The 72,089-nt window shown below is 36.3% G+C and overlaps 4 protein-coding genes across 7 annotated transcripts in view; 1 reads left to right on the top strand and 3 right to left on the bottom strand.

The window, feature by feature from the left end:
- The window catches only part of triob (trio Rho guanine nucleotide exchange factor b), a 115,897-nt gene extending 114,813 nt beyond the window's left edge, over positions 1–1,084 (top strand). For both annotated transcript variants that reach the window (XM_053493967.1, XM_053493968.1), the window contains one exon: positions 1–1,084. This exon is cut by the window's left edge and continues 1,904 nt beyond it. The gene's annotated coding sequence lies outside the window, so the exon portion shown is untranslated.
- Positions 1,085–23,188: 22,104 nt separating this feature from the next.
- Positions 23,189–44,229, bottom strand: LOC128520052 (C-C chemokine receptor type 5-like). Of its 3 annotated transcripts, XM_053494069.1 has the most exons (4): positions 42,751–44,229; positions 36,918–37,089; positions 36,523–36,601; positions 23,189–24,222 (listed from the first exon to the last, which is right to left on the bottom strand). In XM_053494069.1, the coding sequence occupies exons 3-4, from the start codon at positions 36,564–36,566 to the stop codon at positions 23,199–23,201; spliced, it is 1,068 nt and encodes a 355-aa protein (XP_053350044.1). In that variant the 5' UTR covers positions 36,567–36,601; positions 36,918–37,089; positions 42,751–44,229; the 3' UTR covers positions 23,189–23,198. The 3 variants fall into 3 exon arrangements, with proteins under 3 accessions (XP_053350044.1, XP_053350042.1, XP_053350041.1); XM_053494067.1 differs by lacking the exon at positions 36,918–37,089; XM_053494066.1 differs by lacking the exons at positions 36,523–36,601; positions 36,918–37,089; positions 42,751–44,229 and adding exons at positions 26,398–26,476; positions 26,856–27,184.
- On the bottom strand, positions 33,271–34,788 carry LOC128520053 (C-C chemokine receptor type 5-like). The gene has a single exon (XM_053494070.1). The coding sequence runs from the start codon at positions 34,686–34,688 to the stop codon at positions 33,786–33,788; it is 903 nt and encodes a 300-aa protein (XP_053350045.1). The 5' UTR covers positions 34,689–34,788; the 3' UTR covers positions 33,271–33,785.
- A 152-nt stretch (positions 44,230–44,381) lies between the features above and the next one.
- On the bottom strand, positions 44,382–48,549 carry LOC128520051 (C-C chemokine receptor type 5-like). Its single transcript, XM_053494065.1, has one exon. The coding sequence runs from the start codon at positions 46,778–46,780 to the stop codon at positions 45,674–45,676; it is 1,107 nt and encodes a 368-aa protein (XP_053350040.1). The 5' UTR covers positions 46,781–48,549; the 3' UTR covers positions 44,382–45,673.
- Positions 48,550–72,089: the final 23,540 nt, after the last annotated feature.

Below are 72,089 nucleotides of genomic sequence, written 5' to 3'. Positions count from 1 at the left end.
TTTCATTTTTGTCATTTACTTTGACTTTTTGGAGAGAATTTGAACTTGACAAGACAGTGTTTATTTGATTTTTTATTTTTATTTTTTAAAGAAAGGAAATGAAGCATTCGATTTGATTTCAGATGTTTTCGCATTGACTGAAGCACACCTTTGACTTCCAACGTACCCAGTGTTAATGTGCACTCGTATTTTGGTGGAACTGTCTATGTTGGGGATTTTTTTTTCCGCAGCTATTTACGATAATTGGTGTAAAACCTGCTGACTTTAATTATGTGTATAAGCCACTATAACTTAATTTCAGATGTGCTCGTGGCAGTTTCTTGCTAAGTTCCCTGTGTTCAGTATTATTTTGTGAAAGCTAAGCGGTTTTTAATGTGTCGCACTTGCTTTATGTTTGAATGTTACGAATTCTCATTGTTCTTATGCCAAAGTTAACCTTTTACACACCTACAGTACACATGGTTTCACCGTAATGATAAACTATAACGATGACGATGCAGGCATTTATGTAGATTAATCTTTATTTATTGTCTTGTTGTGTATTTTGTAAAGTGCTAAGATGATTAAAGTAGTGCTACATCTTACAATCATTTCAACTCATCCTCAGAAACATTTTAATAGTTGACCTTTGTATAAAACATTAAGATGTATATTTGCATGGATAAAGGACGTCCACCTTTCTACTTCAAGACTGTAAAACCCGTCAGGGCTGATCTGTAATTATGGTTGTTTTAGTGTTGTTCAGTTGCTGTTCTAAGTCGGGTTCGTCGTGAATTTTTAAGCTGTGCCAGTAAGCATGGGTCAACACAAGGTCTTTTTTTCTTTTTTTTTTCCTTTTTCTTTTTTGTTGTTGTTGTTGGTTGTGTTTTTTTCTAATTTATTTCATCATTGTGTATAGCTGTACAGTTTCGAACGACTGTAAAAGACCCACGTAGCTAAGTCATGTTTTATACATGCGGTTAATATTCCATTTCAGATGCTTTTGGCTCTTATGTTTGTGTGTAAATTTTTATGTACATAAACCATACCTTTGCACATTCTGTGCTTGTATATATTTTATTGAGAATAACAAGATAAAAAAAAATATTGGTAATTTTGGTCTCTTGTTTTCTTTTTATCTTGAAGTCCAGGTTTGAAGGATGTTTCCAACAATGAAAATGACTAATACGGCCTTCTTGCTATTGCTTTTGCTTTTTCAATGTACCAATTTTGAGTTTTCCAAAGTTTAGTTTCTTTTTTTTTTTTTTTACCTGGAATAGATGGATGGATGTTTGCATGATGGATAGATAGAGATTTATAAATGGAAAGAAACCCCACCTACCTTTTTATAACCTTAAAAACAACTTGTAGGGGGAAAAATATATTTACAGTGCTAAAAAAGTTCTGACCTTTATTATCAGTCACAGTCTTATCACCTGAGGGAAAAATAAAACTGATAACCATCCATGCTAACTTTGATGTAGTGAGACCTACAGTGCCTCGCAAAAGTATGCATAATAGTTTGGCACAACTGCAAACCTACCAAGACATGGTCGTCCACCTAAAAAAACTGACAGTTTGCAGGTTGAGACCATCCATGTGGCCTTCTTCTGGCTTCCATTAAACAATTAACTTTTCGCTTAATTTCTTCTCGCCACAAAGGCCTAATGTGTGGAGTGCACCGACAAATAGTTGTCCCTTGTGCTCCGAGCGTCCCACAAGAGGGTGCTGTTGCTCCAGTTTACCAAGCTACAAAAACAAAAGTAAGAAGAAAAAAAAAGAAGTACGAGTCCCTTAAAGTGTTTAGTCACAGTCTTACAAACATTACAGAATTACAGTCTTATAAATTCTGAAATGGTACATTTTATTATTTTAGTTAATTTGTATACGTAGTTAGGTGTGTTTTATTACTTTAACCAGTCAAATAAGGAAAAAGTAAATGTGTTCAACTGAATACCTCCTAATCGATAGTGTATGTATTGTTAAACTTTTTTCCCGTCAGATTATAAGGCGAGTAGCTACTCAAAGTTAATTAATTTTATTTCTAAATATGGATTTTAGTATATTACTATACTATAGTACTATAGATTAATATAGATATAGATTCATAGCTACAAAATTAAAAACTTAAATGAGCACATTGTTCAACACTTGGAGTTGATGTTTTGTATATTTCTCAGGCCTCCTTTCAAATCTGTGCTGAGGCACCTTCATGCAGTGAGCAACCTGCCCAGGATGAGTAACGAGGTGTAAAAGGTGTGAAAAATGCACGCTGTCGGTTCATCTGCAGATCTGGAGATAAGGCCTGAAAATAACAGATCTGATCTTATCTGCACCTTATAGGAAAGTGTGTGTATTACAAAAGGCGAACACTTGCAAAGCGCAGTTCATGTGCAGATAATGATGAATCTATAAATCTATGATGCAATAATGATTTGTTTAATGAGTTATTAGTGGAAATGTGTCATTTTAAATGCAAAATTTTTATTTTTATTTAATTATATTTTAGCATTTTATTATATTGTAAATACAAATACTTTAAGGTAATTTCTAGGACTTTATTTATTTAAAAAAAAAAACTCAATGAGAAAAAGAAAATCCTAGAATGTGTAACAAGAGTAACGTCTTTCTATGACAAAATGCTTTTATTCTAACACACACATCATTTCAATCCAAACATCCTATGCAAATGTAAAGTTTACCCGATGGCGGGTTTATACCTCGTTTAGAATCTCAGATGAGTCACTCTGTGAATCTACCGTTCATTTCTCAATGATTACATTCATAAATATCTAGGCCTATGTAAAGTCAAGGGAGGAAAAAGACAATAGAATGGCAATACAACTCTCTAAACGTTTATGATTACAGTGTGAAGTGAAGGATAGAGGTAGTTCTTGAAAATCATAGAAGAGAAAGTGTCTCATTGGGTTCTATTCATTTTCATTGATATTGACCAATGAGATTAGAGGTTAACAGCACATCAGCCAGGGGAAGCTCAGTGGTTAAGGACTGCGGTTCGGAAGATCCCAGGTCCCCCCCCCCAGGACCCCACAACCACCAAGTTGCCACTGTTAGGCCCTTGAGCAAGGCCCTTAACCCTCAACTGCTCAGATGTATAATGACATAAAAATGTAAGTCACTCTGGATAAGAGTGTCTGCCAAATGCCTAAATGTAAATGTAAATATAGTGTGGAGCAGTAGTGGCTCATGGGGCCAAAGGACTGAGTTACTGATTGGATGGGCGGCGTTTCAAGCCTCGGCTCCACCAGGATGCTGCTGTTGATCCCATTGGACCATCCTGTACCATAAATAGGTTAATTAGTGCAAATGCTAATAAGCACATTTGACAAAAAAAAAGATGCCTGTTGCTTTTGGTTCGAACCATTTACGAATCGAAAGCAGCTCAAGAAATTTTATGAGAACTATGATAAACATAGATAGACATGATAAACATCCAGATCAGCAACTCGCCAATGTTTAGTTTTTTTTTTTGTTGTTGTTGTTGTTTTGTGACACGCTTTATAGCACTCTGCCGCAAGTAACAACTTGGTTACGAGTTTTTAAAGTTCAGGGAAGTTGTTAAGCATGCTTGAAAGACATGCTACACGCACAAAATTAAAGAAATTGGTGATACTTTATCAGCAAGTTGTTGAGGAACGTCAAGTATGCTTCAAAGTTACAGGAGCGTTGTCTCACTAATGTAAACAAAATAATATTTAATGGTTTTTATCATCTAAAATGCCTGTCATTTAAAGTGCGATTTCAACTCTTTGTATTTTTTCCCTTCAGTCTATTTTATTTGTCTAAAAATAAATATTGCCTAATGTCTATTATTTGTTAGAAATTTTCTTCTTACATTTTTATTCCATTATTTGTACAGTATTTGCTACTATGATTCAATTTATAATTAATTTATAGCATTAAATTTAATGTATTGTTTCAATTATAATAATAAAAAAAAACACTAGAAATAATCTAAATTTTTGTTACAAGACTTTATACATTTTTTATAGACATTCACCCCTCATCCAAAAGAGAGCAAGGTTCTGTGTGAATTAAAAGACACACTGTTTGCGTGCAGCTAGGACTTGTTTGTCTGATAGTGTGAAATAAAAATATTCCACAACCTCTATCTTTGTTCAGGTGTGAAAAAATTAACATACCGCAAGTCTCTCTCTCTCTCTCTCTCTCTCTCTTGTGTGTGTGTGTGTGTGTGGTGTGTGTGCGCGCGCGCGCTGCTTTGCATGCACCCACAGTTATCTTTACTAATCTAAATTCTCAAGGGAGATTCTCAACCCTTTTCCACCATTCAATTCAAATCTACGTCTTTCTTTGAATACACAGGTGTGCAATACTCATTGCAAAACCGTATTGACCTCATGTGACTGTTTCTAAGAAGAAGAAGAAAAAAAAAAATCCAAGCATCGGGTTTGTACTGTACATGAGATGTCCTTGAAGAAATTGCACTGCATGTTTGTATGACTGACCATCATGTAGAATAAAACTGAGTTTTAATAGAACGTATTATAACTCTGGATTCCTCAGTGCACAGTTAGTGTAGCGTGGAGAAACTCTTTCATGATAAAGATGAGCCGCGAGCGTTCTTAAATAATCTTGAAATGAGTCAGCAGGGGGCGCTCGTCATCCTCCAGTGACTATGAAAAAGTACATTACATATTCAATGGAATCGAGAGTATAAGATTAGTTTCATTAGTAAATTTTTTTTTTTCTTTTAACGGTATAAGATTGAAGTTTAAAGTAAATTCAAAAACTCCACTCTTGATTACAGCTAAAATATAAGTATGTACTGAATATTCTAAATTGCTCATAAAATAAATCAGCAAAAAAAAAAAAAAAAAATTGTATAGCCTTACAAAAGTCCCTCGCTGCAAGATGTTTATCTTGTCTAGACTGACTGACGTAAATATATTTCTCATGATTATAGCGTCAGTGGACAGACACACATACTGTACTTCACCATGGGTTTTTGGTTCCTCTTATTCTTTCTTTCTTTCTTTCTTTCTTTCTTCTTACGCAGGTCCTTCTACAGTATTTTTTATTGCTTTTACTTTCCTTACTGAGGGGTAAAAAGCTCTAATCTTGTATCGTATTTAACAGCATCGATGTTGAGGTCAATTCATGTTCTGCAACAGCACCTCAGACTGTAGTTCAACTTATATGTTTATCATATTTTAAACAAAAATGTTTATTGTTTTTTTTTTTTGTTACATTTTCGAACAGGTTGAAAAGTCGGTTAATATGGTATCCAGGGTAATGCGCTTGGTCTAATATATAATTTCCCCCATAATAACAGTAACATACACAGGGTGTTGCTGTTACCATAGAAACAAGTTCACATGTTATAGCCATACACACCCATTTATTTTCTATGTTGCTTGGTTGCTTGGGGGGGCTTGAGCATATTCTAGGGAACTTTCGGCACAAGGTGAGATGACACTCTGGATGGCGTGCTAACTCATTGAAGTGCACAAGAACAAACTGTACACTTCAGGTAGCCTCGTTTAAAAACACCTACACTGCGTGTCTTTGGACCATGTGAGAAACCGCCAGGCATGTTGACAACAAACTCGTACACACAAAGACCAGAGGTGAGAGTCAACTCCTCAACCCCGGTGCTCAAGGCAAAAGTGTTAACCACCACGCCGACGTGTCACTATTAACAAGGAACTAAAATAGATGTTTAATTAAAAAAAAAAAATAAAAAAAAAAAAAATATATATATATATATATATATATAGATATATATTGATATATATATTGATATATATATTGATATATATTGATATTATATGGAGTAATATGTTTTTTTTTTCTCGCAGGACTCATTTGTTTAACATTTCTGATCTACTTTTTAGCACAGGAAAGTCTTTTGAGAGAGAGAGAGAGAGAGAGAGACAGAGAGATGTGAGGGCTGGTGAAAAAAATGACTCGATCTATAACAAGTGTACCAGGAACTAACTTGTGACGATCGACGTATAACCTTCTACCTACAGCTAACTATTAACTTAAATACATTTAATGTATACATGATGTGGTTAAGGCAGAATAACACACTTTATATAACATACTTTTTATACTGTAGCACCCTCTCCATTTACTATGGCATGGTTTCTATAATATAGAATTAGACTTTGGTTGTTTACTTGAGAAAAAAATGTAAAATGTATCTGGTAAAGGATCCTGTTTTCAGTTATATTTAAAAATCCGACTGGAACTACATTTGAGTTCGAAAGGGTTATCTCATTGTTAAATGTCATGTTCTGGTTTCACGTTGATTAGTTCCGAAAATATTTAACTTCCTGATTTATTTCAAGTTTAAAAATACACAATGTCAGACACCATATATTGTACTTTTAATCTGCTGAAGTTATTTAAGATTACTGTGTGTTAGAGGTTGCAGTTAAAAAGTATAAACAGTACAGTTTAAAATGTTTAAGTAGAAACTTAAAAATTGCCAGATTTGCAAAGCCTTTGTTTTTTTTTAAACAGACGTGTATGTTGACTAATTGTCTTCATGTGAGTTCATAGCATTTGCATTTAATATGCCGCATTAAAGCTCAATAAATGCAAAAATAATTAATAACATTGTTAAAGATAAAGCTTTTGTAGCTTTTTTCATTTAACTGTAAATGTTTATTAAATGATATGCTTCACTATGTACAGAATGTTATTATTTATATACTTTTTATATTATTTCCAAACTTTTTCTTGTCAGCCTGTACACTTTTGTACTTTTCTTGTCAGCACTGTACTTTTTTTTTAGCAGAAAGTTATAAAAATAATATTCTATATAAATATAATATATTACATATATTAATATATAACTTGTGGATCCTCCGGATAAATTTGCAGTGACAAAGTGTAAAATCAAATAAATAAATAAATAAATAAATAAATGTATTTATTTAGCAAATAATACATTTCCTGTTTAAATCACCCATTCTGAACAATTTACAGCAGTTCATGTCTAGCTTAATGAAGTCCGGTGTGATGTGTGCGGTTTGTTTTTGTTTTTATTCTCTCAATATTAAGCGTCATATTTCTGTTGCATGTTTATCTTACATGTAATCTATTACACAGAGATTTACCATACAGGCTTTCTGTGATTTCGTGAGGTTGAACGTATTGATCATATCAACTACTCTTTCCTTATCTTGTGAAGCTACAGTATATAAACGATGCGTGTAATAATACAATTTCGTCACGCCATTCCCCAGACAAGACGTCCCACTTCGTAGCGAGAAACTAACTTTCTAAGAATGAGATGCATAATGTTTGTGTGACTCATTTGTGCATTTAGCTAAAAGGTGCTTAGTTTGAAATGACTGGTCAAGTTTCCACATATGAGTGTTAAGGGGATTTTACGAGGAGACAAATGTCACTGTGTAATGTTTGCGTGTCTGTCGTACCTTTACATCCCACCAGGAGGCACACGAGGCTGCAAATCTAATGCTGTCTCGGAGACACTCTGGCCTATATCACTAAACACCCTTACGTACTGTAGGAGTTAGTGTAAAGGAAGGAAGGAAGTGGTGGGGTTTCTCCTTCACCAGCTATGGATGGAAACTACTGGAGTAATTTTACTTTATATATATATATATATATATATATATATATATATATATATATATATATTATAAGTCTGCAATCCTTTTTGGATTACAAGGGAAAACCTCATTCTTTCCATCACGTTTAAATTACTGACAGTTATAAATCATCCTGCCTGTAGAGTGCACAATATCAATCGAAGCGGATCGTTTTAACATTATTCAGTAATAAGTTATTTCAGTTCGGCATTCAATCAAGGTCATCTATGCAGAAAAATCTTTTACAAATATTTTTAATAAAATATTTCTATAATGCAGTATGTCTCTTTTGCATTTTTGAAAAAAAATAAATAAATAAAAAAATATATATATATATATATATATATATATATATATATATATATATATATATATATATATATATAAACGTCCCTTTTTCAGGACTGTGTATTTAAACAATAATGTTGTAAAAGGGTTTAAACAATGTTTTTCATGCATGTTCAATTAACCATAACCAATTAATTAACATGCACCTGTGGAATGGTCGTTAAGACCTTAACAGCTTACAGAAAGTAGGCATTTAAGGTCACAGTTCTAAAAACGCAGGACACTAAAGAGACTTGTCTACCGACTGTGAAAAACACCCAAAGAACGTGCATTAGGCATGCTGCAGGGAGGCATGAGGACTGCTGATGTGGCTAGGGTGATGAATCGCCATGTCCGCACTGTGAGACGCCTAAGACAGCGCTACAGGGAGACAGGAAGGACGGCTGATCATCCTCGCAGTGGAAGACCACGTGTAACAACACCTGCACAGGATGGGTACATCCGAATATCACACCTGCGTGACAGGTACAGGATGGCCACAACAACTGCCCGAGTCACACCAGGAACACACAATCCCTCCATCAGTGCTCAGACTGTCCGCAATAGGCAGTCCATGAGGAGGAGATGCACTGCAGTACTTCAAGCAGCTGGTGGCCACACCAGATACTGACTGGTACTTTTGATTTTGAGCCTCCTTTTATTCAGGGACACATTGTGAAACTTTTTTAGTTTATGTCTTATGGTGTTGACTCTTTTAGTGTTCATACAAATATTTACACATTAAGTTTACTGAAAGTAAAAACAGTTGAAAGTCAGAGGACGTTTCTTTTTTTGCTGAGTATATAATATATGTCCATATGTAACTAAGTTAGCATGCTAATAATGATTAGTCAGACTATCATTGATTCTAATCACTATAGCAAATGGTTAGGCTTTTTAGTTAAAGCAGTGAAAGTGAAAGTAAAATAAAGCTAAAAGGAAATATTATTAGGGGCATTCAAGTCAAACCAGGACTTGTGATGAAATTTCTAATGAATTAATTAATTCTTTAAAACAGGGAATCAACAAAACTGCATTTTAAAGAAACTTGTCTTGGTGTGCCACGTTTCCCATATATTGTAGTTCTGATCTCGCTCCAAATCATTAACTCATGTTTGGGTCATTAAAGGAGTTCCTGGGTGGCCCGTGTTTCAGTTGTAAAAATGGCAGGCTGTCCGCTATACTGAGAAAACTTTCTGCCTTGACGATATTCAAGCACTAATGAAATGGGAATTATGTAGCAAAATAAAGTTTTTTAATTTTTTATTTTATTATTCTCATAACTGTGTATTTGCACAATCAAAAGTGTTGGTTTGACTTGATCACTCCTGGTAGTTACACTTAACAATTACAATATAAATAATAATTTAACAATGTGAAACAGGTATCATGTGCTCAGTGAAGGTGCACTAGGATTTGAGCTGAAGAACACACCACTTTGAATTGAGAAGAGCAAAAAGCCCTTCTTACACATTCTTTCACAGGGAACTGGAATCTTTCGAAGATACCAAGCTCTTCTGCAAGTTTCCCTAATTGGACATTACAGGAAGACAATTCTTTGCTGTTCTTTTATCCAGAAAAAGCTTCACCAAATGAGTTATTGGCAGCTGATCATTTTGAAACTTAATTTGCATTTATTCTTTATTTAGCTCATTTGTTTGAATTCTGGACATGACTCAATGTTAAATTAAGTTTCCTGGAAAGGTGGCTTTTATCAGCTTTTCTTGTGCGTTGAAAGTTTATATTTTAATAGTGAAAATGTTAAAACCAGAAGCTGAACCGAACCTTATTGCATTTATATGTCATCATCATTTTGTACAGAAAGTGCTAAGTTTTGTGGTAACCCAGTTCTGTTCGTCACCCTTCACCCTCAATGCCGTGAATCCCCTAAAGTATTTTTAGTAGAACCAGCTGCCATTAAAGGTCACATTGCAGACTGGAGTCCCTCTGAAATGCAGATTTAGTGTTAAATACACTTATTTCTGAAAGGCACCATTTTGTTAGAGAACATTTTTAAACAAACAAGAGTCGACGAATATTCTGAAAAAAGTAAATATTTATGATGCTGAGTAAATCTGTTGTTTATAAATGGGAATATATCACAATCCAGGATGCCATTAAGGCAATCCTCTGGAATTAGGTAAAGAATGCATTAGCCAGACAAGCTTATTATAATGCTTTTATCATTATAATTCAACAGTAGACATTATGTTCATGGAGTAATATGGATTTCCTTCAAAAACTTTAGGGTGAAATGTTAAGATTTTTGTATCTCAGTGGGTTTGAGTTCTGGACTCTGATTTGGCCATTACAGCCCTTTAGTGTTGCATGGTTTGCTCGCATCCTTGGGACCATTGTCCTGCTGCATAAACCCTTTTCAGCCCAGCGTGTAGCATTTGCTTGAGGGTGCAACTGCGGGTAAAGTCACTTTAATAAACACTGCAGCGACAGTGAGTCCAAACATTGCTATCTTAGATTAAAAACAGTAAACAGACAAGGATCATGTGTTTCTACATTGTATAACAATGCTCAAGGCATCCAAACTATACAATAATCATTTAATATTATGCCTCATAATGGCGCTAATCTGAGGTGCTGTTAAATGATGAGTTCTGAGGCTGGTGAATCTAAATGAACTTCTTCTCTGCAGCAGAGGTAAGTTTTGGTCTTGTTTTCCCAGGATGGTCTTCATGAGAGGCAGTTTCATTCGGCAAACAGCTGATCCCAGCTTGGGTCTTAAAATAACAATTGACTGTTGTTATTGTTGTTATTGTTACTGTAAGATTTTTTAGCACAGGTGGCACCTCAGAAACATAGACAGAATACGAGGTCTTATGGAAATAGTGCAGGTAGTGCCCAGTTGGCATGCGGGCATGAGGCTGGTAAGCGATAGTCGAGTGGCAGAATAGGCCCATGTGGGCAGCAGGTCCTGCATACTCCCTAGAATTGCTTCTCTTGCTGGCTTGGCCAACCGGCCCCTCCCATCTGGTGTGGTTGCAGATGGGAGTCCAATGTGACGCCCGGTGGCTGGGCAGCTTTCCCAACTGAAAACGGGAGGCTTAACATGAAGAACAGCAACCTTTTCTTTCCTCTTCAGTGGCAGGATCATGAAGGCTGGCTCTACAGGAGGTGAAATTTCCGTGGCTCTTCTCCCTTTCTTGGCTAACTGGACCTTGTGCAGTCCTCTCATGGCTGTCCTAAAAGCAGAGATCAAACGGCTGCATTCAGTTCTTGCCATGGAAGTCCCTGGAGTGCATCATATTATCCTGCTTACAAGCCACTCTTCACATTTTAGCATCCCCCCGAACGACTCTGCCCGTCAGACCTTTTAGCGCGGGAAAAGCCCGAGATCCATTAACGATGATAATTCACCAGCTGTGCCCTTTTTAGTGGCCCTGCTCCTTTGCACATTTGCAGAACGAGAGGCTGTCCTACCTAGTGAGCCTACAAAGTGAGTGAGGAGCGCCAAAAGGTTTAGGCACACGCCCAACACAGACGCATGCTGTAACATTACTTAATTACCTAATTCCATATGTGTTATTTCATACTTATTTCATAAAGAAATCTTCAGTATTGTTCTAGAATGTATAAATTAATCACAAAACAAAAAACATTAAATTAGGAGGTGTGTTCATGATGGCCCTGTTTGTGGCCATGTTGCATCCCAGAAAGTCTCAGAAGCTTTGCATTTGTAAACAGTCCTTCACACTATTCTGCATTTTACATCATCTGGAAATGGTCTTATAACCCTTCCAGAATAGATACACAGCATTAGCTGCTTCTCAGTGGCCATGAATGATGTCCTTTCTTCTTTCATATACCTGACTGCATTGGACTGACAAATGTTTGCCTTTATAAGGGAAAAGTTTTTTAAGTTACAGTTTGTCCCAGTGATTGTGAAAGTGCGAAGGGTGTACTTATATGTGAGACCTGGTTTCAAAATGTTGGCTTATTTTTCGACACAGAGTACTTCACCCTCACGTTATCTCATACTGTAGATCCTAGGCAAGGTTTTATATATGTTTGTGTCTACACAGAAATAACATTTATGAAATGTATCAGTCCGAATTTGGGTCTCATCATAGCACAGAGACAGCACTGGTTAAAGTGGTAAATGACCACCTACTGGCCTCTGTTCAGCTTTGTGTCTCCTTGCTTGTGTTATTTGACTTTAGTGCAGCTTTTGACATTTTTTAAGGGTTTTAACCTTAAAAATATTGCCAAGAAAAAATAGTTCCTGCTTTTCTTCCCTCCAAGCTGGATTATAGTCATACTTCATATTAACTTAAACACCTCTCCAGTTATACTGAATTCCCAGCTGCCTAACACACAGTATGACTGCAGATCAGTTCCTGTTTTTCGTTATCACTCAAATGAGGATGGGTTCGCTGTTAAGTCTGGTCTTAAAAGTGTACTTATTTTTATTCATCACTGTATAATCCCAACTTCGAGGAACTGAAGGTTTGGTACTACAGAAATGGGTAAATGTAGCAGGGGTGTGAATACTCGTGCTCGTCAAAGTCGCCTCATACAGCTTCCGAAGCACTGTTATTGGCGGGTTGATGACTTTTGTCTCAAACATCCTGTGTTCTCTGATGTCTTTGTATAAGTCTTCTGTGGGTGTTGTTTAAAAGGACAAATTTTAGAATGTAAAAAAAGAGAAAAGATCCTATTGCTAGTTGCAAATTTTTCGAATGAAGCATGTGTTGGATGGCATTCCAGTGAATTTGATCAAAAATGGATCATTAATGTTTCGTTAGGATTATGTGTATGTATGTCGAGTGTACATTGTCATTCAAGTAAAAAGCTGATATACAAAAAAAAACTAATAAATGCTTCATGAATATAATCCTATTTTTCACTGAAGTTATCAATAATGATTTAAATAAAAATACATTAGGAAATGTGCTTGGAAATTTCACTAGGGCTCTTACATTTTTGGACAAAACTGTATGTATACGTCCACGTTTAGGTTGCACAAAGTTGGTAAAAAAAAAAAAAAAAAAAAGTTTCCACATTTTACCACTAGAGGGCAAATGAATCAAACATTCAAAGCTCAAATAGAAAAAAAAAAAAAAAAAACTGACTGCAATGATAAGACCATTTCTACTAGTCAATGGCATTTGTGTCCCCAAGGACTTAATGCAGGACTAAACACACACACACATGCAAAGGTTCGGGCACACTTTCCAATTCACAATTAGAACAACAATGCTGAACGCATCTAAAATATGCACTAATCTCTTTTTTTTATATTGAAGTGTGTCTGATACTTATACTCTGTAAAGCCTCCATAACGCCTCGTGGTGGATAAATATAATAAAATATTTTTTATATATTTATTACATACTTTTATAAGAATGCGTTTGCAGTGAACGGTGCCATTATAGAAAAACACCAGCACTTTGTGCTGGCATCCTGTCATGCAGACCATGAAAGCAGGCAGTGCTACTTCAGTAATCACAAAGGCCCAAGAGGAAGGAAGAAAAAAAAAATATCAGACCCCAGCCAGAAATAAAAGAGAGTGCAGAGAAAGGAAAGAGTGACAAAGAAGCAGATGAGGGTGCAGTAAAAAAACAAGCCATAAGCCAATTTCTCCTCAATCTACTAAAACTAAAAAAATTTTTAGAGGGTTAAAATTACACAGTTGAAGATTGAATCATAATAAAAATATTAATTAACATAGACGTTATCACCCTGCAACAATTCTTCAGATATTAATCATTTCTTTTTCAATATCATTTATTATGAATGATTACATAATCAAAGTGTTGCCCTTATAACACACAGAAGTGCATTTATGCAGATATCACCCAAATGACAAGGTCACCCTGTCGAGTCAGGTCCTCTCAACATTTCTTCCATTTTCTTGCCATCGGCCCCCTCGGATATAACAATAGAAATTTTTATCTTTATAAGTTTATATTTAATTTATACTTTGCCCCCTAATATTTAACCAATTTCAGCCATACTTTCTATTTCTGTAATTTAAGACAATCTCCCTTATTACAATTCAAATATACAAATAAAATATAAATGAAATTAATGAAATTAATCAAACTATTATAGGCTTTTAAAAATGTTTAAGAAAAACTGTAGTAACAACCCAGTGTTACAATGTGCTTAAAAATAAAACTTTGCACATAATGCTTGTTCATAATTAATTTATAAAATTTTTATGGGAAAATAGGAGACATTTTTTCTTTTAAAAAATGTAAAATTATATATTTTTGCATTAAGATGACATACCAGTGGTAGGTATTTCCCTAGTTTTATTGTCACCAATAAAAAATTGGCCAAAATAATATCTTATAACATCTTAAACTAGCCCTAAGCCATAGACTAATATATTTTTCTCTTATTCCCAGGCGCACCTCAAATAAAATGATAAAATTACAAAAAATATATTTAAAAAAATATATAGGAAACTTGCTTGGATGAAATGATGTTGAATAACAGAAATTACTTAACTAGTGTTTAATTCATGCAGTTCGACGTTTCAGCAACATTGCCAGTCAGACTTTATCTCACACTACACATTGCTGAGAAGTTGACTCATGCTTTCATTTTCTCTCATCTGGATTGTTTGCAATGCATTGTTCACACTCACGCACGTAAATAGCTTAAACTGTAGATGGATTACGGTGTGGAAAGACTCTGGCGTCAGCAAGAGTGAGAGTTTTTCCAGTTATTTCCTGTTCCAAGATCAAAACACAAAATTATGGGTGAGTCTCTCTTCCTGCACGTGTGTACATTTATACTGTAGCACTTCCTCCCAGGAGGCCTACAGGAAGCAATGGCACGTCGCAGCTTCAGCTTTTCTTAAGTTTTATATTTGTTCTATCATACGACCGTTTACTCATTTACATATTCAGTACATGTAGGTTTTTTATAAATAGTTTTTTAAATAAATAAAAATATTAATTTTACCTAACAAAGAAATCAGATATATAATTTATATATATAAAATTCTTTTTAAATATATATTATACATATAGATGAAATATACTATATATGACTGCTTTATAATTATTTTTTTTATAAATAGTTGTAGTTAGTATTTATTTATTTTCTATTACACTTTTTTGTGGCATGGTGGTGCAAAGGGTGGTGTTTCTTTCTTGCAGCTTTCCATGTTTTTCTTTCTTTTTTTTATCTCAATCACAAGCCTTCCAAACTTCCCAAATACTCTATGATTGACCCTAACTTACAGTAAGCTAACTGATCCTGATATTTCTTGACTTTTATCTTTGTGGTCATCTGAAGAAGGACGTCATCTCTGCATGTAACAACATCAGTTTTGACACATCAAACAAAAAAAAAAACCTTTCAGTGTTCTTGCTTTAAGCACATACTGTACTGTACATATGTGCTGTGCAGTCAGGATCCCTTGATTTGAGAACTGGATGTATTTTATACTTTTAGAAACATTTTCCATACATTTCCAACCTGAATTTTAAATAAACACGAGGGTTTTTGTGTTTACTTGGCACTAAAGTTTAACCTCTTATTACCCCTGGAAATTACTCATCCCCTTTTTTCTTCGAGGAATTGAATTTCCTGCACCTCCTCTAGCACAAAGTGAACTAAAGTGATGGTAATGGTATCTAGTGCTTAATGCATGTAGTGTTAATATACATTTTAAACATTACCTTTATTTTTATGTTTTGATTATTTCTAATGCACTAAAAAGTCTACAGATTGATTACAGTTATTCATCAGCATGCATCACAATGTATGTATTTTATTAAAAAAGTTTTTTTTAGAGTAGCCACATGGATATTTAAGACTAAATTTAAACCCTTCTTTAACCCAACAGAGAACTATTTCTTCCTCTTTTTTAAGGAAGGGCACTTCCTCTGTGGGTTTCTTGCCCTTTTCTACAAATGATTTTATAGATAGCTTTTTAAATGTATTTCATTATGTACAGACTTAAGCTTTTTCATTGATTGGGTAACATAAACAACTTTCACATTTTATGATCAATCTTAGCCATGTAACATCACGTATGGTTAGCAGTAAGGGTATATTGTAAAAGATATACAGTACATGACCCAGCATGACCTCATGATAGTATCCTCAATGGTAGATTAATGTAAGATTTCATACCTAAACCACAGAATGTTCCATTTACTGAGGTGGTTGTTCTGGATTTACATGTTTGACTGAGAATTTTTGCTGATGTTGTTCTTTTCTTTTTTTTATTAATGTTTTTTTTCTAAGAGTGGACACTCTCATTAAACCCTGAACATTAGCTATTACTAGAAAAAATGCAAATAATTAATAAAAAAGAAGTCACCGCCTTTACGTCCGTATTGCAACATAAGTACTGGGCAAAGGCCTCAGTTTTATGAATATGAAATGTCACAAGTTTATGTGCTGCACAAACCTGCAAAATCATCACAATGAACTTCACATTTCCCCCGATTACTTTGCTCAGTATTGCAGGGTTTTTAGGAAAGCATAATAGTTGTGACATTTATGTACAAACGTTAGTCTACGCAACATAGAGATTCACCCTGGACACGTTTCTTAGCATAGTCATATACTTAAAAGAGCAACACATGGGACCAGCAGATTAGCCCAATGACTAATACGTTTTACCTTTTAATTAATTCATTTATATAGAAGCAAATTAAAGTCAATAGGGTAAGTTGAAGGTCTGGAAAACCTGAAAAAAAAACAAACAATAAGAAAAAATCAAATAAAGATGCTAAGGTAAGAAAGGCTGTAAAACTTACCGTACACTGATGAAAAAAAAAAATAACTATATTACCTAATACACATAATAATGAAGCATAACTAGTTGCTAAATGCAACAACAGAAGAGGACAATTGAATTCTACAATTGAAAAAGCAAATCAGAAACAGGTGATTAGAATGTACCCTCCTCCAGGCTCCAGGCTGGTGTTGTTCCTCCCGCAGGATTATAATGGTGCCACAACTTGTGTGAGCGCAGCTTTGTGATATTGGGCGCCTGCAAGAGAGAATTTGAGTGATGGAAACGAGAATGAGTTTGAGTCTGCGTGAGAGAGTGTGTGAGACAGTTTTTTTTTTACTTAAGATTGTGGCAGAAATATAACGCTACATTTACACAAGTTTGTAGCACTAAAGGAGTTCCTGGGAGGTCAGTGTTTCAGGCCGTCTTCAACGTACTGTAGAGAGAAAACTTTCACCTTGATTGTATCCAGGTGCTAATGAAATGCTGGGATACATGCATTATTGTAGCAGGGAGACATAAAGGAAGTTTTAAGAGGAAGGAGTCATGGTGTCTCAGTCTATTGCTCGCATAAACACAATCTGCACAAAAGAGTCAACAAAAGAAACCCTATATGCCTTATATGACCACAAGAACAGTGCAAATGGCAGACTACAGGCACATAGTAGGGTTGTGTTCAACACTTTACTTACACGTTGTATTATTATTATTATTTTTTTTTTCACTTACAGTGACCAGACTGCTAAAAACAATGTAGCACCTTCATAAAACTGTCATCATGTAGTCGACCTCTGTACACATAAAATGTAAATAAAGACAAAATTATCACCTGATATGGAATTGTTTTGAACTGGTGTGTGAAACTGGTCTAACTTGTGCATGGTTTCCCGAGGTCTATATTTTATACAAATTTATACAATTTGTTCAGGCCAAAAATGGAACTTCCCTTGCTTCCTCTCATTGTTTCTTAAGCAGCTTGTGCTTGCACACTACAGTAGGTTAGAAGTGTATCCTTTCTGACTAGACTTTTGGGAAAAACATTTTATATATCAGTAAAAAAAAAAAAAAAAAAAAAAAAAACCTTAAACCTTATTGGTGTTGTAAAATGTGCAAGTGCTTTGAAGCACAAGAAGTACCAGTTAAAGAAATGAAACTTCGCACTGAATATGCATTTCTGTTTCTCACTTAGTAAAACTGCCGAGGAAAGTAATATGCTCTCCTTGGGCGTGTTCTCACTTCAATTCACCCCTAAACCCACATTTGCAAGAATCAAGAACTATTTTTAAAACTTGGCAAATAACCGCTGTGAAATTAGCATAATGTTAATCGGCAGCATTAAAGATCAACAGATTATTTTCTTATAACAAGACCACATTGGGGGTTCGTTATTTTACAGTCGAGATGCGTGATGTTGGGTAGTAATGTCCAAAATTAGTCATTGATAATTGCTTAAGAGGTAAAAGGTTGTCTCGTACAGTGGGTCTTCTTGGTTGTTTTCATGGCAACACACAGGATGCAAACTTTTTTTATTTATATCAGCTGACTCCTCATCAAGGCAAGTGGTTTCCTCCTTCCCTCGCCCTCTGTCACTCTTTTTCTCACCCACTATGGTGGCGTTTGCTGTATAGTGTAAAGTGTACAGTAATTACTGTTTATATGCTGAAAATTCAACTTGCACATGCAGGTGCTTTGGTGTCAGACAAGTATTCTACATGCTCGAAGGCATAGAGGTGATACCAGCGTTCTCAGGTTCAGGGGTTTTAGTATGGTACTAATAACAAAAAAAAAAAAAACATTAACATAAACTTACTCAGCACTCATCTAATGGGCTCTCTATCTAAGAAATACCCATGAACACACTGTCGTAACCACTGTACTATATGTGCATAGGCTATTCGGTATATTACTGTATATGTGGTAAACAAACTATTATTGCAGCTCCCCTTTTTTCACTTTTTAAAATAGTGTAACAACAACGTATGAATTTTATATTATACTTCAAACGAATACAGTTATTTCACAAAATTTTCCTAATACAAACAACTTTCAATGTGACTTGTGTACATAAATATACAGAAGACTTTCTAGGGATTCCGGGTAGATTAGCGGTCACCCACATAGATGCTGAGGATTATTCTGCCTCATTAACTATAAAGTCTTTCAAGTATGCAGGCTTTCCAACAACTCTTCCTCTGTATGTAATAACATTTTCCTGTTGCTCAGGAACATGCTGCTCTGTGCTCTAAAATTGGACATTCTATGGATGTTCCGTTTTGCTTTAGTTTACTTTCACTTAACTGTTGTTGATGTGAAGCTGTGTTGGAGAACCGTAGATCTTTTCTTATCCTTCTTACATCTCTACTTTCGGTGGTAATTATGTAAGATCTCGGAGTAGTGTGTTTACAAACAACTGTGGCAGTCTTGGTCCAGCCTTTCTCATTGTCTTTCTTGACTACAACAGAATCTCCAGGTTTAAGTTCAGGCAAGGAACGGCAACCATGACGGCTGTCCTGGTAATTGCTTTACTGTCTGCCGCTCTCACTTTTAAGAAATCAGGCCATTCAGGCAGCAGGTTCTTTTTCAGGACTGGAACTGGTGTTCTCATCTGGCGTACAGATATTCTGTCGCTTGGATAGGCGTAACTCTGTATGCGAGTACTGTAGAAATAAGAATGGATGAACAAGGATTTCCTTGTCTGAGAACATGTTTTGCTGCTCTTTCAGCCTCTCCATTTGACTGAGGGAAATACGAGCTTGTGGTGACGTGATTAAACCCGTGAGATAACGCAAAATCCTAAAATTGTTGACTAATGAATTGGGGACCGTTGACAGTAACCAGTATATCAGGTCAACCACATCTGGCAAAAATATTGCTTAACCTTAACGTCACTGAGTTTCCTGACATGTCTGGAAGATACGCAATATCAATGAATCTGAAGAAATAGTCGACAACTACAAGGTAGTTTCTTTTGTCAATCTTACAAATATCAGCAAGGTCCATCTGGTAAAAGGGTGGTAATGTTTCGAAAACGAAAAAAATGGGCCATTTCTTGTGCATGACTCCAAGTCCAGGCTAGCTTTAAGGAGATCGTTGAGCAACCTAGATAGTGAACCATCCACAAGATCCTCTTCACTTCAGTCATGTTCTGTGGAGGTTGAATATTCATTATAGTATCCACTTTTTATTTATTAGACCTGTCTCCCTAAGAATCAATGACATGACCCAGAAATTGTATCCGTGTTTGTCTCAACAGGCATTTGTCCTCATAGTCCAGCATCAGAAATCGTTTCCAAGACTCTCTTTAGTCAACGACATGTATCTCTTGTGTCTCTCCATAGACCATAGAAAAGAAAAGAATGAATGTGGTGAGTTTAGCACTCTCTCTTTCCTGTGGAATTTGCCAAAACTCTTTGGATCCAACCGCGAGAACATTGTTGCACTAGACATATGGGATAGTAGAATGTATTGTTCACATTTAACTGCTTGATTTAGGCGGTTTAAGCCAGCACATATCCTCACTTGCCCATTTATTCGGGGCATTGGCACCATAGGAGCACAGCATTCAGTGATTCTTTTCCTCAACATTCTCTCTAATTCGACCTTTTCTTTAGAAAGTAAAGGCACTGACACCCTTCTAGCTGCTAAGATCACATATGGGATAGCATCTGCTTTCAGCTTAATTTTCACAGGAGTGGTTTTAAGCAGTCCAACTGACGCACTTGGTGCATGTGCGATATTGTAAATTCGCTGAACAAGCCCAAGAGCTGCTGAAACATCTCTGCTGAGCAGGTTATTGTGTTGCAGTCCAGTCATGACGTACAGTACACTGTGAAGCAGTACTAAGTAGTGAGTGCTCGTTTTGAACTTTCCAATACTTTTCACTTTTCTCTCCTGGACAATCTAACACCGTGTTGACTAAGTTCAAATCAGGCGTTGTCCTAAGGGGGCGTCATACGTTTGCTCTGAAATGACACTAATGTCTGCTCCAGTGTCAATTTTAAACTCACCTCAGTGTCTTAAATCATCAAAATTACATGCCATGGGTCATTTGAGTCTTTTGCTGTTATCGCACCAAGGTAAAATGAATCTTTGTGTTCTTTGCGCACTACATTTACATCCCAGACTTGAATAGTTCGACACACAACAGCATAATGGCCTCTCTTACCACACTTTCAACACTCTGCTCGTCTTGCTGGGCAGTTCACAGTCTTTGGGTGGTGTTTGTCACACATAAACACTCATAACAAAACAAAGATTAACACAAAAACTCACTCAGCGCTAGTCCAATGGGCTCTCTATCCAACACATACCCATGAACACTCTGTTGTAACCACTGTACTATATGTGCATAAAGTACCATATGTTACCGTATATATGCTAAACTCTAAAGTGTCAACTGCTAAAATGTCACAAGAAGTTAATGTGATGCACAAACCTGCAAAACCATTGTAATGCACTTCACATTTCTCCTGATTTCATTCTTCATGTTAGACCATCGCTTAATGTGAGGTAAGACACTGATGTTGGACGAAAAGGCCTGGCTTGCAGTTTCCGCTCTAAGTCATCCCACAGAAGTTCTATCTGGTTGAGTTCTGGTTGAGTGCAGGCCAGTCAAGTTCTTCCACAACAAACTTGCTCATCCTTGCTTTGTGTGATGGTGTGCAGTCATGTTGGAACAACTAAGGGGCCAAACCGTCCCCACAAAGTCGGGAGCATGAAACTGTCCAAAATGTCTTGGTACAGTATGCTGACGCATTAAGAGCTCCTTTCACTAGAAGTAAGAAGCCGAGCCCAACTTCTGAAAAAATGACCCCACACCAGCTCCAACATGACTACGCACCAGGTCCATAAAAACATGGATAAGCCAGTTTGGTGTGGAAGAACTTAACTGGGACTGCACAGTCCTGACCTCAACCCAGGTTTTTCCAGGCTTCATTTCTTGAAAATGGAAAATCTACTCAAAATCTCTAAATATTAGAATATTAAATTTCAAGTGTGAGTAAATTACTACAAATTGATTAAATTTACATGCAGTATAAATACCATGTATTTCTCGGTCTAGGTCAGTACACTCATGAGGAAGACTATTAGTTGGCCAGAAGATGTTCATCGATGACAATGTCCTCCACAAAGAGCGTAAGCCACAGTGTGCTGTACTGAAGCATATTCATGGGAAGTTGGCTGGAAGGAAACGTGCAAGCAAAGCTGATTCAAGGTTTTGGGAGAGTTTCACAAATTGAAGGTTGGAGTCAATCAAGAGACATGATGCACAGAAAAAGAGAAAAGGGCTACAAGTGTTGCATTCCTAGTATCAACCTATTCCTGAACCAGTGATAATATCAGCGGCTAAGGAGAAAAACACCGTGTCTGTCTCTCAGTGGTTCAAAATCATGTTTTCAGATAAATTTTGCATTTTAAGAATCCAAGTTGCTTAAAGGGCAGTGTGCAGTTTTTACAGTATTTTATGGTATAGAATCCTCAATCAATACTGAATGCATAAATTAACATAGTTTTTCTACATTTTTTGCATTGTGGTTCCTTGTTTGATCGATCTTAGCAAATATTAAAACATTTTAAAATACAGGGTTTTTTATATCAATGAGCTGTAAGCCATAATCATCAAAATTAAAACAACCAAACAAATTTTAAAAAAGACTTTAAATATTTCACCTTAAGCTGTAATGAATCTATGTGCACTATATGGCCAAAGTATTTGGAGCCTTAGCCAAACTGTTGCAATCGCTGAGAATGCTTTTTTTTTATTGTGAATTTTCCTTCACTTGACGCAATGTCTCTGTGCACAAAGAAAGGTTTATACTGTAAAGCCATGGTGTGCACAGAAAGGTTTGGAAGAACTCTGGTGGTGGCCTGCACAAAGTCATGCACACAGTATGTTTAGGTAACATTCAGGAGAATCTGCATGATGTTTTTGTATGCAAAGGTACAAATGATTGGTTTACCCATCTAGCGTAAATCTTAGATTAAATCAACATGAGACCCAATAACCACGCAACTGCCATTGCTTAAAGATTGCATGTACATCTAGGGAATTCAAGGGACATCCACTAGGTGGCATATAAGAGCCAAAACACGCCTGTCAATCAGATTTCCACGTCATAATTAAATATGGAATTTCATGCATAAAAATAATACATTTCTTCAGCATTGTCGTTAGTGTTGACATATGTCTCCAATAATTAGCTATAATATATATTTAAAACTTTTGAAAAACAGTTTAGACTGGAACATAAGACTTTTTGTTAGGTTTGAATGCGAAATATTTTTTTTTTTTAAATTTCTTTTATTTATGTTTTTTTCAAAATTTATACAATAGCTATACAATACAATAGGGAAACCAGTACTGAATAATTGTCGCAAATATCAGTTAAAAGTGCAAGGTACTAAAAATATCACCCAGTAAAAGGAAACATACATTTAAGCACAGTTATCTGATAATGTGCAAAAAAAAAAAAAAAAAAAAAAACTATTAGGTGCAAAAGTAAATAAAACACATGTAAATTAAATTTTTTTAAAAAGTTGCAGGAGTTTTAAAATTTAATGTTTATTCACAAATGAGTGGAGCGGTCGTCCACACTTGTGGTTTGTGAGTAAACTGAACCTGTGGCCTGTGTCATGTAGCGCTTTAAACACTGTACTTGGAAGCATGAGGTCTGGCGCAAAAGCCTAGTTAGATGCTTTGCAAATTTTTGACCCACAAACACATACAGGAACGGATTGAGGCAGCTGTGCGAGTACGCAACGGCTTCAGTGGCTTGCAGCATCAGCTGGATCATTTTGCTCATCTCACACTCTGGAGTCAGGATGTGCTTCAGTTCCAGTGCTTTGAGGAGTGCTGCAATGTTGTACGGTATCCAACAGCAGAAAAACACCACCATGACCACAACAACAAGACGAATGGCCAGTTTCTTGGAATTACGCAGCATTTGAAGCCTACGTAGGACCATTGAATAGCAAAATCCCACAATACTCAGTGGGATCAGCATGCCCAAAATATTCATTTTAATGAACGCTGCACTTCTTACCTCATTGTGACTTTCTTTAGTTTTTGGATAAGCGCTGCAAACTATTTCTTTTCCAAATGGTTCAACTCCAAGATACAGTAGCTCAGGAAATGATGCTGCAACAGCTAGCATCCAGACAACCATGCTTGCTAAAATCCCAAAAGCCTTTGTTCGGATTCTCAAGGCAAACACAGAATGAACGATAGCCAAGTATCTGTCGATGCTCATCAGCACAATGAAAAAAATACCAGCATAAAATCCAATGTAGTACACACTGAGGACCAGAGTGCACATGACGTTCCCGAATACCCAGGTATCTCTGGCATAGTGAGCCAGGAACGGGAGAGTGAAGATTAGTAGAAGGTCAGCGATGGCCAGGTTCAGGAGAGACACATCAGTCATGCTTTTTATCTGAGCACCTCTCAGAATTACCCACAGCACCAGCATGTTGCCCAGGAAGCCCACCACGAAGAACAGAGAGTAGAGCACTGGGAGGAACCGGCTTGCATGGGGTCCGTATTCACATGGTGCAATAAATTTAAATTCAGAATAATCATATTCAGGTGTGCTGAAAACAGTAAAGAGAAAGTTACTACATGATAATTATGGACGAATGTGCACATTAGGATTCAGATGTTAGACACAAGTACAGACTTATGCACTAAAAAGATAAACAAGAATTATGTATGCAGCCTGGGGTTTGAGCAATCATTGTTTATGTGCACCATGCTGAAATTTATGTTTTGGGTTGTAAATACACTTAAAAACAATAGAATGCCATTTAATCGCATTATTATACAGTTCTGTGCAAAATTCCTGAGCCGGCCATCATTTCTTTATAGTTTGCTACCAAAGCACGGTACTTTCTTGATTTTTTATTAAGTCTTGAGGAGTAGTTCCCCATTGCTTCCTGAATGAAGAACTTTGTTTTCTATCTTCATGGCAAGTTTTCAGTCCAGTCCGTGTACCTGAGCAGTTTCAGGTGAATGTTTTTGTTTATTAAGCCACAATGAATAATTAAAGCATAAAAAAGATCTAACTGAAGACATTAATCAGTGGGGAAACAAGTGCAGCTGATGACAAATGATCAGGCTGGTGATTAGTATACTGGTGATGCTCAATGCTGAGTGGTTTTAAACAGACCAGAGGGGGAATGGAGTTGCTGCTGAAGTTTTAAATAAACGAGCAGTTTGTGAATTGTATATTTAGGCACTTTGCAGTTTAACATGTTTTCCCATTTCTTTAATCTAATGTTTGTCTTTTAATTTTATTTAATATGAAGAAATAACAAGTGGATCAAGACTTTTGCACTGCACTGTATGTAATATTTTTTATATTAATATAAAATATGGCACTATAAATTAATTGGAAGTATAATTCATTTAAAATCCTGATACATACAGCAGACAGGAGGTGACAGCATCTTAACAAAAGACACTGCTTATGTTATATAGTTTATACTGTATTTATTAAAATAATGTCATTAAAATGAGCCATGAACATAACAAATCAGTATTAGTTCAGTTTATTCCCTTGTTCATCCAATGCACATCAAACTAAGCTAATCAGTACTATGTGCTGGATCAAGTGCTATTTTAGAAGCCGCTTAACAATAAGTGTGAAAGCCAGATTGTTAAACCAGATTTGCCATTTTTAATGTGCTAATTACTGTACAACTCGAGGTATTCCTGCAGCAGTTATTGGCTATGTGCCTGATTTTTTATGTTCTCACGCATGTCATCCTATTTCTTATTTTTTTTAAACACTTCCTCTATTTTTTATTTCACATGTAAAATGTTACAGTGGTTCAGAAATAAAAAAGTAAAAAGGCTCTTAAAGTAAAAAAAAAAGAAAGAAAAAAAGCCAACCTCAGAGGTGTGGGATAGGTGTGAAGTGGAGGTAGAGTATGTTTTTTAAATAGACTCTAAACCAACATCTTTCAAAGAAAAAGCAGTCATCTTTAAGAAAGGAAAAAAAATTATATTTTTTATGCAAAATCTAAATAAAGAATTTAGGAAACCAACTTAAATCCTTCTTTATTAAATTATTGCCTCTTTGGACTGGGTTTTATATTTGCTCTTTAACGTTTTAAAATACCAACTTCATATACATATTTTTAAATGCTTAAAAAACTAAACTAGTTTTAGAACAGTTTTAGTGTATTGATTGCTATGAATGTTTATTCATTTTACCCCATGTCTTTAATTTTTGTATATGCCAATTTACTTCAGGAAGTAAGTAGAGAGTGTACACTTTTAGATAAAAATATAAAGTCATATACAAAATAAATAAATACATTAAAATTTGCCACACTTGTGTCATTAAATAAATACTGTAAGGATTTATTAATATTCATAGCTGTATTATTACATATATATATATATATATATATATATATATATATATATATATATATATAGTCCTAATTTATTTATTTATTTATTTATTTATTATTATTTTTTTATTGATGCTAATGGGTCAGGCTTGTGTTGAGGTTTGTGTTGCAAAATATTGAAGAAAATAAATGTTTTTGTTTATATGCAGAGGGTTGTAGATCTCATATTAGCTGATAACTAACACAAATGGATCAGGGTCATTTACTCTTAACAAAACATGCCAGGATTTAAAAAATGCGATAAAATTACAATTGACATACATAAATATGCACAATTTACACATAAGCTAAGTTTCTTTCAAAGTGCTTACAGCTGCCTTTGATTTCTAAGATGAAATACATCCTCACCTGAGTGATGGGACCGCAGAAAGATGACTGGTGGTATTTGACATCATTGCCCTTCAGCATATAACACTAAACAGTCATGCTAGTATAAAAAAAGAGGGAAAAACTTAGAAAACCAATATGTAAGGCTGGTTAAACTATGAGTGTTGTCGAGTATGCCTAAATGTCTCTGATCAACAGATTTCCGTAGCAATATGAAAGTATCGCCCCCCCCAAAAAAATGAGTCAGTAAACTGCAGCAGTGCAAAGTCTAAAAAGAAGCGTGAAAGTCTGAGATGTGAAGACAAACCAGAGAGAACACAGAGACCAAGTAAAATGCATACAGCAGTCAAAAATAAATAAATGAATAGATAAATAGATAAATAAATAACACAGAACATTTAACATTTACAGCAACAGATAACACACGATTCAAATTAAATGTAAAAGTGATTGCGACATTACCGCCACAACATACTTACAAAATTTGGGGCTTATAGTCCTTTGGGGCTTAAAGTCAAAACTGAAACAAGATGTTGGTGTTAGAGGTCTTTGTTTTTCACACTTCTGTTTTTTTTTTTTATGAATATAGGGCTCTATGGAGACATGCGTACTGTTTAACACTTGATTAGTTTACCCAGCCGGTAACTACTGTTGTTGTGTGCTGTAGTGATGATCTTGTCTTTACTTTTCCATGTACTAAGCTTTCCTGAGTGTTAGGGAAAACTTGTGATAATATGTGATAATATCTTTCCTAGAGGGTGGCAAGCTGAGTTTCCCCAACAACTAAATATTGAATGAAAACAGTGTGACATAGTATAACCAAGACAACCGGTCCACCGGTTACTGTTCTACTCCACTACTACTGTTCTGACTCCAAGGGTTATATTAATGTTCTCATCTTAAAATGACTAATATGCTGAAGTAATTAATAAAAATTTAATTTATTAAAAATGTTAATGGGTAACATTGTGATATTTTCTGTGTGGAGACTGAAAACATTTGTTTTGAATATTAACCAGTGGCAGCCGGTCAATAAGGGGCGCAGGGGCGCAGGGGCGCTGCCCCCCTAAAGTTAGGCAGAGAAGAATGCTACCTTAATTATTTAACATAATAATTATTTATTTTAATTATGAAATAAAGTCATTTATTTACAATAAAAAAAAAAATCAAAACTGTATTACGTTCATTTGTGCTGGTGTACGCAGGGCACCGGACAAACGAGTGTCTATATAGGCACGTACAGTTTTAAAAAGCATGTGATTTAAGGCTGAGCTCTAATTGGATTTTTTCAAACCATCCTTTGGGCGCAGCACTGTGCGCCCTGAACCCTCTTTCTTTTGTTCTTAGCGAATCAATATTGTTTTTAAATATTTGGGCTCATGTGATTCTCAACAAGTCTTATTAACATTCAGCAGATTGTTAGTTAATGTATTGAATATTGATTGACATGGAAGCCAGATAAGTATGATAAAAATTCTGTCATTTCTTTGCTAAAATACCCCTTCGCAAGACGATTGAACGAAGAAAGAAAAAAAGGTAAAGAGCTTGGACCAGATCGATCTGATCTTCTAATTAAGCAGCTATCAAGTGATCGCGCCCAAGCTTACACTCTGTACTTTTTCAGCACTTCTTATGGCTATTTACAGGCAATTGTTAAAAGTTTAATTTCGTCACTGATATTAACGTATTATTATTTTTTTAAATTCTCTTGGTCTTGGAGAAGTCACCTCCATGCTATACGAGGGCATCCTCTATTGATTTCTAGATCCGTTTCTTTTGTTGTCCTGCTTTCACATGGTCACTGGTGTTTATTGCAAAGACTTGCCAGATAAGCCATAACTGATTAACTGACCTGTAATGGGTCGATGTTGAGCTATAGACATTGGGGGAATAGGAGAGATGTCAGATGCCCACCTATTTAATGACAGTGAACTGAAGGAGTGCATACAGGTTGGTACCATCAGTGTTCCTCCGCCAAAACCCATGACCAACGATGACAAGCTCATGCTTTATTTTATCCCACACTTTTGCCTTGAGAACTTATTTTATGGAAGGCCTTTGGTAGACGTGGACTTATTGTACGGATGAAAAGCTTGTGATCAAATACAGGTTAACTAGAGGGAGATATGATGTGGAGAATGCATTTGGAATCCTTGCTGGTGACGGTAAGTTTGTGACTTTTGGTGTAACCTGTACATAGTGCTTTTATTGTAAATAGAACTTGATGAAACTTGACTTATAAATATTATAATGAAATGAACATTTTAGAAAGAAAAACTTACTCATGTTTTCGAAGTTCTGAATGAAATGAAATGACCAAAACTGCATATATTTTAGAATTAAAAGATTATATGGTTATTTTTTTTATTAGTCTTGATTTTGAAAATAATAGGAATAATCAAAATTTAAATACTTTGACATGTGATATATCTTTCAACCATGTTTAATTTTCACCATTTTCCTTTAGTAATTTTGTAATTACATCCATTTACATTTAATACAGGGATCTTTGGCTTTAATAACTGATGTTTTGCTGTAGAACAGGAAAGGAAGCGATACCAATGCGTAATAATTAAAATCAACTTGATAATGGCACTTAAGAGTTGATACTGAGGCCTTACTGTGGTGTTAATGAAAATTTTTGAACATGCATCAATTTTCCTCCTGATACTAATGAATATGACTGAATTCACACTGAGCCCAAAAGAGGCTCCATTACCGACCTCTACTGAGCTCCTCCGAGGTCATAAAAAATTTGCATCTGTGTGGATTTGATCGCAAATTTGGATGAGTGCAATGGGGATATAAGGTTCAGCCATGTGTTCTTGTTCTTTGTGCATTACATTTCTTTTTTTCTGTTTATTCATTGGAATTAATATTTAAATAATGAAAATACTGATAATTGTCATGTTTGAATGTTCCCTTGCCCTTTAACTTTTTGTTTCATTAAATTTTCTATTGGGATTTTGTAATATTGTGATCTCCATTTTCGATGCTCCTAAATAAATATCCAGGCCAGAACTTAACAAATTTCCAAAATTATATCTGCTATAAAAGCCTTTTCCTGGTAACATGAATCTATCAAAGGTAGGCAATCTTAGCATTCTCACCTAATATTGATAGTTAAGCGACCACTTTTAGACACTTGAGTAAGGCTCTTAATCCTCTCTACTCCAGGGACTTTGTATAATGACAGACCTTCCACTCTGAAAACTTTTTTTTTTATCGAACTCTGGTATGATTTTTTTTTTTTTTTTGCAATAATCTATTTACAACAAACAATGTCAGTCTTCACTCAACCTGACATTTATCACTGTACACTAGTGATGTTGTGGAAATGAGTTTTGTGCTCTGGAGAAACCTTAAGAAAGAATTCCACGAGCTTCATCCGATCTCCAGAAAACTCACAATTCAGATGCAGTTGTGGAGATAAACTGTGATACCTACCGGGAACAGGTGGTGCTTTATAAGCTGGTGATACTTTATAAAAAAATAGTTTGCATTCTGAAATGACTCATTTTCTCTCAATCAGTTCATCTAACTAGTCATTTACACAGATCATCCTTGATAAGAGTATGAAAATCATAGACATTACCGAGAACACAACCAAGTATGACAGAAACGTCAACTGAAGACAGTGTTAAGAAAAGGAAATTAAAATGCAAGAGGTGTTATATTTGTATTACTGGGATAAAAGTCAGTTTCGAGCTAAGTACATGGCCTTGGACACGTAATGTGACTAAGTGTGCAAAACAATAATTACATTTAAGTACTATGAAGGTGTCACTCTTGTGGAAAGAGAAAATCTTTAAGACAATTATGTTTTACCAGATGTTCCTCTCTTCCTAGTCAAACTACAGAGAAAAAATTGCTTAAAGTTTTGCATTTATATTCCTACATTAGTCTCTTCATGACCCTTAAACTTTATAAATAAAAAATAAATAAATAAATAAATAAATAAATAAATATGCTTTATTTAGGCAGTGCATAAAAAGCCATTTGAACTTAAAAAGTGAATAAGTAGATTATGTTCATAACAACCTTTAGACACAGCAAGTATTTAGTTATGTTTTTAGTTTTGCAAGAGCTGCAACCCATGCTGCTACCTGTTTGACATTTGAAAAATTTTGTAACAAAAAGCCGTAAGCTCTGAAATAAACCACATTTTAAGGAAGTACATCAGTTCTGGAAACTAGGAGGCTTACAGCATAGACAGGGCCAATCAGAGAAGATAAATCTAAAAAGCCAAAAATGAACAACAACAGGAAATTGAAGAGCGAATCAACTCGACAGACCATTGACATGTGGCAAAGCATTTAGGCTATTACTGACTTGTGCCACCCAGCACAACAGCTGCAATCAGAAAGATCAACAACTTCTTTGCTTATATTGAAAGGGGGACAAGGATCCCATGGTTAAGGCAGAGTCTGCCAAGCATCTTTGGGGACAGGGGTAGCTCAGTGGTTAAGGCATTGGACTACGGTTCGGAAGATCCCAGGTTTAAACCCCACAACCACCAAGTTGCCACTGGTGGGCCCTTGAGCAAGGCCCTTAACCCTCATCTGCTCAGATGTGTAATGAGATAAAATGTAAGTCGCTCTGGATAAGAGCGTCTGCTAAATGCCTAAATGTAAATGTAAATCTTTAACCTATCCTTGACTCAGGCAGCTGTCGACACCTACTTTGGGCCTGCTTCCTTTGGGCCAGCACCAAAGCATTTTACCAAAATGGCATTAAGCAATTCTTCTCCCATTGCACTCACCCAGTCATCGCAAAGTGCTTCAAAATGCTGTTCTTCATGGACCTTAAAGCCTTTGGATACCGGAACCTGACTAGTTCGCTTGTTGTCATTAGGTCAACAGTAGTGGTCCATTCTACTCGCGCTTCCCAGGAAAATCTCAACACATATCCTAGGATGCAGTTCCTCGAGTTACAAGAAAATATTATAGCTCAAACAGCTTTGAATAATTACAATCTTTGGTAGCCACACCCTGATGTCTAAGAAACAGACCAATGTCTTTTACCTCTAATCAAGGCAGTCGAGGGTGAGACTGAAGGAGGTGAGGTTGTCAAATCTGACCTGATTGGTCTGTTTCTTAGACATCCCATACTATATATTTAAATGATATATTTTCTGTATATACACACATTTTTTTCATGTGATCAGTTTAGTGGAACTACAGGTTACAAAGATTATGATTGTGTCATGTTGCACATGCTCTTTATGTTGTCTTTTAGTATACTGTAGTACTTAGATAGTTGTGTTTTTTATTTAAAGTATTAATTAGTTTTTTCTCAGATAATAAGCTAATTAGATGACTTAGCTAGTTTTTTTATGGTATCAATTTATGTTTTATGTACTGTATGTATTACTGTGGTCCAGGAGGAATGTTGTTTCTTTTGAATGACTTGCCTTGATTAGCAGCTACTGTGAATGAATTAAAAGCAGTTAGCTTAATGTTTGTGAAACGTTCTGTCAAATAGGACATCAGGTAATTTAAATGTTATTCGAATGCCATTTGATACACTTAACAAAGCTATGTGGTATACTTTAGTATAAGCTAGTTTGTAGTGCAACCTTCTGTTTCACTTCTCATTCAGTATGTCTCTTTCCCCTTCCCTTGCTACTGTTACCACTAGCACTCTTTTTACTGCATTTTGGGGTCATGGTGCACTTTCGGTAATGTTTTTGAAACAAATATAAACAGAGAGATACATTTACAACACTTGAAAGGCACCCAAGCAATTTTTGTAGAACAGATATGAGATGCACATGCTGTGTGTGGGAAGCTGTTGCAGTCGCTTTTTCTGCGTCTGTCCCCTTCTTTCCAACCTCTTTCAACGTCTGTTCTATAGCATCAACTGACTGTCCTGACCAACGCTTTACAGTACCTTGATCTAATTTGCTGTCACTACTTTCTGTTTAACTTTCTACAAAATCACAACCAAAGCATAAAGATGTTTTTTTTATGTTTATTTTTTTTATGAAACCTATACATACAGTATAAAAACCAACATATCATTAATACTAAATTATATACATAACCACAAACACTCCTGCAGTCTGGTTTATCAATTGGCACAGAATTGTGTGAGATTGAGTTATAGCTTTTTGCAAAAACATACAAAATACTTATACAGTATAACCAAAACAATTTTGACAAAATATTTCGGCATTTATGCTTTTTAAATAACTGCGCAAAATATTTTCTATCAGGTTGCAATAATTCTTGCTGCATTGGACAAAAAAAAAAAAAATCATAAATAGAGTCATATTTTGCTACTAAAATGCTGTTAATTTGTACAAATGTATACTTATGTTCAACATGATTTGCTTCTTAAAATTTGAATCAATTTTTTACCACTGAACAACCACGGTTTGGATATTTATTTACTACAAATATTCTACTTATGATATCAGCAGGACGTCATTCATTCATTCATTCATTTATTCAAATATAAGGAAATTATTATTAACATAAGAAAGTGCTTGGGAAAAGGAATTTGCTAGTAGTTTTCAACAACTTCAATGTCTTTTGTTCAGTATGATTTTCTGACTTGAAAAAGATCAATAACCAAACATACTTTCAGAAAAAAAGGCACTGAACTCTTCCATTCCTTGTCTCATGTACCTTTTACTTAGAAAGGTGCATATAGTTGCCCTTAAAGCATATCTCATGTATTCTTATATGCAAGCTTTGGGCAAAATACAGTAGATGGCACATTTTTGAATTTAAAAATAATGTTATACAATATTCCACTTTTACTGTTGTGAATTTTGCCATGAGATGTTTTTTTTTCCCAATTGAAAACTATGGCCTTTATTATTATTTAATTTTTTTTATATTCTACTACTAATTAGAAGAACACTATCAATAATATTATTATTATTAATAATAATAATAATAATAATAATAATAATAATAATATAGAGGAACTGGTATAAAAGACACATTACTTTTGCCTAAATCAGAAGTTTGTAGGCCAATAAAAGCATGCAATCTGAGACCCAGTTAAAGTTTGTACAGTCAGTTATGCGGTCTTTTACTACTCCAAATACAAAGGAAATATGAAGGGGATGCACCAAATAAACATGTGGCAGCTATAAGTGTGCATCGTTAAAAGCAATAATGCAGTTTCAATCATAATACGCTTATGTACTATGAATGTTTTTTTAAAGGTACAATGTGTCTGCATTTTTCAGTGAAAGACATATTAAAGATCCAAAATGTAAAGCTACAAAGATACATCTATGAGTAAACAAAAGCTAAAATAAATGTAAAATGGAAATTTATAACTAGATAGAGATATTTAATTTTCATTTGTACATGCAGTAATAAAATGAAAATAATCAATACATGCACTGCATTGCAAAACAAACAAACAAAACAGATTTCTTGTTCCTCCATTCAGACACCAGCTGAACGTTCATCCATGCTTGTGGTTCGTGAATACACAGAGCCTGAGACCTGGGTCATGTAGTGGCTCATACACTCCACTTTGACCATTGGGGTCTGGAGGAGGAGCCTGGCGAGGTGCCGTCTGAACTTTTCTCCCACAAACACATAGAGGAACGGATTGAGGCAGCTGTGTGAATATGCAACGGCTTCAGTGACTTGCAGCATCAATTGGATATTTTTGCTAAGCTCACACTTTGGAGACAGGATGTGCTTCAGTTCCAGTGCTTTGAGGAGCGCTGCAATGTTGTACGGTATCCAACAGCAAAAGAAGACCACCATGACCACAACAACAAGACGAATGGCCAATTTCTTGGAGGATTGAAGGGTCTGAAGCTTCCGGAGCACCATCGAGTAACAAAATCCTACAATACTCAGTGGGATCAGCATGCCTAAAACATTCATTTTAATGAAAGCTGCACTTCTCACATTATTGTGACTTTCTTTATTTTTTGGATAAGCGCTGCAAACTAATTCTTTTCCAAATGGTTCAACTCCAAGATACAGTAGCTCAGGAAATGATGCTGCAACAGCTAGCATCCAGACTACCATGCTTGCTAAAATCCCATAAGCCTTTGTTCGGATTCTCAAGGCAAACACAGCATGGACGATAGCCAAGTATCTGTCGATGCTCATTAACACAATAAAGAAAATACCAGCATAAAATCCAACGTAGTACACACTGAGGACCAGAGTGCACATGACGTTACCGAATATCCAGGTATCTCTGGCATAGTGAGCCAGGAACGGGAGAGTGAAGATTAGTAGAAGATCAGCGATGGCCAGGTTCATTAGAGACACATCAGTCATGCTTTTTATCTGAGCACCTCTCAGGATGACCCACAGCACCAGCATGTTGCCCAGGAAGCCCGCCACGAAGAACAGGGAGTAGACCACTGGAAGAAACTGGCTTGCATGGGGTCCGTATTCACATGGTTCACTAAGTCCAAAATCAGTATAATCTATTTCTGTTGTGCTGAAAACAGTAAGGAGAAAGTTATTTTTAGAGATTTGCAGCACATGAGAAGCTGAGATAGTGTACAGTCACGATTTAATACCAGAAGCATGCTCACTGATATTGAAACTTTAGATGAAACTACAGAGTTAAGCACTACTCAAATGAACATTTAAGAACATTAACATATTCATGTAAAAGATTTATATATGTCTCTATTAATACATGATCCCCGTCATCCCTTTAAAGCCCTTTTCATGCAGAGGACTTGGTACAGACAGCCTTTTTGTAACTTGTAGCAGATAAATTGTTGTTCTCCAAACCAGAGCTTTTTAACTATAAGTAATTTTTAAAGTTTTTTTTTCAACTGCTACCCATTAAAGGTCACTCCAACAGACTATTCAGTCAGCACATTTTCCTGCAGATCCCCTTTCTTTTTTTTTTTTTTAAATGGGGCTGATGGTGACCTGTAATTCTTGTGGCTGGGTGGTGATGGATATCTACCAATAAGCCCTCATTGCCTTTTATGTGTTTATATGTCTATGTTTGTTTCCCTCCTCTACAAAACAAGAAAAAAAATCTGGCAACCTCAAAATGTGAACCACAGTGAAGCAATTTCCATAATCATAACTAAGAGCCCAAGAGACTAAAGCAGCTGTGCAACCTGGCCCTGTAAACTGTCATGAGCAAATTTTAATACACCTTTTAGATTTAAGTCACTAGTTTTTAATATGACTCAGGAAGCTTGCATAACAAATTTTCACTTTAGCTGACAGGATTTTAGATTCAGATTTAGTTGTAATTCATTTAGTTTATCATTTGGGGGAAAATGGCAAACATCTAGCTATGCCAAAACCAACTTTTTTGTTTTTTGTTTACTCTTTCGTTTTTTGATATAAAATAAGATTTAAAGCTATATTATCCTATTATATTAGATTTAAAGAATATATTATCCTGGAGGAATAATAGAGGTAAGAGATATCTCAGCATCACATACAATCTTTTATCACATTACTGTCAGTAAATTTCATCATCTTTGTTTGTAGCAAACAAATTCATACAGCAGATAAAGACAGGAAGCATGTACAGTTATTTTTGGCCAACACTTTATTTTAATGGGGAACTACATAACAAATAGGATTTTTTTTTTTCATTAACAGTGCTAGAGAATTTACAAACGTATTAAATTAAAACTTTACAGACATTTTGAAAAGCTTGTCATAAAAACAAGAGAACATTTTTTTTTTTTTTAATTATCATTACTTTCCAATGTACTGCAATGTTTTACTCGTATCTTCTAGGTTATTAAATCAAAAAGCTTAAGAAGTTATATACTCACATTCTTCACAAAAGTGTTATAAATGCAAATGTTATTGCCATTTAAAGACTACTAGATTTATGCATCGCTTTTACTGGAAGTGTTCTGTTGAAGTAATAATGTGCTAGCCTTTTTGTAAATATCTACATAATTAAAGCTAGGTTCATTTTTATAAATATACAACTGTAGGTAGAAGTCAAAATAAGTTTGTTTATTTTTTAAATGCCTGGTGGTATAATATTAAGAATGCAAAAAGAAAAAACAAAAGATTCACTTCCATATACAGATTGTATCCTAATTGATTATGATAAAGGCCACCATGGTAGAAATCAAATTTCTCATTGAAATAAAGAGGCAACAGAACAGCTTAGATGGATTTGATCGCCTTTAATATTTTGAATGTGATAAATTCTCACCTGGGCATTACTTCTTCAGAATGACCATGAGTGACGTTTGACATTGTTGATATTTAGCATCAAACACTACAGAGCCGACCTGAGGATACAAAAAAAGAATAAATCTTTAATGCTAGCTTAAACAGCTGTGTTGTACACAGATTTCAATGCCATTTGGTAGACATGGGTTTATGAGATGAGTAAGATGAAGGCTGAACTGCAGAGGCTGTACTTATAAATAAGTGTAAGGTGTGAAGACAAACAACAGTAGACACAGACATCAAGATTCATGCATACAGCAATTAACAAAAGAAAAAAAAACAGCACAGCAATTAACATTTACAATGCAGATATAACTGATTACAATATTAGGTACCGTTATCTGAGCTCATGCTGCAATCATACTGTATACTTACAAAATATTGTAACCGTCTTGTCCTTTGGGGTTCAAAGTGAAAACTGAAATGAAATGCTGATGTTTGTAGTCTCTGGTTTTCACACTTCTGTTTTTGTGATGAGGATGGGGCTCTTTAGAAATGTGCATGTCTTTTGGCATGCGGTTAGTTTGCCCAGCTAGCGGCTAATGCTCTTGAAGCAAAAACACAGAAGCTGTGATTATGTTTTAATGTACTTAACTTACTGACTTATAAGAAAAACTTTTAATAAAAGTTTCAGCAATTAATCAAGTGCTGTTCCACACCATAACTAGAAATACAGTCAGTTGATCTACTAAGTGATTTAAAATCTCGCAGTAAAAATTATTTCTCAAATCTAATTTATTTTTTGGCTGTCATTATTTTTACAGCAGTGGTTTGTGGTTTCTTGGTAACATGACAAGATGCAATTTTGGGCAGGGGGAAAAAGAAGCTAGGGAGTAAATGACTGTTTATAAGGATAATAGGAAGCAGGCAGAAGGTCAGGTGATGTAATAACAGAATATCAGAAGTAAGGGCAAAATTCTCAGAATAGCAGAACCCGTAAGGATACCAGTATAACAGATGATGGGAAAAGGTCTTGGTAAATGTCACAGGGAAGCTGAGGGTATAATTTGCAAAGGTCATAATGTGATGTCCGTCTGCTTAAATAATTGACTGAAATTAGGAGCAGGTGTGATTTATTAAAACACCACTGATTGAGATGTAAGTGCAAAGAACTGTAGTTCAAGTTGAGCATGTACTGTAGATCACTGTGAGGCCTGTGAACTGTAGTTATGCGCTGATTCAGGCAGTGATGTGACGGGATATTTTGGCCAAAATCAGCCCAAGGATCGGAACTGGGCCCAGTCTAATTCACACAAACACTGTGACTGGACTGCACCAATTTCAGTGTCTGAAGCATGCACTTTTAGCACTAACACTAGATCTATGTTGAATGCTAGTTGAGTTGCCTGAAGGCTGCATCATGACAAGTTGGGTTCCATGATAATTTTTTATATTTTTTCTTTAACACCAAGGTTATGTGGCTGACGGTGGTGCTGGAGGATGCCTGTTTAACAGGAAAAAATATTAAAAGTGGCCAGAGGTCATAGTCATGAGAAAATGAGAAAATCCAACCAAACTGTGCGCAAAAGGTTATTGGAATAGGTAGAAATGTACAGATTATATGAGGCGGCACAAAGGTGCAAAATTGACAGAAAACTGGCAGAATAATAAATTTAGGGCAAAAGGCTCATTAAACAAGTCACAAGGAAACTGACTAATTTTACTTGACTATCTAGCCAAGGGTTGTTGTGCTGGAACTTCAGGTGTGAGGCTGCCAGTTAAACTCTGAGAAGTAGTCCTGTCCGGATCCAGGCAGTGATGTATAAGGAATTTATGAAAGACTATTATTATGTGCAAAGATTTCAGGATTTTATTAGAAGTTTTTGTAAAAAAAAAATCTCTTCATTACAATTTTTGTCTCAGCAATATTAGTACTGTAATTTTTTTAATCTTTATATTTCAGAATCAGAAAGAGCAGATACCCTTTACTGGGCTTCTTTTAACAATGAAGTTAATGTGATTGTCCCACTTCAGGTTCTGTGAGATGGTGGTGCCGAGGAACTGGAATAACTGAATCCACTGCTGTCACAGTGCTATTTATGATGAGTGGGGGAAGTGCAGGGGGGTTTCTCCTAGAATCCACAACTATCTCCACTGTTTTGGGTTTGTTCAGCTCCAGGATGTTATGACTGCACCAGACATCCAGCTGCTTAACCTCGCTTCTATAACCTCCTGAGACCCAGCACTTCATTTTTGTCCTCTGTGGGGGACATGATACCGTGGTCTTTATCACAAACACAATGCATGCAATGTGTTTGTGTCCTAATGTACTGCAAAGAGTACATTTTGGGCTTTCTATTGATCTCACACAGATGGGGGTGTGGCCAACAGATCACATGTTCTGTCTTTCTAAACTGGCGGCGATTGCAGCAAGCACATTTTATGGCCTTATGAGGTTTAAGTGATCAAATTTTTAAATACAGCATGTGGTTATTTTTGCTTTTTATTTGTAGATTTTTACTACATTATATTACAATTTTATGAGGGCATGTTAATTTTAAGCCTTTCAAAATACTAATTTTACAAAATACACTAAGCTTCGTATATATTGGGCAGGAAAGACAATGCCATAACAGACCATTACTGCCAATGCGACAACCAGGCACAGATTTTTTAAACTTCGCCAGTCCATAAAATGACCTTGCCATCCTGGATGACTAGAAAAAATAGGGTGCTCTTTGGAAAGTCAGGTCTCTTTTAAACAGAAACCAACATTCAACAAGGCTGCCTCAATTGATCAAGGTCCCTCAAAGCTGGCAAAGATGAGCAAATGATTCCTTTTACATGAGCAAATGATTTCTTTTGAGCAAATGATTCCTTTTACTCCTGTGCGCCAATGTGAGCCTGGGGAACCAAATCCCACAGGTTGCAGGGCCTTTGTGTTTGCCAGTCCCAGTGGTTTGGTGCTTAATTTTAAAGTCTACAGGAGTCAAAACACATTTCAAGGCAAGCAGGTGGGGATTGGAAGAAATGCTGTTGTTTGCATGGCTGGGTCAATACCAGAAGGATCCCACCTATACCTACACCAGTATTTCACCTCTATCAAAGAGCTTTTTTTTTTTAAAATATCTGTAAGTCTTAAATGTCCAGTGACAATGAACAGGAGAAAGGTGCATCAGAATGGTAGTCAGGCAACACTCAGAGATTGCTATAACAAAAGAAAGGTCCTTTGGCATCTTCCGTCCGTGGAATAGAGCCTCAGTATATTTGCCCAAGATGGTTACCAAAAGACAAGTGCCATGTTACTGCATCTATACCTGTTGTTGTAACAGAGTTTATTAAAAACCTGGGCGAAGTGGACCACGTGATCAGCCTCTATCCAATGTCAAGCTGCACAAGGAAATGGACAGTCTGCACCATCCTATGTTGCTCTGATCTGGCTGTTACAAACAGTTGTATCCAGTACAGATCAGACCACTGGGTCTCTGGGAAACTGGCAAAAGACCAGACTTTTTGTATACATATGTATCTTATTAGGGCCCAAGCACTATGACATCAGCACTATGTCATCATAGTGTGTGAAGAGCCCTATGGTTTTCCTAGGTTGTTTTTTTTCACCATTTTGGGCTTATTGGGGGCATCAACATGAACGAATTAAATGAATAAAAAAATAATAAAGTATTTGAATAAAGTAATAACACAGAATTTTGACCCAGCATAAACAACCCAACGATATGTTTACATTAGTAGTACTACTACCAATGAATGGAGAAGGATAAGGTCAAAGCCTGGGGATTCTGCGTGCTGTCGCGTTGTATTTAGCGAGTAGCATATACTTTTTGTATTTGTTGCATTTCATGTCTGTAGTTATATTGATAAATCTGCTACTTTCTGCGCATGCCTTTATCAGCCTTTTGATTAAAAAGCCGCACATGCAACTTACTTTCACTTTGCATTGTTTATTGTTTATATGTGTATATTTAAAGCACATAAACACAATAAAACAATAATATTTTAGGTTCATATATCATACATTTTTGTATTCTTTGTTGTACTTTGTCTTTTTGCACAGGCGCGGGTGCGTTACAATAATAATAAGTATAATAACAATAATAATAAATTTGGAGCACTTTTACTAATAATAATCATACTGAATGGAGAAGCCGTGGCAAGTCGCGGGATCCCTTTTCTCGAAACGCACGTTTTTAATGGCCAGATCTACGGAATTTAAAATTTAATCGAGTGTGAAGTATTTTTTTTTTCTCCCTATTGCGGTCAAATGACCGGTACTTGGCGTTTTAGTGTTAAGGGTCCAGTCGTGTCCATCAGATAAGCCAAGAACAGCCAGAGCCAGTTTTTCAAATGGCTTGTTGAAGGCATAACACCATTAGGGTTTGAAGTTTTCCTTTCCTTCTGATTCCAGATCTGACAAACATCCTTTTTACAGACCTAAAGTGTAGGAGTGGGGAGACGGGGGTTACCGGAGATGTTAATGGTGGTGTAGAGAGATGGTCAGGATGGGTGTGTCCTGTAACACTTGGAGTACAAACAGCTTCAAACACAAAGAGTTAGGGAGTGGCGTCTTGTAGTTAGTAATGGCTTTCAGGATTTTTCCAAACTGAAGCAGGGAAGTTTGCAGAAAACTGTTTTCCCGGCTTTTCAGAGTAGCTCCACTTGGCCACTCTGGTCTTCTTTGTTAATGTGTTCCTGGCCTAGTTGTACAAGATCCTGTCCCCTCTCCTGCAGGCATTCTCCTTGGCCTGGCTAAGCTGTCTGTGTTTTGCTATAAACGATGGTTTGTAATTGTTGTATGTTAAGTAAGTCCAGGTAGGACTTAAATAAATCCTGCTGCAAATATCCTAACAGAAACTGTTATACTGTATGATGTTACAGAATGTGTGAGCTCATCCAGATTGGTGGCAGAGGCACAATCAGTGCAGTCAAAACAGACTTGTCATTCCCGCTCTGCTCCAGTGGTCGTCTTTACAATCCTTAATACAGGTTAAGCAGATTTATGTTTTTGTTTGTAGGTCTGGAGAAGATGAACCAGGCACTGGTCAGAAAGTCCTAAAGCTGCACTGGGAAAAGAGCAATACTATATGCATGCTTTATTGTGGTGTAGCAGTCGTCCAAAATATTTTTGTCTCTAGTGTAGCATGTAACCTGATGTTTGAATTAAGGCTATTCACATGTAAGATTTGCTTTATTAAAGCCACTAAGAATAATTATAAAAGAGTCCAGGTTTTGTTGCTCCATTTCTGTGATCTGATCAGCCAGCTGTTGCAGCGCTGCAAACACTCAACTGATTGAACGAGGTACACTGAACTCCCGCATCGAATCAAAAGGGTTACAGTTGATGACGAACGCTTCTAGATCAGGAAAGCAAATCTTCTTCATCGATGTTACATCTGTACACCACCTTTTATTGATGCACAAGCATGTCCTGCTGCCAGGTTTCAGTGAAACACAAAGCAGCAGAGTTTTATCCGGGAGAGTACAGTGCTTTCAAATAATTAGTTAGAGAGTTTTGTATAATACATGCATAATACTTAATAAATTTAGTTTTCTAAATGCTTACTTTAGGTCAATGGCATTAAAGTCATTATTTTATCTAGAGAATTGACTTGTTACTAAATATTAATTGTCATTAAATATTTGTTGAATTGTACCATAATGATTAAGGTGTTGGGACTGTCGATCATAAGCCCTGGTGCAGCTTACCTGCCCCTTAACTGCTCAGATACAATCAGGCATTGAGCTGGCAAACTAACTCTGTAAGACTCAACTCTAAAATAACAGATGACTGGGTAAGAATGTTTATTGCCAGATGTAATAACTTTACAGTAGGTGTAAAATTATCAGGACGCTTTACGCAAAGAGCATTTAGTTTCATGACTTTATTAAAAGAATCTTATGGTAACTTACAATATAAAAAAAATCTTTTACAAAAATAAACCTTTATGAAAAAAAGAACAGTGTTGTACTTATTCTTTCTTCAAGCCTATCAGTACAGTTGTAATTGTTTTAAACATAGAATATTGAAAACAGTAAATGTTTTATTTTGTTTTTATGGACATGACTTGATATTAGCTCATAACTGCTTAAATTCTTCACTAAAACACTCAAGTGTAAATGACACAAAATACAATTAAATTACAATCAACATACATTAATATACAGAATTTTATTTCAACAGAAAAAAAAGTGCGGAGTTTCTTTAAACATGCAAGCAACTGCCTTTAATATCTGAAATGCAATACTTCCTCACCTGAATGATGTGACCTCCCAAAGATTACTGGTGGTGTTGGACGTTATTGTCCTTTAGCCTCAAACACAGTTTGAGTCAAGCTCGAGTAAAATGCACCAAAAAGGAGAAAAAGTAATAAACCACTTTGTATGGCTGAGTAACTATCTGTTGAATGTGCGTAAATGTTTTGTAAACCACATGTTTTTGTAGCATTATGAAAGTTTAAGCTCAAAAACAAGTCAGTAAACTGCTGAGGTGCAGAATATAAAAAGAGGTGTGAAAGTCTTAGCTGTGAAGACACACAAGAGAAGACAGTTCAAGAAACGTTCAAGATGAATGCATACAGCAAATACAAAAATTAATAATTCATAGCTATTTGCATGTTGCTGATAATAAATCATTGAAATATAGGGACAAGCAGCTGTGACAACACTGACACAATAATACAGTACGGACACAATTATACTATAGTTCTTTGTGGCTCAAAGCCAAAAATAAAATAAGAAGCTGGTTTTTAAGGTCTCCATTTTTCACACTTCTGTTTTTTTTTTATGACGAGAGTACGGCTCTGAGGAAACATGCATGATGTTTGCTACTTGATTTGTTTGCTCTAATAGTAACATGTATGAAATAGTGCTGAGCTTGTCTTTTTTGTTCCCTGTACTGAGCGTTCCAAAATTCTAAAGATAAGATATTTGGTAAAATTCTTTCTGAAGTGGGATAAAATCAATTCTTCAACAATCCACTTAAGAATAACAAGCTTAGTATATAAAAAAAAAATCAATACATTGGTTTTAGGTGTTATTACTACAAATTACATCCTAAAGGTATGAAAGTTACAACGTGTGAAAGCAAACAGTAATTTGCAAAGAGTAACAGAATGAGGTGGTGAAAAAGTGTTTTCTCAAGGTCTCTATGATATATTACAAATATACCATGCCCATATGACTCAGTTTCTCTCAATCAGTTCATCGAAGTAGCCATTCATACTAATAACTTGATTAGAGCATGAACTTTCTGTGCGTTTACTGTTTTTGCTACGGATCACTACAAATGCACAAATTGTGGTTGGTCACACTATAACAATGTAGCTAACCAGGGTGTAAGTGCATGGGCTATGAACATGCTATAAATATAATGATGAACCCACTGCAGATATCTGCTGCAGCTATTTGTCATAACAAGCCGTAGCTCAGTCATAGGTCCACCCTGTGTTTCTGAAAGCTGAGGTCTCATGAAGGCGTGGGGCATCAGATAGTATGAGGAAAAGGAATTCCAACGGTATAAATCTTATATTTGTTTTACGAACATAATGGTGTGTTTTAAGCCAAGTGCACTCCGAGGCCAAAGAACACACGGTGTGTGACAATGTAAGCAAAGCTGTTCTTTCTATGAAAAAAAGACTTTTCCCATAAGCCTGTCATAGTGCTTACAGGGTAGATTCCAGTGCTTATCAGTGCCTTGGATGGATAATTATCCATAAATTTTCCCACAGATATACATGAACATGCATTCGTTCATCATCTTGAAAAACCCTATTGTTCACACTTGCTCACGTGATTTTTAATAAGGTTTTGTCTGCAACAAATTTTTCCCTTTTTGCTGCCAGTATATATATATATATATAAAATATCACAATCAAGGCATTGGGTTTGCTATTTACCTTTAATAAAGCTCAACCAAAAGATTATTGATACTAAATGGCATATTTGCATTGCCATAAGAACATAAGCAAGGCTGATTTACCTTCTTATTAATAAAACTGTGGGATTTAAATATTTTGCAAAATATTCAAAAATCACACTGATAAGATAAAAAAAAATAATGTTGAAAAGGGGAGAAACATCACACAAACAATCACATCATTAATTCTATTTCTGTACAGCTTTTGCTTTTTTTTGCATCTTTTTTATATTGCACAGCAAACACTTAAAAAGCATTAAGTTTAAGTATCATTCAGGGAAACCCATATGAGCTATTTTGTATAACTGATCATTCTGACTTGTATAGGATGAGGTCAGTTAACATACACTCTCGGATAAAAAAGGCTCTAAACTGAACATGAACTGAACTGGTATGTTCAGTATGTATCTTTTACATAGAAAGGTGATTGTAGTGTACCTTTAAAGCATATCATATGTACTCTTATGCAATCCAGGGGATTAGGGACAAACATCTGACAAATGGCACATCAGGTCAGATTTAATCATTTTGGTTTATCCGATCATTTTAATTCACACATTTTCCCACACATTTCATATAATCTTTTTTTTTATTTTGTAAAGCTGCTTTGCGACAATGACCATTGTTAAAAGCACTACATGAATACACTTGAATTGAATTGAGATTTTAGATGACTTTATGACTTTACATAAAACAGTTGTAACTAATCTTGTAGACTTGTACAATGAAAACAGACATTGCTTTTATGTACATAAAAACTTTTTGAATTCATGGTAAAAAGTAAAATGGTTAGTGTTAGTATTTAATTAATGTTCAAAAGTACATTTATATATAATTTTAGATTCACTTATAATTTCTTTTAGTCAGTCACATGGTGCTACACTACTTCCATTATTGACTGGTTTTGTAATTCACGGACACCTAGCAGAACTCGTGCTCTGGTCAGCAATCATGCAACTACTATCTTGCATATAAGTATGTGTACTTCAATGCAAGTCTAATCCATTCTTAATTACAGTCCAATTATTTAACTATAAATCTTTTATAAAGGTACACTATATACACATTTTCTGATGAGAGATACATATTAAAAGTACAAAAAATAAATCTCACTCTGAGAGGAATGCATTAATAAAAGAGAATATTATAATAATCGTTACCTAAATGCAAGCATATAAATGTGCAAAAAACAATATAAAATGAAATTCATTCATACACATGCTGAGTTCTAAAAGAAAAAGATTTTATGTTCTTTCTTCATTCAGACACCAACTGAACGTTCTTCCACACTCGTGGCCCGAGAATACACTGAGCCTGAGACTTGGGTCATGTAGCGTTTCATACACTGAACTTTGGCCATTGGTGTCTGGAGGAGCAGTCTGGCGAATTGCTTTCTGAACTTTTCTCCCACAAACACATAGAGGAATGGATTAAGGCAGCTGTGTGAGTACGCCACGGCTTCAGTGGCTTGCAGCATCAGCTGGATCCTTTTGCTGTTGTCACATGAATGGGGAATGATCTTTTTCAGTTCCAGTGCTTTGAGGAGTGCTGCGATATTGTACGGTATCCAGCAGCAGAAGAAGACCACCATGACCACAACAACGAGACGAACAGCCAGTTTTTTGGAGGATTGAAGGGTCTTGAGCTTCTGAAGCACCATTGAATAACAAAATCCCACAATACCCAGTGGGATCAGCATGCCCAAAACATTCATTTTAATAAAAGCTGAACTTTTCACATCATTGTGGCTTTCTATAGATTTTGGATAAGCACTGCAAACTACTCCAGTCTCAGTTTCTATAATGCCAAGATCCAGTAGCTCAGGAAATGATCCTGCAACAGCTATCATCCAGACTACCATGCTTGCTAAAATCCCAAAAGCCTTTGTTCGGATTCTCAAGGCAAACACAGCATGGACGATAGCCAAGTATCTGTCGATGCTCATTAACACAATAAAGAAAATACCAGCATAAAATCCAATGTAGTACACACCGAGGACCAGAGTGCACATGGCGTTACCAAATACCCAGGTATCTCTGGCATAGTGAGCCAGGAACGGGAGAGTGAAGATTAGGAGAAGGTCAGCGATGGCCAGGTTCAGGAGAGACACATCAGTCATGCTTTTTATCTGAGCACCTCCCAGGATCACCCACAGCACCAGCATGTTGCCAGGTAAGCCCACCACGAAGAACAGGGAGTAGAGCACTGGGAGGAACCGGCTTGCATGGGTTCCGTAATCACATAGTCCAGTAGAGTTAAAAATAGAGTAATCATATTCTGTTGTGCTGAAAACAGTAAAGAGAAAGTTATCGCACATCAGAAGGTGAGCTAGTATGCAGTGGTGATATAACACAAGAATTGTGCACATTGATATTTACAATTCAGACACAAGTACAGAATTAAGCTCTGTTCACAACCAATGTTATGTGAGAGTTGGACACACCCTCCCTTTTGCGTATCATGCTGAAATTGATATTCTATCTTGTAAATATCTTTAAAAATCTTTAAATGCCCTTTGGGGAAATTAGCATATGACACAATTAAGTAATTAAGTTTATTTTCATTGCACACAGAGCAATTTGGACAAGACAGCATTTCATCAGAAACTTTGTTATCTTGGGAATTATTTTTGTACTTATTCTTCAAAGCAGAGCATGGGGAACACATAGAAGGAGCACAAACAATGGCATTATAGTGTTATTAATTTTACATCTAAGGAATTAAAATATAAAATCAATTATGTCCTGCGCACACATTACATTTTCATGACATTTTCGGACATTTGAAGGTGTGTTATTGTCTGTGTAAAATAACAAATATAAACTGATTAGTAATAAGGCTGGATCTATATTGTTAAACCAAATTTTCTGTAAATAATAGATCATTACAACAACAACAACAAAAAAAAATGTGCAGCCAGATATTGGCAAAATATACCACATTTCCCCGAGATCAATACCACTTCAGATCATCTAATCCAAAAACTTATGTTTTAGGTTTAATGCCAGATGCCCTTCCTTACATAACCTTTCAGTTTTTGAACCCTGGCATACCACAGGCCTACCACTGAGCCCCCAGTTCTCTTCTTTCTTTGTTCTGCTTCTAATAACAAAACACAAATCTGGCAACCTCAATAGTGTAAACCACATGCAAGCAATTTCCATAAGCTCAAGAGATAAAGCAGATGAACAGCCTGACTCCGGATACGAAGAAATTGATGGACATTTGAATATATCAATAGACCTTTTGATCCTAAGTCACTATCTCTGAATATGACTCATGAAGCTTATTTAATAAATAGTCACTTCATCTGTTGCTGTTTCATATTTAAACGTCATATACAGTAGATTGTTGGCAAGCAGCTAATTATTGAGAGGAACTAACATTTAGACTTGACAAAACAGAGGAAGCATGTACAGTTAATTTTAGGCACTGCTTTTTAATAGAGGTCTATTTATTAAAGGAGTTTTTATAACAAAGTCCTTAGTTATGCTTAAATTAAAATGTGAGGATACTTTTTAGGAGACATTCTCATTGACACTTCATAAAAAGGAGAGCAGATAGTTTTTTGATTAACATTATGGATCGACATATGAGTGCTGTTAGCATAATTTTGTAACTGATATTTTGCAACTTATCGGTTAAGATAAGTGTACAGTATACACAGTGCTTGACAACAGTGTTATAGATGCAAAAGTAGCTGCGGGTTCGTGCTTTGCTTTTATTAAGGTTTATGCATCACTCATAAATGTGCTCAGAGGGCCTGATGTACGCTTTCTTCAAACATCTCGTTGTGCATTTTTTAAAAATATTAAAATAATTTTTACCAAGTTTCTGCTATAAATTTAACACTGTGTGTAGAGCAATAATACAAGCTTGTTTACTTTATTAAACTTTTATTGAATTATTTTTTACAAAATTATTAAATTTTGTCTTGTTCATATACACACCTGTATTATTCCATAAAGCATAATTAGCCATTTATTAAAAGCCATAAGGGAGAAATTAAATGTTTTCCCACATTTTTGAGGGAAAACAAAACAACTGAAGTTCATTTGACTGTCTCCAATAATTGAAATTTCTTATATTTCTTATTTATTATATATTTATTATTTGTGTAAAATAAAAAAAAAGTCAATATTATTTATATGTATAAAATATTCTCACCTTCCTGTTGTGGTGTAAACCTGGCTGGTGTTCATTGTTGCCATTTAGCATCAAACACTATACAGTCAACCCTGGGTTAAAATATACAACAGAAAGGGAAAAAATTAAAAATTATGCTGGGCAATACTACGATGTTGAACACATCCGTTTTGCTCACAGATTTCAGTGCGAATTCTTAGTTCAACAAATGAGTCAGTAAAGTGCTGAGCTGCAGAGTCTGTACTCATAAACAAGTGTATGCTGTGAAGATGAACCAGAGGGAACACCAAGGTCAACATTAATGCATATAACAATCATGAAAATCAATAACTACATAAGATAGCAATCAACATTTACAGTGCAGATAATTTAAATATTTAAATAATAGGTACAGTTATCTAAGTCAACACTGCCACCATACTGTATACTTACTAAATTCTGTTATTGATTTCTCCTCTGGGGTTCAAAGTCAAAACTAAAATGAAATGCTGATGTTTGAGATCTCTGGTTTTCACACTTCTGTTTTTGTGACGAGTTCAGGGCTAGAGACATGCATGTCTTTAAGCATGTGGTTAATTTGCCCAGCTAAACTAGTAGCTAACGCTCTTGTGTGCAGAAGCACTGACATTGTGATTCTGAACCCTTGAGCGTATAAGATGTAGGGTAATATTTTAAGCGGTTTAACATAACTCATTTAACAGTCTGCCAAGTGTTATTATTAATTAATACAGCATTGTTTTATGATTTCTTCTTACCATGATAAGCTGCATTTTTTTTATTATCTTGCAACACTTTCTGTCCTATTTTAAGAGGGAGAGAAAAAAAAAACTGAAGGCAATAAGGGAAGGCCTACTTATGGGTGTTACAGTTTACTGTAACAGGAACTGACATTTCACAACTTTAAATATAGTTACAGAGAGAATTAAGATTCAACATTCAAAAACATTGCATGCCTATTCATGATAAAAGAATTGTGATCTTAAGAAACTAACTTATCTTATCTTGAGAACTTCTGAACTTTCTGTTCTTTCACAAAACTTACTTTATCTGCTGAGGTCTTATTGCATTGGTTATTTAAATGGAAATTTGGTTGTAACTTAGGCATAATGGAATGTTGTAAGCTTGAAAAACAAAGGTTAATCCTATGTAAGGAAACTGCATGAAATGGAATAACTTGTCATGACTTGCAACTGCTGAAATGCATCTATTGCACATTTAGTGTTATCTCATTAAATTTATTGGGAAATCAGACTAGCTAATAAGGATATGTCTACAAAGCATGCTTTATGATGGACTTGTGCTTAAGACTCAAGAATATTAATACTTCAGTAACGATTACATTTGAATAACTATCCTATTGAAAACTTGTTAGCATATGGAGACTACGGTGACATTTTCACCAATATTTCTAGATTAATTATAGCACAATAATTATACAGTACAGCATTTTTACATTCGAGAGGATCACAAATCCAAACTTTCCCAAACTGGAAGATTTTGCAGGATAAGAGGTATAAGTAGAAGGACCCAAGCTATAAACAGGTTGGAGCTGGAAGAACTGATGAGGCTTTGGGAAGGACAGGTAGGGGAGAAAAAAAAGTCAATTATTTGTCTTATTTACTTTACCTTACAGAACAGTGATTTTTTCTTCTTTTTTTACACATATACCATTAGGAAGCTGGCTTCAAAATGCAGGATTAGCCAGGATACAGCCCCCCCGAGCAGACAGGGTTAAGGGTTTTTCTCAAGGGCTCAACAGTGGCAAATTGGTGGTGCTGGGGCTTGAACCCTGACCTTCCAATTTGTAACCCAGTAAACCAAAGCCTTAACCCTTTGAGCCAGCACTGCCCCAGATGACAGTATGCTAGGAGCGTACACAGATAGACAGAAGCAGTTCAAATAGGCGACCATTCTCCGCTGAGCATCAACGGCTCCTCTGTGGGAATCGTCAAAAGCATCAAATTCCTGGGTGTCCACCTAGAGAAGGACCTGAGCTGGTCCCTCAACACCAGCTCCCTACACAAGAAAGCCCAACAGCGTCTCTTCTTTCTGAGAAGACTGAGAAAGGCCCAGCTTCCACCACCGATCCTGACCACCTTCTATAGAGGAACTATCGAGAGCATTCTGAGCGGCTGCATCACTGTCTGGTTTGGGAATTGTGCCATATAGGACCGCAAAACCCTACAGCGGATAGTGAGGACAGCGGAGAAGATCATCAGGGTTTCTCTCCCCTCTATTGAAGACATCTACACCACACGCTGCATCCGCAAAGCGACCAGCATTGTGGCTGATCGGACACACCCCTCTCACACACACTTCACACTCCTGCCATCTGGAAAAAGGTACCAAAGCATTCGGGCACACACATCCAGACTGTGCAACAGCTTTTTTCCACAAGCCATCCGTCTCCTCAACAAAAAGGGACTGGACTGATAAACACACACACACACACACACACACACACACACACACACACACACACACTAACACAAACATTATCACACAGCTTAACTACAACTACCTCAAAATATTGGGACTGGACTGACTAATCAACAGAAGTGCAGACACACTGACCTACACCACCAAATTATCGTACACACCAACCTGTCAATGCTTCACTGTTTATCTTTTGCACAATGATCATTACTGGACTAATTTTTGCACTAATTCCTCAATTCTTGCTGCTGTTTTTAAAGAATGTTTATGTTTACCCACTCCCTCAACACCATATTGTATGTTCTGTTCATGTCGTGGTTGCGCACTGTCACTTTGTTGTTGCTCTTGTTTGCACGTGCACTTTATGTTGTCTGTAAAAATAGTTATACTTAGCTAGTTAGTTTTTGTTAATTTATGTTGTAATTTATGTTAGGTCTCTCTGTCCTGCCTCTGCTAGCCAATTAACTACGCCTCTTGGTTAGCTAATTAGCTCTTGGTTAGCTAATTGTCTCTGTTAATTTATGTTGTAAATTTAGGTTGCATGTAGCACCTTGGTCCTGGAGGAACGTTGTTTCGTTTCACTGTGTACTAACTGTATATGGTTGTAATGACAATAAAGCCTACTTGAACTTGAAATACACACACACTGTAAAAAATAAAAAAAATAAAAATACACCTATTCTAATAATGTGAAATTTCTTATTAAGGTAAGCATGTAATTTCAATAGAAATTGGTCTATTCTGAGTAAAAGCTTTATTAAAGGTTCGTTTGCATTTGTTATAACCTTACAAAATGTTAAATGCACAATTTAGGTTTGCCAGGTAATGTTACAATAATTTTTACTAACATTAGATTGTAAAACAGTTGTAAACATTTTTATAACTTTTCTGCAATTTTATGTTAGAATGTAACCCTGCACTTAGAAAAAAGTGCCACATTAATTGTGCAGCTGAACACCAGTGATACCAACAGTAATGCCATCAGCAATGATGGAATAGGTCTGATCTTCTAAATATCATTAATACATATTGGTTATCACACACTATGCTACACATTACCCAGAGGCAATTCTTTGAAAGTCCACCTTCAAGAACACTGCCAAAGATCACACTGGTGCTTCACTTCTGCTGGATTGTAATACCTAAAGAACTGCTCAGCAGTTTGTCTGATGCAGCAGATAAGGATATTAGAATGTCTGCGTACTATTTTTAAGTGGATAGGCTTGTGAAGGGGTTTAAATTAAAATCGTATTTTAAATTTGTACAATCATCTAAAAAAAAAGAAAAGATAAGATAATAAAAAACAAGAAAATACAAATAAAGAAGCACTTAAAAACATTTTAAATTTAGAAAAAGTTGAGATGAATGTACAGTGGAACCTTGGATTGCAAGCATAATTCATTCTGGAAGTGTGTTCGTATATCGAAACACTCATAAACCAAAGTGAATTTTATGGAAGCAAAATAGTCTCATTAATAATTCACACAAAAGATCATTACAAAAAAAAAATCCTTTGCACAAAATAAATAAATAAATAAATAAATAAATAAATATTTATAAAATAATTTATAATAAAAACTAAATTTTCAAAATCACACAGGCTACAGAAGTTAAACACAACTAACACACTTTTTACATCATTTACACACTACCACTTAAAACTAAAAAACACATGTGTCCAATCAGTGAACCCAATTAGTATATAAGCCTAGTCAAAGGCAAATGGCATAAGTGGAGCAATACAATAGAAGAAAAAGAGGAGTCCGTGTCAGAGGTGTTGGGCAAGGACTAAGACCAAGAAGAAGATCTGTAATTTCAAATGACATTCGAGCAACTGTCATGGTGCATGGCATGACTATGAGAGAGGCAGGGCAACGTGTGCAACCAAACCCAAGCAGATTCTCAGTAGCTACTATAATCCGGACCTTCAGAATAAACAGGTAAAAAGTATACTTGTCTCAGTACGGGGACAATAAAAAATAATTTTTCTATGGTACTGTGTTTGAAAACATTTACTGAATAAAATATATATAATTATATATAAGAGTACTTCTAACTAAATGTTTTTTTTTTATTGAAAAGACACGCATATTCTCACAACACCAGGAGACACTTATTGTATATGGCACTATAGTCAAAATAATGCAATTCGACTGCGTGAAATACAGCAGTGGATTATAGAAGACAACATACATTTTGAGGTAATAAATATTGTCTGTCAACAATTAACCGTGTCCTGCAATGCAACAAGATAAGTATGAAACAAGCTTATTGGGTAACATTTGAGCGAAACTGTGAGAAAGTGAAAGAGCAACGATGTCAATATGTGCAGGTAATTAACCTTTTACAGTAAACTCAGTACTCGAATGTATACTGTACTGTCTGGGAAGCAGCACATGTATGCATCATACTGTGTCATATACAGAACTAAATGTAGTTTGTTTTCACTGTGTACAGAGAATCTTTGAAGCTCGATTCAGTCTAGCAAAAAGGAGAAGAAGAGGTCTCAACGTCATAGGTCAACGTGCCATTATTGAACTGCCTGGCCAGCGTGGTGGAAATGTGACTATCTGTGCTGCCATCAGCAGCTATAGGGTTCTCCACAGTCATGTTACTGTTGGGCCACACAACACCAAAATTCTACTAACATTCCTGGATGGTCTACGGGATGCTTTGCTTGAGCAGAGAGATTGCGAGCAGGCAGAGCATCCCATGTATGGTATCAAACCCTATTGAGGAGTTTTTCTCGGCATGGAGATGGAAAGAATACGACTAAAACCCTTACACACAGAAAAATTTACTTCAAGCAATGAATGGAGCATGTGGTGGAATCTTGCCAGGCCTGGATTCGGCATGCTAAAGGATTCTTTCCTCGTACCCTTGCAAGGAAGAACATACAGTAGCATGCAATGTGGATGAAGTCCTGTGGCCTCACCCAGCACACAGGCATGATGCTAAGGCAGAATAAATTATCTGAATATGCTATATAAAAAAAATGTATATATATAAAAGTATTTTTTTATATAAAACTTTCTTTGCTGCAGTTCTTTTTTGTTTAAATGTAAGTACCAGAAAAAACAAATAAATATTATTTTCCCGCTATCCCACAGTGTTTTGTAGTGTGTAATTGTTGCTAAGTTGTGTTTGCACATTGGCTAGTTTTGTGTGGTTTTTGACAGTAGTGCTTGATTTTGAGTAAAGTTAAAATAGTTTTGGGTCAAATGTTTGGTTTTGCAACAGAAGTCGAAGGTTTTGTAGCTTGAATTTTAGACTTTGTGTTTAGTGTTTTGAGAAAAAGAGAGGAGATTTTAGAAAATGTGTTTTAGCAATTCAGAAAAACTGTAATAATATATGTTTCACAAATGCAAAACACAATTCACAGAGGTACAACTGAATAAAATTTTAAAATTTACAAGTGTATCACACACACATGTATCATTCACATGTGAATGTGAAAATTGTCAACATGGGACACGCGTACTCTTTAACCAATCAGATGCGACCTTACTATTCAACCAATCACAGCCCTCCAGGGGTGCAGCACTCAAGTAGCTCAGTTTTGCACACCTTTTTGTTTAATAATAATGTAATTAATTTGAGTTAATTACAACAGAAATGAAGTTTTACCAACTTAAACTAAAAACAGGATGCACATGTAAGTTATTACTTTACTTCATAATGTTTTTTAATGAACTTTGTGAAAAAATAACACAGTTAACTACGTTTTGGTGCCGTCACTGAGCCAGAGAGCGGTTGTCATTTATAGGTATTATTAAACAGCTTCACAATTAGTAACCATTATTTCTTACAATATGATTTCCTTGCAATAATTCAAATTATAAGAGGTACTGAGATAAAAGTTTGTATTTCTGATATAAACACTAATGTCTACAATACAAACCAAAATAGAGTCAAACATAGAGTTTAAACATTTTGAAAGTAACTTTAGCTTCAAATAAAGGTTGTATCAGTTATATCAGGAGGTGGCGACAAGTGGTTTATTCATTCATTCATTCATTTATTTATTCAAGAGATTAGTAAAAAATGTTAATTTTTTCCAGTAATGCAATAAGTTAAGCCTTGAGTCTTGTCGGAGAATTGATAAAATAAAATAACACCAGCATTACATAGCAGCTGGCAAAACTTTTTTTTTTTATATATTTATATTTGTCTGATCCACTGATGCTGTATGATGTTGCTTAGATTTGAACGGGCTGTCAGGACATCTTCTGGAATATGTATCATTTCATTCAGGGCACCAATAACCACTAGCTCCTGTCTACAAATGAACTGTAGGTAGTCAATGTTCAATGGCTGTCTCTCTAAGACATGACCCAAACGATCATGAAGTCATTGATAAATGTACTGCTGGAGAGATTCCTAAATTATTAAAAAGAAAGGATGTATTTCAATGTACAGACAGTAAGTTATACCATTTAAAATAAATGTTTCGAATCATGCTGCATATATGAGGCGCCGTATAGGGCTTAAATCAAACTTTACTCATGCACACACATATGAAACACTTGCATACACATATATGAAACACTCACACATACATATATACTACTAACTGCTCAAACAACTACATATGAAACACTTGCATACACATATATGAAACACTCACACAAACAACTACATATGAAATGCGCGCGCACATACATACATACTTTCCGCGCACATACATACATACTTTCCGCGCACATACATACTTTCCACGCACACGCACGCACACACACACACATACATACTTTCTGTGCACGCGCACAAAGCCAACTGTAGCGGTGTAGGGAACGAGTGAACAACGAATCTTTAGTTTAGCGGAAAAGGGAATGGATAATTTCCTATAAGTCATTACATATCGCTGGAGTGTGAAAAAATTTTACTCGAAAAAGAATTTATATTTTTATTATAATTATTATCGAGGCGAGGACATCATATAAATAGGACACAATAATTTACATTTTGATTTAATAAAGAAACCATTCGTATTATATAGGCTAGTAATCTGTAAAAATAAATAAATAAATAATAAGTTTTATATTTTTTTATGGTATCAGTTTTTGTTTCAATAAATAATCTATATTTAATGTCCGTAGCGTGAAATTTCCACAGCAGCAGCGACGAGTATCCGAGGTGCTTGTGTTACCATGGTAACGCAAGGAGGAAGTGACGTTGCATGGTGTTCTGAATGGTGGAATTTTGTAGAGTGAAGTTCCCTTTTCAGACATTTCCTGCGCAGGGAGTAGGGTGTAGGGTGTAGGGAGTAGTCATTTCAATGTATATGAACTTCATTCTCCCTGATTAGTAGTAGCGTTTCTTAAATAGACCGTTAATGGACAGTTTAGAAGACAACGAGTGATTTATTTATCACCACAAAAGTGGGTGATATGGGGGGTCGGAACAATGTTTGTCCCGTGGGATTCCGATGAGTTATTGTTCATATTAGCGAAGGCGAGGAAACACATTTCACAAAACAGTATTTCTTTCTGTTGTAGGATCCGACATATTAGCCACAGATTCCGTGATTCAATTTTCTTTTTGCAAATCATCACCTGCGTTTTCTGCCGCTGAAATATTCAGACATTATGTGGATAGTTCTGAATACGCCATGTGATTGAGCAGTGATGATACAAACCAGTACTACCATTCAGGGAGAATGAAGCGACAAGTCCGTCTACACTGAAATGCCTTCCGGTTACACTGAAATGCCTTCCGGTTACACTGAAATGCCTTCCGGTTACACTGAAATGCCTTCCGGTTACACTGAGAATCTCATAGGTGAATGTGCGAGAAGAGTTTGTATGTATATGCGCGGAAAGTATGTATGTATGTGCGCGGAAAGTATGTATGTATGTGCGCGGAAAGTATGTATGTATGTGCGCGGAAAGTATGTATGTATATGCGCGGAAAGTATGTATGTATGTGCGCGGAAAGTATGTATGTATGTATGTGCGCGCGCATTTCATATGTAGTTGTTTGAGCAGTTAGTAGTATATATGTATGTGTGAGTGTTTCATATATGTGTATGCAAGTGTTTCATATGTGTGTGCATGAGTAAAGTTTGATTTAAGCCCTATACGGCGCCTCATACTGCATATCCTGTTTAAACCACATTGTTTCAACATGGTTGCTACATAAAGTACAACATGCTTTATATATTTACTGCTGTAACTGGAGGTTCAATTGGACCAAACATCAGTTTAGGAAGTTATAATGATCAATTCACTAATAAAGACAATAGTCAGTCATGTGCTATTTTTACTGTGCTGAGTGATTACAGTACATTGTTTCATTGAAAAATGTAAAAATGTGACAAATATATAATAAGGAGGAAGAGTTTATAAAGATGGTAAAGTGGTTAACTGTGTTATTTTCTGCGAAGTTACATTATAAAATAAAGTAATAACTTAACTTAGTAATAACTTACACGTTTTCTTGGTTTGAAGAGTTAAAACCATTTCTATTGTATTTACCTCAGACTGCACAAAAGGTGTGTAAACCTGAGCTACTTGAGTGCTGCGCTCCTGGAGGGCTGTGATTGGCTGAATGGTGAGGTCACATCTGATTGGCTAAAGAGTACGAGTGACCCACGTTGGTGCCATTAAAAATACACACACACAAATCGATTCACACACGAAAGATGATTTTGACATTACCAGTCCAATATTGTGTCACACTTGTGAATTTTAAACATTTAAAGATTTTGTACACAGTGTACATTTGTGTATTGTTTTGCATTTGTAAAACGTATATTATAAATATATAAATTTATTTTGTGCATGTAAGTTGTTTTTTTGTGCATTGTGTCTTTTGTGTGAAATATTAATGATACTATTTTGCGTCCATAGAATTTCCCTATAAGAAATATTGAAATATGAATGCAGATCAATTCCTGATTTCTATTTCACACAAATGAGGATGGGTTTTCCGTTGAGTCTGGTTCCCTTCAAGGTTTCTTCCCTGCTCACCAGGGACTATCTGACCATTTTGATTTGTACACATTCACATTCCATACACTCTAAAAAACGCTGGGTTGGGTCTGTTGGGTCATTTTTCTGGGTTATTTACAGAGAGTTGGGTAGTTTTTGTGTAACCCAGCTGCTGGGTTGAAGTTTGATTGGCTCCTCCCCCAAGGGGGCTTCGTGTCTCTCTTGAGCTCCTACACCGCTGATGACGGTTCATTTAAGGGAAAATGGCGTTAAATACAAGATCTGTATACACATGTTCACTCACCTAAGTCACATATGACTGAAAAATTATTACTATATTTAACATTTATTACTGTTACCGTGTTAAGGTTACACTCAAACTTTCAGGCTGGTCTGAGGTAAGATAATTTAGCTGACAATAGCTGCTATAGTTAGCCAAAGAACCCCACCTGTGTGTGAAGGAAACGGATAAGATGTCTGAGCTTTTTATCTTTCTCTGTAGAATGTTTGCAGGGTGACGAAACTGTAACTGTAGTATTAGCATGACGCTAGCATTTAGTTAACATTAGAACTTTATTAATCTCACTGTTTGAGACAATAAAATGCTGGGGTGTTACAAAACACTGACCCTCTCACAAATATACACACCTGCTAACCCTCTTGTTTTTCACTAGCTAGTAATTTACTCCGCGGTCAAAAGTCGCCCGCGTTTCTCCCGAGTTATAACAATATTTTACATCTTTCCCCCTTTGGCAAGTAGTATGTAAATATGAATGCTGCATGTAAGATAACCAGGTAGCCCTCTTTAACCAAAGTTGTTTGTGACTCGGACTAAATTAACTATCAGTCAGCTGTACAGATAACTACTAGATTGAAGTATTAATATTTGGGTGATTATAATGTGCCAGTATGACCCCAGATATGACAATGCATCTCCTCGGTAATTAGCTTAAAATCAACACAGACCACAAGACCAACTAGTCTGACTAAAAAAAAAAAAAAATTATATATATATATATATATATATATATATATATATATATATATATATATATATATATATATATAAGCTTTATCCCAAAAGCCATGCTTATTTTGCTTATTTTATTTTTGGTAGTAGCTGTCTCCATGTTTTTGTTTCATGTTACCTATACCCTAGCTTTGTCATTTTTTTATTTAGTATAAATCCTATTACACATTAAATTGATGGTCTTATTCAGTTTAATCTTTGTTATTCAACCAATTTTTAACTTTTTTTTCATTTTTTTCTAAGGTTGTCACCAACATGGTGGAATACCTCCAGCAGGCTGAAGTGTCAAGGCCGTACCCCTACTGTACATCCTGACGTTGGGAGATGATGACCAGCGCTGCTCTCAGGCATTCGTCATTCTGGTGGGACAGGCTCTGGAGCAATGCACACTACTTGGGGCGGTTGATGTGTGCTTCAAGGCATTTTATATTTTTGACATTAACTATTTAAAGTAGTGGGCACCTGTATGGGACTTTTTGTAATGTTGCTATGAAATAGCAAGGCCTACTTGAAAAGTCATAGACAGTGTTTGTATGTTAAAACGGAACCAGGGCTGGATAGTTTTGTTCTGCAGAAAAGATATCTAATGTCACAAAGAGATCCTGCTCTGTAGAAGGTGCCTCAGCCTATTTGTGTTATTACTCCATTCTGCCCTTGTGAGTAATAGTATAGTAATGATGTCGCTGTTGATTATCTGTTCTTGTGCTTTTGTAAAATATTTTTTTTTCTCTGAACATTTAATAGGATGTTGTTTATTTTTGTAATAAACCAGTATATCAAAGTAATTTAACTGTTTAATAGACGTGGGTATTTATTATTTTTTTTTTTTTTACAGATTTACTGTTAAACATGAAAATAATAATAACCTATTTGTGAGGTGGAATTAACCCAACATTCCGGTTAAAATGAACCAACATCTGAATAGAACATTTGACCAATTTATGTGGTAGAATTAACCCAGCATTATAGTTAAATATGACCCAGCATTTGGGTTAAATATTTATTAATCATTAATCATTAACCCAGCATTTAGTTAGTCCAATAGTTACCCAGGAGCTGGGTTAAAAACAACCCAGATTGGGTTGTTTTTAACCCAGCATTTTTTTAGGGTGTACAAACTTAAATAATTCTTTAGATTTTTTTTAAAGCTGCCTTGCAACAATGACAATTGAATTAAAAAAACTTAATATTTGAAAATTGAAATTTGTTTTACAGCCCCAAAAAATAAATACATGAAAATAATTAATATTAAATATAAAGTAAAAATAAAACAAATAAACCTGCACTTTACCTATAAAGAAAGTAAAAATAAATCCTGAAAAGTGTGTGCGTGTGTGCTACACCCGATCCCTCTTCTCCTCTTACACAGTAACCCTTCCGACAAACACACACGAACACACACACACACACACACACACAATCACAAACACTGCCTCATCTGGAAAATTAACAAGAAACATCTCTGATACTCGAGTGCGCACACTAACGGACTTACTGCTGTAAAGTAAAAATAAAACAAATTAACCTGCACTTTAGCTTTGAAAAGAATGGCGACAGAGCAGTGTGTTCTTAAGAGTGTATGTGTGTATGGTTGTGTGTGAAGGTGAGAGGAAAATGGGTGTGTGTGTGTGAAGGCAAGAGGAGGAGGGGTGTATATGTGTGTGTGTGTGAAGGCAAGAGGAGGAGGGGTGTATATGTGTGTGTGTGTGAAGGCGAGAGCAGGACGGGTGTGTGTGTGTGTGTGTGTGTGTGTATGAGGGTGAGAGGAGGAGAGGTGTGTGTGAAGGGGCACGGTGTCCAATAACGCGCGCGCACACAAAGTGCATGCTGAAACAGAGAGTGAGAGAGAAAATGGATCTTAAAGCTCTCTAATGAGACTTTCTTTTCCTTTACAACGCGCGCACACACATGTGTTATAATAAACAGTACTCGCGCGGTGTACACACACACATACATATGTTTTACATGCACACATGTGGTCACATAAATATATTTTACATGCACACATGTGGTCACATAAATATATTTTACATGCACACATGTGGTCACAGTGTTATAGTAAACAGTACACGCGTGCACGGATGTTGATTATACCAGTGAGAGACAAGCACTAAGACCCAGCAGGGGAGACGATTACCCACAATTCCGCGGCACAATTGAAAGAAAAACCATTGGCTCAGTTATGATCACGTGAAGCTCGGCGTCAAAACAAGAAGCGCATGTGTGATACATGATTCTCGGTACTCGTAAACCAAGACATTTTTCAAGTCAAAATTTATTAAAAATCTTTGCTTCGCCTTGCGGAACACTCGTAAACCGCGTTACTTGCAATCCGAGGTGCCACTGTGCAATAAAATAAAATAGAAATATATAAAATGGATAGAATATATGGGATGTGCAAAATGTCTGATATAAAAGGACGTAAAAGGGTAGAAATATGGCATGCAGGTATGACAGCAACAGTAATAGTGAAACAAGTATGAAATGAAATTATGTGTGTACCAGAAGCAGCATTATTGTCCATTGTCTAAGTGCAAATTACTTCACATTTTACTATGTGTAAACAAGAAGCAAAAATGCGCAAATGTGCAATGTGGTGAGTAATGTAATGTGCTCCAACACAGGTGTAAAGAAAACAAAGCAAGTCCAATCAGTTTAATTTCATGTGCTGCTCTGTTTGCCTTCAGGGGCTGTATATGCTTACCTGACCAAAGAGAGAACAGTCCATTGCTAAGGTGGCTGAGGTCCTTTACGATCTTCTTGGCCTGAGATTGTCCCTGATGAGCAAGCCGACGGTAGCAAGGAAAAACTCCCTAAAATTACAATAGAAAGAAACCATGAGAACCATGAGAAGAAACAGACTCAACAGGAAGCGCCCCCTCATTTGGGTAATAACTGATAGCAGGAATTGTTTTGCAGACATACCATGTGTTAGGCAGCTGGACATTCAATATAACAGATGTGTTTAAGTTATTATGGAGTCCAGTTTGTTTTTCGAGGGTCAGGTACAAGGAAATTCCAGCCCTGAACTATTGAGCAACAGCAGTCACAAGTCCTCAAAGCGCAGATGTATGCATCAGCCGACTTTAGCTGAGTCTAATTGAAAAGCTATTGCATAACTTTGGGGCTTTAGTTTTTTATTTTATAAAATAAAATGTAATAATTTTTATCTTTTTTTAAATCTAGACAAAATTTCATAGGTAGCAAACTCTGTGTGGATAAGTTCTTATATGTGCTTATATCTCCTGACTCTAGTAGGGACTCTAGCTGCTGCATTCTAGACTAACTGTATCTAGTTTGTTCACCTAATGGAACATCCAGACAGTGAGGTATTACAATAATCCAACGTAGAGGTGATAAAAGCATGAACAAATTTTTCTGCATCATTTAGTGACAATATATTTTTTATCTTGGCAATATTTCTGAGATAAAAAAAAAATACTTTCCTAGTAATATTATCTACATCTGCTTCAAATGGTAGATTGGAATCGATAGTTACACCTAGGTGTTTTACTGTTGTACTTGATTAAACAGAAAGGCCATCTAAAGTTAAAGTGTGATCAAAAAGCTTGCTTCTAGCTGCATGTAGGGTTAAGCAGAAGGAAATTAATTAGCATCCAGTCTCTCATTTCTGTAACACATTGCTTGATCTGGCTTTGCTGAAACATATAACTGTGTGTCATCAGCATAACAGTGGAAACCAATACCATGCTTACTAATAATGTTGTCAAGAGTAAACATGTAAAGAGAAAAAAGTAGTGGGCCTAAAACCAAACCCTGAGGAACACAAAGAACAAAGAACCTGTGAAGTTTTTCAATTAAGAACATGCAGAATAATCACCATTTAAATTTACAAATTGATAAAGATCACTCCAATAGGATCTGAGCCAGAACAGGACAGGTCCCTTAATTACTACTAAGGTCAGAATTAATTAATTAGTACAAAAGTTGATGATTTTTTAGAAAAGATGGGTGAAATAAGTAAATTTTTTTGAAGTGCTGATCTGATTAGTTTGTCATCTGCATCAATGTTTATTAAAGTTTTTTGTTGTAAAGTAGTTTGTTATTGAAAAAGTTTATGAAGTCACTGACTACTGCATGTTATAGTGACATAGAGATTTCTGTAGTGGTCTTATTCCAGGTCATTTTGCTATTGTATTAAGTAGGAATCTAGGATTAATAAGTTTTTGTTATTTTTCTAAGAGTGGAGAGATACAGTGCTCGCCCTATCATCCGGAGATTGCTGGTTCGATTCCCGGGTGATGCTGTGGCTGTAACCTCCCGCAGCCAGAGGTCTAGAGAGAGCTGATTGGCCGAGCTCTCTTAGTGGGGAGGGATGAGAGGTACTTAGTGCTCCCACATAAACCATGGCTCCACAGCCAATTAGGGGTGCCTGTGAGTTCACGCAAGCGGAGGGAGTGAATAGCACTATCCTCCAAGTGCGTTACGCCGCCCCCAATGGTGCGTGAGCGAGCAGTTCGAAAAGATGCGGTCGGCTGGCGTCACGGCGTTCGGTGGAACCACGTGATAGTCTTCGGCTCTCCCGATTGAGTAGTAGTAGTAGCCTTAATGTGGAAGCCCGTTAGCGACAGGGAGGAATGGACATGACTAAATTAGAGAGAAAATCGTGAATAAAGAAAAAAAAAAAGAAAAAAAAAGAGTGGACAGATACATTAATCTTGTAACACTAAGAGCTTTTTTATAGTTCGAGACACTTTCGTTTCATACTATTTGAAATACTAACAATTTAGTTTTATGCCATTTACATAAAAAATTATTTATTGGTCGGTTTTAAAGTGCATGTGATCATTAAACCATAGAGTGAGTGCCTTATCTCTAATTATTTTTCCTTTAACTGAAGATACATTATCTAAGGTATAACAGGATGTTGACCCTATATACTCAGTTGCCTGATTATTTCTGTGGCGTCAGGTGGTGATCCAATCACAGTTAATACCTCTGGGGGATTACTGATAAAGCTCTCTGTGGTAGTTGTGAATGTAAATGTACATTTAATGCAGAAGCGTGGCACTGTGCCTACATTACTACTAAGACCTCAGAGATCTACTGAATGAAACAATAAAAAAAGGTTAAAAAAGACAAACATTCGATATTTATTTATAATAGAATATATGCAAGTGTAACAAATTTCACTTAGCACCACAAATGAACTACTGACACCAGGCTTTTTGGGAAGATGAGTCAGCAGTTTATTGACAGTTTCATCTGACTCTCCAGTCACAGGCTGCATTTTACACAATAATGTCTTATATCACACTTAATATCTTTTTTACTTGTCTTACTTATGAAAATTGACATCCATACCAAAGATATTTTATAAATGATAAAATAAACTTAAAAAACAAAAATAAAAATAAAAAACACCAGTACCGTCCTCCTTAAAAGCAACTGCAATTCTTACACACAGATTTGTCTATAAACATACATTCTGACTTTAAAAGAAGTTTCTCACAGTTACTGTACTCAATGACATTTCCACAGACTCAATACACCAAAAATCTTTCTTAAATAAAAGAGCACTCTGAATATCCTCAACAGTTAAATACAAGCTTACTCGTTTCAGTTTCATAACCCACTTATAATTAATACTAGCTCAGAAGGGGTCTGGATCACTGGCAGCTCAGGAGTGACATGTAAAGCATGAGTAAGAGAGAGAAGAAGAGATAGCAGGAGAAGCAGAGATGGCATTATAATATAAATGTATATTTAGTGCAGAGTGCAAGCAGAGTCTCTAGCAGGACTAACTATGACAGCATAACTAAAAGCGAGAGCCAGTAGGAAACAGAGACATGAGTGCTCCCTGAGATGTAAAGCCAATGATCACCTCACCGTCAACAAACCTGAGTGATCAATGAGAGTGAGAAAGACAGCATCTAAACATACCAGTTCACCATAATACTCTACGCCCATGAGTCCCCCAGATCTGCTCTTTTACCTAAGGCAAATCTATTTACAAAAATGCCTGGCCAAATAAATTGGTTTTCAGCCTGGGCTTAAAAACACTGAGACTGTGTCTGAGTCCCGAACATTAATTGAAAGACTATTCCATAACTTTGGGGCTTTGTTAGAAGAAGCTCTGCCCCCAGCTGTTTTTTTTTCATAATACGCGGTACTGACAAGCAGCCTGCATCCTTTGATCGAAGTAGGCGTGGCGGATCAGAAGACACTAGCAGTTCACTCTGCTAGAGATACTGCGGCGCGAGACCATTTAATGCTTTATACGTCAAAAGGAGTATTTTGAAATCGCTCCTTACATGTTTTTCCAAGTAAAAGCAAACACAACAAAGTATACCATGTGAACTTGCTGAAGAAGAAGATTATTAAGCTACTACCCACAATCAGCAAGCCTAGAGCCTATTCCAGGGTTGTCTCCCATAAGAAATAATGGAACCTCAAATTATTGATTCTACAGCCCAAAAAAATAAATACAATAAAAATAATTAACACAAAATATAAAGTAAAACAAACAAACAAAAAACTTTACATGCACTTTACCTTTAAAAAAAAAGGTAAAATAAATCTCGACAGATAAGTGTTCACGTTTGTGCGCGCAGGCACTGTGTGTGTATGTGTGTGTAAAGCTTCCTCTCCCCCTTCTTATCTTACACAATTACCCTTCCTCCATTTTTTTCACACACACGCGAGCACACAACGGAAACACTGTTTATCACAAAAATCAAAAATAAATCTCTCTAATGACACTCGATTGAGCGACAAACTAACAGAATCACTGCTGTAAAGTAAAAATAAAACAAATTAACCTGCACTTTACCTTTGAAAAGAATCGTGATAGAGCAGTGTTTCTGTGTAGATCAGAGAGAAAGATTGTGTGTGTCTGTGAAGGTAAAAGTAGTAGGGGGCTGTGTGTGTGTGTGTGTGTGTGTGTGTCCAATGCGTCCAATGACGCGCATGCACACAGACACAAAGAGCAGGCTGAGCCTTAAGCAGAGAGAGAAAATGGACCTCTAATTAAACTTGCTTTTGCTTTACACGCATGCTGGACACACACATACAGACACAAAATAAAATATGTTTTATGCACACACATGTGGTCATGGTATTATAGTAAACAGTAAACGTGTGCACAGATGATTTTACCAGTAAGAGACCAAGCAGGGGAGACGTTTACCCACAATTCTGCAGAACAAGAGAGAGAAAAAACATTGGCTCAGTTGTGAACATGTGACGCTTTGCATCAGAACAAGAAGCGTATGTATAATACATGATACTCGATACTCGTAAACCAGACTTGTTCATTTTCCAAGTCAAAAAAAGCTGTAAGGTAACACTTCATAATAACTGCACACTATGAAGTATTAGTTGAGCATAAGTAAATACTTAGCATATTATTTAGAAAGTATTGCAACTACATTAATAGGCCTTTAATTCAAGATTCTCAGTCACCCAGGTAAGGTTATCTGGAAGTTGAGTCATGTCAACTGGACTTATTCTTGGTTTAGTAGAACTGTTTCACTTCTCATCCAAGAAGATTCTTCAGGTAAGGTAAGTTTCAAAGGTTCTTGTATTTAAATCCTCCAAGGTCATAGGGTCCTCGCCTATCTGGTTACAGCTGGTTAAGTGAACAATGGAGAAGGTGAGAATAGGGCAGGTTTTTTTTTTAAGATTAAAGGGGAGAGAGCTGTTAGAGAGACAATATAGAGAGAGAGATTAGAGATAGCCGTTAAGGTGTAACGACCAGAAGGAGTGCGCCCAAATCTATCATCGCTCCTCGCTCACGCCGTAGGCTCCCTAGGTGGGCGGCACCTCCTTCTGCAGGTATGCAAAGGGACGAGGCCGCCTATTCGGGCCGGCTTGCAATAATTAACGTTAATAGGATCTCGGGCTTGCTTTGCATTATAAAAGCAAGGCGCGAAGTTTAGTCCGGGGTCCTGGAAGAACGAAATGCGGTGCGGCATGGGAGTGGGGCATTTGATGCGCCCCAGGGACTTAAAAAAAAAAGGGACACTGGAATCCCTTCTTTTGATCTCTGCACTAAGGACAGCACGGGAAAGAACTGTGTAAGCTTGCGCGCCACCCACACTCCCTCAACGAGCTCGCCTTCGCAGCCCCGCCGCCGAAGAGGAAAAGGCTGCGAAGAGGACTGCGTTAGGGCCCCTGGTCCCAGCAGGGAAAGCCGACGGACATCACAGAGGACGGTCTTGGATCGTGACAAAGATAGATCTTTCCCCATTTATCCTAAATAAATTATCCCTTTTCTCTAAGACCTTGCCTCGCCTCATGTCCGTGCTTCATGGTGCCACCCGTGCACATGGGGTCGAACCCGTTACACTATAGGAGTCACCTTTGTAAGTAACTGCATGGTCACAACCTCACACCACTGGGAACTGGAGGGATTCCACTATTAAAATATAAATTAATCAGAGGTTTCAGCTCATTAACTGGCATGTTGTTTTTCGAACAAAAAACAGAGGTGACAAGTCAAAGTATAAATACTTTATGTATTGTATTACTGTCCTTGAGTATTTTATGTAAATGTACATGTAATACTTTTTACTTTTATTTATTGCATTATTTTATTAAAAAAACTTTTTACTTCCTACATTTTAAATTGAGACTCAATGCTGTTCAGATGATGATTCCACAAAAGTGCATTGTTTTTATAAACTAAATATGTGTTAATGCTGCCACTAGCATTCTCAAGCTAGCCCAAATGGGGAAAACAGGACAAAACAATTTACTGAGCAACAAAGCCGTGTCCTTTAACCTTACATTCTTTATGCTTGCAGTATGCACATTTTAATTTGTTTAGACAACTTACAATAAACTGGGTAGCTACCAAAGTAATTAAAGATACCAATGCTACATTTAAATACATTAAATACACTGTCAGAAAAAATGTGCAAAACTCCCAAGGGTACTCCTGTTGTACCCTTTCACATGGGTACATGTATGTACTGTACCTCCTGCTAACTAAATTGTACCGTTATAGTGCTATGGTACTGTATCATAGTGTACCTTAAAAAAAGGTGCAAATGTTTTCTTTTAGGGTACTGCCCCAGTGACAAGGCTTCTGTACCTTGTGATGGCAAATCTGTACTCCATTCAACACATTAAAAAGGGCCGAATGCTATTCATGACATTTATTGAACATTCAAAACTATTACATTTTTACATTTTTCATAGGATGAATATTTTAATCTCTATTACAATGTGTTAAAAGAATGCATAGTGAACATTTTGTATACTATTTTTAACAAATTTTTCGCTTTTATACTACTGGGTAACAAATTTTATGCTTTAACACTACTGGATTTTCTGTTTTCTGCCTTTTTCTTTTTTTTTGCGCTTTTTTCGGAGAACAGGCATATCATCTGAGAACAACAAGCGGAATCCATCACCGAATAACTAAAACTCCGACTCATGTATGTTATCATGTCTAATATTCAGCTTGTTCAGTGTGTGGAATGCAGGATGTTTAGGCATTCTTCCTCCGTCGTTAGTGGTAATTTTACTTGTGATAGGTGTGTGTTAGTGAGCACTCTGACGGAGAAGATATCAGCGTTAGAGGAGCGCATCCAGACTTTAGAGAGGGTTACAGAGTCTAAGAGCAGTGTTATTCCTGTAGCGGACAGTCTGGGTGCCGCAGGCGGAGATAACTAGCCCCTGACTCCGGCATTAGAGCCCTCACAGCGGGGCGAGTGGGTGACGACTCGGCGGCATACACGTTCAGCCAAAGCTAACGCTAAGGCTAGCCCACCGGAGCACATGTCTTCTGCGTTTCACGTGTACAACAGGTTTGCTCTCCTCAGTGATGCACCCGCTGAGAAACCTGAAAGAGCTCTGGTTATAGGAGGCTCTAGTTCAAGTTCAAGTTCAAGTAGGCTTTATTGTCATTACAACCATATACAGTTAGTACTCAGTAAAACGAAACAACGTTCCTTCAGGACCAAGGTGCTACATGCAACATAAATTTACAACATAAATTAACAGAGACACTAAACTAGCTAACCAAGAGGCCTAGTTAACTGGCTAGCAGAGACAGGACAGAGAGACCTAACATAAATTACAACATAAATTAACAAAAACTAACTAGCTAAGTATAACTACAGGTTTTATAGACAACATAAAGTGCACGTGCAAATGTGTAAAGAAGAGCAACAACAAAGTGACAGTGCGCAAGAACGACATAACAGAACATAAAATATATGTTACATACTTAACACAGCAGCAAGAATTGAGGAATTAGTGCAAAAAGTAGTCCAGTAATGATCATTGTGCAAAAGAGATAAACAGTGAAGCATTTACAGGTTGGTGTGTACGATAATTTGGTGGTGTAGGTCAGTGTGTCTGCACTTCTGTTGATTAGTCAGTCCAGTCCCAATATCTTGAGGTAGTTGAGTTAAGCTGTGTGATAATGTTTGTGTTTGTGTGTGTGTGTGTGTTTTGTTTATCAGTCCAGACCCTTTTTGTTGAGGAGACGGATGGCTTGTGAAAGAAAGCTGTTGCACAGTCTGGATGTGTGTGCCCGAAAGCTTCGGTACCTTTTTCTAGATGGCAGGAGTGTGAAGAGTGTGTGAGAGGGGTGTGTCCGATCAGCCACAATGCTGGTGGCTTTGCGGATGCAGCGTGTGGTGTAGATGTCTTTAATAGAGGGGAGAGAGATGATCTTCTCGGCTGGCCATACTATCCGCTGTAGAGTCTTGCGGTCCGATATGGCATAATTCCCAAACCAGACAGAGACATGAGACATGTGAAATTAGCCAGGCCTTTAGGGGCGCCAGCGGCAGTGGTTGGGTGTATCCCGGGAGCCAGAGCACCGGACATAGCAGGCAATCTTAGGGCTCTAGGACAGCACAGGTTCTCAAAGATAGTGGTAGATGCTGGAGCTAATGATATACGCCTTTGTCAGTCAGAGGTTAGCAAGAATAACTTTACAGAGGTGTTCAAATTAGTGAAGGGGATATCCGATAATGTAATATGCTCTGGTCCTATCCCAATGAGATGTGGTGACATAGCTTACAGCAGGTTATGGTCGCTGAACCGCTGGATGTCCAGGTGGTGCTCTGAAAACAATGTGGGCTTCATTAACAATTGAAAGACATTTGAGGGCAAAACTGGCCTGTTAGGGAGGGATGGTGTCCATCCCACTCGGGAAGGTGCTGCTCTCATTTCTTGTAGTATAGCTTATAGTCTCAGAAGAGGCCTAGTTAATCGGTAACAATCCAGAGCCCAGGCCAGGGGGCAGGCAGACAGGCTAAACCAACCGTCTGCTAGCTGCATAGAGTCGTCACTCAGGGTTTACTGTATTAAGACTGTGTCTGTTACCCGAGTTAAGCAAAAATGTAGAAAGACTCAAAGTTTGTTTTAGTAATTTAATTAACATAGATACCACAAACTCGGATCACACTGAATGCGCAGCCGGCACCTCTGATCTGAAGCTAGGACTGTTAAATATTAGATCTCTCGCATCTAAAGCAGTTATTGTTAATGAAATTATCACGGATCAGGAATTTGATATATTATTTTAAACTGAAACCTGGATTAAACAGGACGAGTATGTAGCTTTAAATGAAGCTAGTCCTCCTGGATATAGCTACATACACCAGCCTCGGTTAACTGGTGGAGGAGGAGGCGTCGCAGTTATTTACAACGGTAATCTGGCTATCGTACAAAAACACAGATTCAAATTTAATGCATTTAAAATTCTTTACAGTAACATAAAGTCAGCTCAGGCGTTTCCGCTAATCATCATTTACAGACCCCCAGGGCGATACTCTGAGTTTCTCTGTGAATTTGCAGATTTTCTCTCAAACCTTGTCGTGTCCGTAGACAAAGCATTAATTGCTGGAGATTTTAATAGTCATTTTGAGAATCCAGAAGACCCTCTAAGAACAGCATTTATGTCCATACTGGACTTAGTAGAAGTAAATCAGTGTGTATAGGACCCACTCATAAACCAGGTCACACTTTGGACTTAATATTATTGTTCAGATTAAGTATAAGAAACATAATTACAATATCACAGTCTGAAGTTATATCAGATCACTGTCTTCTCTCGATTAAAGTGTGTTATAGTAGTAATGTACGCACAGCACCACGCTACCGCTTTAAACATATGTTCACACCAAATACCAAACAGAGCTTTATCAATAATCTCCCAGAGTTATCAACTCTGATTGGATCGCCATCTGACTCCACAGAACTCGATCAAGCGACTGAATATCTAGAGTCAACACTTCGTTATAGCTTAGATAATGTAGCTCCAGTTGAAAGAAAAATTAGAGATAAGAAACTCGCACCTTGATATAATGACCACACACGTACTCTAAAACAAACCGCTCGGAAATTAGAAAGCAAATGGCATTAAACTAAATTGTTAGTATTCCAAATAGCATGGAAGGAGAGCATCCTGAACTATAGAAAAGCTCTCTGTGTTGCTAGATCAATGTATCTCTCTACTCTTATAGAAAATAACAAAAATAATCCTAGATTTCATTTAATACCATAGCTAAATAAACTAAAAACAAGACCACTGCAGAAATCTCCAAAACAACAACATACAGTAGTGAGGATTTCATGAACTTTTTCAATAACAAAATCATAAATATTAGGCAAAAAATTCTGGCTTTGAAACCAGACAATTAAAATGTTACAGATGATAAATTAATCACATCACTTCAGAACCTAGAATACTTTAATCCCCTTGAAGCGAGAGAACTAATTTTACTCATCTCCTCTTCAAAATCATCAACCTGTATATTAGATTCTGTACCGACACATTTTCTCAAGCAGATAGTTCCAGCAATAACAGAACCCCTGTTGAAAGTAATTAACTGTTCACTCAGCAGTGGGTATGTTCCTAAGTCCCTTAAATTAGCAGTTATTAAACCACTATTCAAGAAACCTGACCTTGACCCCTGTCAGCTTTCCAATTACAGGCCAATATCAAACCTCCCCTTTATCTCTAAAATTCTGGAAAAGGTAGAATCACAGCAACTATGTTCATATTTACATAGAAATAGCATAAACGAACTGTATCAGTCAGGATTTAGGCCTCATCACAGCACAGAGACAGCACTCGTTAAAGTAGTAAATTACCTCCTAGTGGCCTCTGATCAGAGTTGCATCACTATACGTGTGTTACTCGACCT

Source organism: Clarias gariepinus, chromosome 4 (genome assembly GCF_024256425.1).
Source record: "Clarias gariepinus isolate MV-2021 ecotype Netherlands chromosome 4, CGAR_prim_01v2, whole genome shotgun sequence".
NCBI classification, from domain to species: Eukaryota; Metazoa; Chordata; class Actinopteri; order Siluriformes; family Clariidae; genus Clarias; species Clarias gariepinus.
The sequence above is the reverse complement of the archived record's forward strand: the minus strand, read 5'-3'. Positions and strand labels throughout refer to the sequence as shown.

Coding starts and splice junctions, on each gene's coding strand:
- LOC128520052 (XM_053494066.1), bottom strand. CDS start 26,444: ATGATGTCAAATACCACCAGTCATCTTTCTGCGGTCCCATCACTCAG. Junction 24,223..26,397: donor TCTGCGGTCCCATCACTCAG/GTGAGGATGTAT, acceptor TACTGTTTTCAG/CACACCTGAATATGATTATT.
- LOC128520053 (XM_053494070.1), bottom strand. CDS start 34,688: ATGCTGGTGCTGTGGGTCATCCTGAGAGGTGCTCAGATAAAAAGCATG.
- LOC128520051 (XM_053494065.1), bottom strand. CDS start 46,780: ATGTGCACAATTCTTGTGTTATATCACCACTGCATACTAGCTCACCTT.